This window comes from Chrysemys picta, chromosome 4 (genome assembly GCF_011386835.1).
Source record: "Chrysemys picta bellii isolate R12L10 chromosome 4, ASM1138683v2, whole genome shotgun sequence".
NCBI classification, from domain to species: Eukaryota; Metazoa; Chordata; order Testudines; family Emydidae; genus Chrysemys; species Chrysemys picta.
In genome coordinates this window covers 6,712,867-6,781,816 of record NC_088794.1, presented here as the reverse complement: position 1 = coordinate 6,781,816, position 68,950 = coordinate 6,712,867, and the positions used below count along the sequence as shown (strand labels likewise).

The 68,950-nt window shown below is 52.6% G+C and overlaps 4 protein-coding genes across 11 annotated transcripts; 3 read left to right on the top strand and 1 right to left on the bottom strand.

Annotated features, from left to right (window-relative positions):
- The first annotated feature begins 4,906 nt into the window (after window positions 1–4,906).
- LOC103306829 (pyrin-like) lies at window positions 4,907–8,147 on the top strand. The gene is made up of 2 exons (XM_065594446.1): window positions 4,907–5,255; window positions 7,838–8,147. The coding sequence occupies exon 1, from the start codon at window positions 4,989–4,991 to the stop codon at window positions 5,250–5,252; it is 264 nt and encodes an 87-aa protein (XP_065450518.1). The 5' UTR covers window positions 4,907–4,988; the 3' UTR covers window positions 5,253–5,255; window positions 7,838–8,147.
- Window positions 8,148–19,235: 11,088 nt separating this feature from the next.
- LOC101953157 (zinc finger protein 271-like) lies at window positions 19,236–35,365 on the top strand. The gene is made up of 4 exons (XM_065594458.1): window positions 19,236–19,355; window positions 20,482–21,086; window positions 24,025–25,004; window positions 31,816–35,365. The coding sequence occupies exons 2-4, from the start codon at window positions 20,939–20,941 to the stop codon at window positions 32,617–32,619; spliced, it is 1,932 nt and encodes a 643-aa protein (XP_065450530.1). The 5' UTR covers window positions 19,236–19,355; window positions 20,482–20,938; the 3' UTR covers window positions 32,620–35,365.
- A 2,659-nt stretch (window positions 35,366–38,024) lies between these two features.
- On the top strand, window positions 38,025–47,419 carry KAT8 (lysine acetyltransferase 8). Of its 2 annotated transcripts, none has more exons than XM_024112705.3 (11): window positions 38,025–38,449; window positions 39,433–39,507; window positions 39,957–40,132; window positions 40,342–40,395; window positions 40,506–40,670; window positions 40,952–41,041; window positions 41,436–41,576; window positions 41,968–42,061; window positions 42,354–42,504; window positions 42,840–42,994; window positions 43,494–44,325. In XM_024112705.3, exons 1-11 carry the CDS (start codon window positions 38,134–38,136, stop codon window positions 43,583–43,585), a joined length of 1,509 nt encoding a protein of 502 aa, XP_023968473.2. In that variant the 5' UTR covers window positions 38,025–38,133; the 3' UTR covers window positions 43,586–44,325. The 2 variants fall into 2 exon arrangements, with proteins under 2 accessions (XP_023968473.2, XP_065450441.1); XM_065594369.1 differs by lacking the exon at window positions 43,494–44,325 and adding an exon at window positions 45,913–47,419 and having other exon boundaries at window positions 38,037–38,449.
- LOC101949080 (prostasin-like) lies at window positions 46,998–56,821 on the bottom strand. 7 transcript variants are annotated; one of them, XR_010600908.1, is made up of 8 exons: window positions 56,369–56,821; window positions 56,094–56,154; window positions 52,946–52,972; window positions 51,770–51,932; window positions 50,894–51,165; window positions 50,321–50,487; window positions 49,335–50,035; window positions 48,176–49,297 (listed from the first exon to the last, which is right to left on the bottom strand). XR_010600908.1 is itself a non-coding variant. In XM_065594371.1 (8 exons), exons 1-7 carry the CDS (start codon window positions 56,804–56,806, stop codon window positions 49,658–49,660), a joined length of 1,506 nt encoding a protein of 501 aa, XP_065450443.1. In that variant the 5' UTR covers window positions 56,807–56,821; the 3' UTR covers window positions 48,176–49,052; window positions 49,642–49,657. The 7 variants fall into 7 exon arrangements, 6 of the variants coding, with proteins under 6 accessions (XP_065450446.1, XP_065450447.1, XP_065450445.1 ...); XM_065594371.1 differs by having other exon boundaries at window positions 48,176–49,052; window positions 49,642–50,035; XM_065594374.1 differs by having other exon boundaries at window positions 46,998–50,035; window positions 56,388–56,405.
- Window positions 56,822–68,950: the final 12,129 nt, after the last annotated feature.

Below are 68,950 nucleotides of genomic sequence, written 5' to 3'. Positions count from 1 at the left end.
GGGTAAAGTGGGATTGGGAGGGGAAAGAGACCAGGGCATAGAGACAAAGTGAGAGAAACAGAGAAAGAACGAGAGAGAGAGAGAGAGAGAGAGAGAGAGAGAGAGATCAGAACAAGAGAAAAAGAGACAGAGAAAAGGAAACAGGGACAGAGAAATTTAGAAACTGCCACTTTACACTTCTAACTCTGGAACAAGTTCTAACCCACTGCTCTAAATGTATAAGCCACCTATCCACCATCAGACACTGCCACTTTAATAGCGGAACTTGATGTTCTACATTTAATAATCCACATCTTTCGATGGGTAAAAATAGCCCAGGCTGTTTCTCACATCCCAAAAAATTCTCTTGACCCAGTTCTTAATGCTACCCCCTCCAGAGTCTGATCCTGCTACCTCTCTGTAATTTCTCCTTGAACCTCCCTTTGCTGTATTTATTGTCTCAGATTCCCAGGCCAGAAGGAACCATTGTGATCATCTAGTCAGAACTCATGTATCACACAAGCCATACAACCTGCTTAAAATAATTCCTGTTTGACCCAGAGCAGATCTTTTAGAGAAATGTCCCGTTCTGATTTTAAAATGACCAGCAATGGAGAATCCACCGTGACCCTTGGCAAATTGTTTCAATGGTTAATCACCCTCACTGTTAAAAACGGACCCTTTATTTCCAGTCTGAATTTGTCTAGTTTCAAATTTCAGCCATCTTTTACCTTTGCCCACCAGACTGAAGAGCCCATTTGTTTCCCCTCCCCCCATGTAGTAATTTACAGACTGATCAAGTCACCCTTTAACCCCTTCTTTGTTACGATCACTAGATTAGGCTCCGTGGTAGGGTGCTCTACTCACCACAGGATAATGCCTCTTCCTGGTCGCTCTGGGGATTAGCTCTGCAAGGCCAACGCCCCTTCCTGCAGTTTCACACCATTGCTCTCTCTGTCTGCAGCCCCCCTCTCGCTGTAGAAGTTGCTACTGCCTCTTTATGACTCCGCCCTGAGGGTGCTCAGCGTTTCCCCCCTTCCAGGGTCGTGTCCGTCAAAGTTTCATCTGTTCAAGGGGCATCCAGTAGTCCTCACACGCTGTCATTCCCACAGTGGCCCAGGCAGTCTTCCAGTTCACCATCCTGCTGGTGCCACTCCCCCATGACAGGGAGGGTAACCCAGGCCCATCCTCTACTCTGGGTTCCAGCCCAGGACCCTACAACACACAGCCAAGGCTCAGTCACTAACCATGCTGCTAACCCCCCCTCCCACAAAGCTGCTTCCCACAAGGTGCTCTTCTCCACCCTACTGTCTTCAGGATTCCCTTCCCACCCAGCTGAGCCAGGGACCTACTCTTTCTCTGGGTTCCCTCCTTCTCTCTCTACTACCCAGAAGGCAACCACAAACTTCCTCCCAACAGCCTCTACTGTGGCCAGCTTCCTGAGTTTATTCTAGCCCTGCCTACCTCTGCTCAGGTGAACTTCCTCCGAATTAGGGCTTTCCTCTCACCCATAATTCCCTCATCTTGCTACCTAATTGGCTGATGGGGCCTGCCTGGCCCACCTCAGCCCTCTCAGAACCAGTGTGGGGGAGTGTCCCTGTCACAGGCTCCTTGAGTCTTCACCATAAAGCATGTTTTCCAAGTCTGTAATCATTCTCATGGTATAATGGATGGGTTAGTTAGTGTGTTCCCGTATATTCTTTCCCCAGGGCTTTGCTGGCAAAAGTGCTCTGGACACAGGTATCTCTGTGGAAAGTTAATCACTGCCAAGGGTCCTATACTTACTTCCTCTCTCTGAAAACACTTAAACTCCCAGTGTCAGTAAAAAAAGCTGCTAAATGATCTGGGAGATGGGAGAAGAATGTAATTGAATTATCCACTCTACAGCAGTAGTTGGTTTAGGGCCTGATTCTGAAGGGTGTAACTGAAATCACTGACTTCAGTAGTGTCACTCCAGATTTGTCCTGGTATAACTGAGATCAGTTGACTTAAATGGAGTCACTCCAGAGTAATGGATAGCAGTTCAGATCAATATATACACAAAGGTTCTAGTTGGGGCTCCTCTCAGATGCTAATTATGTATATTTCCTTTCTTCTTTCTCTTAAATCTTCCTTATGCTTTTCTGCTCTGCAATGATCAAAGCCAGTGCAGTGAGCCTAGTACCTAGGGAGAATTGCGGAAGATAAGGATGTTTTGAAGGGTTGTAGATTTTACAAGTTAAACAGAGTTGAGAGTGGCCAGTACATGAATGGGACAGCAGCAGCGTTCAACAACAGCTGTGAGACACAGACCACAACCAGCACAGGTCACTGTGACATTCCTCATTCACCTTCCCGAGCCCCAGGATCCCCAAAGAATTCTCTCTCTCTGATTCGAATACAAAACAATTCAACTTTTCAAATTGTTTCCCCTTGTTGTTATCTTTTTCTCGCAAATTTTAGCACCAGATTGGTGGACCCTGGAAACGGAGGCTATGTCTACACCAGCACTTTTGTCGGTTTAACTTTTGTCGGTCAGGGGTGTGAAAAAAACACACACACGACCGACAAAAGTTTCACCGACAAAAGTGCCGGTGCGGACAGTGCTATGTTGGCGGGAGACGCTTTCCTGCTGATGTAGCTATCGCCGCTCTGGGGGTGGTTTAATTATGCTGGCGGGAGAGCTCTCTCCTGCCAGCACAGAGCAGCTACACGGGAGACCTTACAGCGGACATAGTGCGGACATTGGTCTACTTAAAGATCTTGTGGGGGGCTGGCTGTTTCAGTTAGGAGGGTGATTTTTTACCAAAATAGTTATCCTGGTACAACCTCTAGCATGGATGCAGTTATACATTCCTCTTATTCCCCTTCCCATACAGGAATAAACAATACCTCTACAATCGCCTTTATACTGATAAAACGTGTCCAACACTAGCGGGTTGTAATTATACCAGTATAGTTAAAAAGGTACAGCTTTTGTGTGTGAACAAGTCCCACAGTGTGTCCCCACTAGGGTGACCAGATGTCCCGATTTTATAGGGACAGTCCTGATATTTGGGGCTTGTGACGTTGTGCAGTCTATATGGTTTTATAAAAACTTGATAATTCAATATAATGTAACTGAGATAGTTTTAGAGAAAATACGGTAATAAGTGAATGTAACGTAACTGGGATATGCCTCATGCAAAAGGTCTCTTGTAAGGTATCATTACAAAGCTTATAATCTACTGAGTGTGATCATCCGATTTGTATAAATGTACCACTCTTGTATCTAAAACTAGAAATATAAAATGTAACTCTGAGGGCCTATTGTAATTGTGTAAAGTGTGGACCATTAATGATGGTTTGGAATCTTGATGACTCCCATTGTCTGCAGATGGCTGTATTTACCTGGGAGTCTTCCTGTATATGTGTGTGCTGGCAAGTGAGTAATGAAGTCTTGCAGTGACATGTGATCATGTCACCTGAACTGGAATCCATCTTTAACCTGGTGCTTTTCCAGTGAGGGGGGGTGGAAACCCAGAGAGACAAAGAGTTCCCGCCTTATGCAAAAGATAGATAAAGGGGGGAAGAGAACAGAGAGGGAGAGAAGCCATCATGAAGAATCCCCTTGCTACCACCTGAGCTGCAACAAGAGCTGTACCAGGGGAAAGAATTGTGCCCAGGCCTGGAAGGTGTCCAGTCTGAGGAAAACTTACTGAAACATCTCTGAGGGTGAGATTATCTGTATTTAGTTTGATTAGACATAGATTTGCGCATTTTATTTTATTTTGCTTGGTGACTTACTTTGTTCTGTCTGTTACTACTTTGAACCACTTAAATCCTACTGTCTGTATTTAATAAAATCACTTTTTATTTAGTAATTTACTCAGAGTATGTATTAATACCTGGGGGAGCAAACAACTGTGCATATCTCTCTATCAGTGTTATAGAGGGCGAACAATTTATGAGTTTGCTCTGCATAAGCTTTATACAGGGTAAAACGGATTTATCTGGGTTTAGACCCCACTGGGAGATGGGCATCTGAGTGTTAAAGACAAGCACTCTACTGCGAGCTGTTTTCAGGTAAACTTGCAGCTTCGGGACAGGAGATTCAGACCCTGGATCTGTGTCTGGAGCCAGACGGGAGTGTCTGGCTCAGCAAGACAGGGTGCTGGAGTCCTGAGCTGGCAGGGAAAACAGAAGCAGGGGTAGTCTTTGCACATCGGGTGGCAGCTCCCAAGGGGGTTTCTGTGATCCAACCCGTCACAGGGCTTTTTCTTATAAACGTGGCTATTACCCTCCACCTCTGTCCCGATTTTTCACACATGCTATCTGGTCACCCAGAGTAGGTGCAGTCCTGGCAGCAGAGGGGAGGACTTCTTCACCTCCACTCCCACACCCTCCCCTGCCCATGCATTTCAACCTGCCCTGGATACCTGACACTCCTGTGTATCCTGCAGAATGGGCATGTGCACACACACACACACTCTCTCTCTCCGTCTCTCCGTCCCCATGTGCCCATCAGATGGATATTCAATCTCTGTGGCCCACTCAGCCCGGGAAAGATGTTTGGCCAAAGGAGCTGGTTTTCAAACGTTCGGCTTGTGCCTGTACATTTTGCTCCCCTTGGTAAAAAAAAACAAACAAAAAAATAGCATCAAACCGTAAATTATCATATTTCCCTAGGAAATCAGTCTGGGTAGCAGAAAGCCTTAAAAGAGCTCGGATAGCTCACAGACTCTGCCAAGGCTAAGTAGTCAGAAGGGGAGAGGGCAAGGGAGAAAGGCAGTTTCAACCCCACCCCAGCTCCCTAAGGGGTGATGAAGCTGTCTCTGATAAGGCACATAGTGCAATTTCCACAGGGATCTGGAGCGCGTTGCAGAAAGCCAACCTGCCCTGATTTCCAGGAAATCATTTGCTTTTCAGAGCATTGGTTCCCAGTGCTGCCCTGCCTTGCGACTAGGGGCTGGGGGAGGAGACAGGGGAGGAGACACAGGAGGAGGAAAAAGGAGAGTTTCGAAGCGGTGTTGGCTGCCACTGCAGTACGAATGAGCGCGCGGGACCGGCTGGAGAATGTCCTGGAGGAGCTGGAAGAGATGGACTTCAAGAAGTTCAAGGTGAAGCTGAACCAGGCGCAGCCACCCTCGGGCTGCAGCAACATCCCGCGGGGTCGGCTGGAGCGGGCAGACTATCTCGATGTATGCAGCCTGATGATCAGCTACTACCTGGAGACAGGGGCTATACAGATGGCCAAGCAGGTGCTGGAGGACATCAACCAGAGGGCCTTGGCTGCCAGGCTGGAGGGGGTATAAGAGGTGAGGGGATCTGACTCCGGATTGGGCCCACAACGAGCCGTAATTTCTGCCCATCTCTGGCTCATCGAGGGCTTTGTTGCTTTCACTTTCGATTTCTGAGCGGGAGGAAGAAGGCCTCAAGAGGGCGATGCTGTCAAGCAGATCCCTGCTCCAGGAAACAACTCTGCTAAAAGCGGGCAACTGGCTGGGTTCTGAGCATCTTTTCCAATACGGGGTGCCGGCTCCTATCCAATCTCAGATCAGGGGTATTGGCTGGCTTAGCAGGCAATGAGATATGAGGTCTTTGCTCTTATGGGTTGCCAGTTCCTATCCAGCCCCTGATCGGGGGACTGGCTGGCTACGGGGGTTGAGGAATGAGATACGGGGCTTTTGCCCTTTAGGGGTGTCAGTTCCGATACTGCCCCAGGGCAGGGGGGATATGTGGCTATGGGTGTTGAGGAATAGGATATGGGGGCATTTCCCCTCAAGGGGGTACCAGTTCCAAGCCAGCCCATTGTTAGTTCTGAAAGTTATTCGCATGTGAAGTTTTGGAAATGGTGAGAAAATACGTAGGTTGTCCTAGTTCAAGCTTCTAGTGCCAGAGTAGTCAATAGGTGAACCACGGGCCAAATCTGGATCGCCAAACACTTTTGAACGGACCCCAAAAAATTTTATTTACTTACCCACTCTTGAAGACCATCCTCCTTTAGTGTTAAAGGCTGGTTGCTTCTGCATGTGTTTGCGTGTTGAGATTTAAAATCAAGGCCTTGATCATTCGTGGCCAGACAAAAATCCCGTGACACTTTTTTGAAAGCCCGGGCTCCCAGTCGGATCCCAGCTCAGGAATTTTCATTCTGATTTCTTAAACTCTTCCCACAGTTCCCCCCAAATATAAGCTTCTCGTTCACATCTTTCCTATAGCACTGCCATGTGGCTGTTAAACAGTCTCACTCCAGAAATGGTTGTATTTCAGCACTGCATGAGCAATCCCTGTGTAATGTTGCCGTGTACTTGGTACACCACCCCAGAGGTGGCTGCGCTTCAGTACAGTTCCCTAATTTTTGGCTCCTAAAAAGCTCAAGCTTCAGGGTTTCAAACGGTCTCTTGCAGGGGTCATGAAGGGACAACCCCCCACCCCAATGTATTCTGGAGTTGTTGGTTTTTTTATCTCCTTCCTCTGAAGCATCAGGGATGACCAAGGCTGGAGATGGAAAATGGAATGGGGAGGGCCCAGGCTCTGAGGTAAAATCAAGCATTCTCTCTCTCTAGTGCTTGGCTGGCAGGTTCTTGCTCACGTGCTCAGCGTCTAACTGATCACCATAGAGAGAGTCGGGAAGGAATTTTTCCCCAGGACAGACTGGCCGGGACCTTGGGGGAAGTTTCACCTTCCTCTGCAGTGTGTGAGTGCAAGTGACTTGCCAGGATTATCATAGAATCATAGGACTGGAATGGAACTCGAGAGGTCTTCTAGTCCAGACCCCTGCATTCAAGGCAGGACTAAGTATTGTCTAGACCATCCCTGACAGGTATTTGTCTAACCTGCTCTTAAAAACCTCCAACAATGGAGATTCCTCCCTACGCCGTTTATTCCAGTGCTTAACCACCCTGACAGTTAGGAAGCTTTTCCTATTGTCCAACCTAAACCTCCCTTGCTGCAATTTAAGTCCATTACCTCAGATGTTAATGAGAACAATTTTTCTCCCTCCTGCTTGTAACAACCTTTTATGTACTTGAAAACAGTTACTGTGTCTCCCCCTCAGTCTTCTCTCCTCCAGACTAAACAAACCCAATTTTTTCAATTTTTCCCCATAGGTCATGTTTTCTAGACCTTTAATCATTTTTGTCGCTCTTCTCTAGACTTTCTCCAATTTGTCCACATCTTTCCTGAAATGTGGCACCCAGAACTGGACACAATACTCCAGTTGAGGCTTAATCAGCGTGGAGTAGAGCGGAAGAATTACTTCTCGTGTCTTGCTTACAACTCTCCGGCTAATACATCCCAGAATGATGTTTTTTGTTGTTGTTTTCCCAACTGTGTTACACTGTTGACTTGTTTGCTTGTGATCCACTATGACCCCCAGATCGCTTTCCACAGTATTTCTTCCTAGGCAGTCATTTCCCATTTTCTATGCGTGCAACTGATTGTTCCAGATATATCTGATTATTTGGTTTCAGAGTAGCAGCCGTGTTAGTCTGTATCCGCAAAAAGAAGAACAGGAGTACTTGTGGCACCTTAGAGACTAAGAGTCTCTAAGGTGCCACAAGTACTCCTGTTCTTCTTTTTGCTGATTATTTGGGTATATCTCACTTAAATCATTCCCCTGTCATTGTAGGGGCCTCGGGCACTGGAGCACCTCGGTCCCTTCTATTCTCTGCCTCTGGCACATAATAGTCTAGTCTCCTGAGGGCTGCAATACTTTGGTCTAATGATGGTTCTTGGGTGCTGGGTGGTGTTGGTGACCTGTGATATGAAGGAGGTCAGACTAGATGATCCATCGGCCCTTCTGGCCTTAAACTCTATGACTTTATGACTCTAAAGTGCTTTGTGGTTTGCACAATGAAAAATGCTTTGCTAATCACTTCCTACCAAATTCTCCCTACAGGGGAATCTAATGAAAAAGGAAACATCCCAGACAACAAAATGCACTTTCCCCTCTAAAGAGCTCCAAATCCTGCCACACAGAGACAGCAAGAAAACTCATGATCCTGCCACCCACCTGGGTCTCTCGGCACATGCCCGTGGTCAACGATGAAAGTCACAGAAGCATTGCAGACACCTTTCTCTGCCATTCCTGCCTCGCTCCAATTCCTGCCTCGGTGTCTTACGGCTTTTGCCTTTCCCTGCTCAGGATGACCACAGATTTCCACCATTCCTATTTTTGAACAAATAAAGAGATATTTTTACAGTTGTTACTTACCGCTGTTATTTTTCTGGTCCATTTAGCGCTGGGGAAAGGCAGACCCTGGAGAATGAATCCTGTGTGTATGCCCAGAGAGAGTGAGTTCGGCGCTCGTGGCCTGTTCAGTGCCTCAGCCTTTTTGCTGATTGCAAGTAGGGGGGAAATAGAGACGTGGACTCCTGTTTTGCTGGGAAGTAGGTCCCGCCTTTACTCATTTCCCAGCAAATGACTTCCCAATGGGAACAGCTTTCAGTCCCAACTGCTGTATGGGAGATTTGAAACATTGGAATAAGTGTCCTTGAGGTAAAGGGCCCTTTATCTCATTCCCTACTCTAGCCAGCTAACCAGTCTCCCAGCTTGGAGTTACATTAGAGGCTGGTGATGTACAGGGGAATGAGTCATATCCCATTTGCTGCTCCTCCAACCAGCCCTTCCAACCAGTAGGTAGATTGGAACGCAGTAGGGGAAAAGCCCCATATCCCATTCCCCCTTCCCCCGAAGCATACCAGTCCCCCCAACCTGGGGCTGGGTTAAAACTAGTGCCCTAGAGTTGAAGAGCTCCATCTCCCAATCCCCATATCTCCTAGATGTTGCAGGGACTGGCGGGGTCAGGCTGGCTTTCAGAGGCAGGAATGGAACCCAGAGTTTTTATATTACACTCGCCTACACAGTTGAGCTCTGAACACAATACAAGTGTGTATATTTTTTTCCCATGCAGCTTACATATTTTAAGTTTCTTCCCCTCAGACCATATGGAGATTTTGTTGTGGCAGTTCATTTGGTTGCTAAATCAAGCCAACGAGTTGCATTTTGTTTTGCATACAGTGAGATTCATGGTCAGGGTGTGAGTGTCACAGTCATGGGATGGCTGGGGAGAAAGCTCTGTCCAACAAGGCCACAAGTCTTATCTTTGAGGCTGAGTCATGACTCCCTCTAACCACTGGACCCCATTCCCCTGACAGAGCCAGGGGTGGAACCCAGGAGTCCTGACTCCCAACTCCCTCCCTTCCTAGTCCCCTGCTGTAACTACTGCTCCCCTCCAGACTCTATGCTTTACACTATTGCATGAGTCTAGTGCTTCTTACATACAGATATCCCCCTCTGAAATACCCCAAAATCTCTCAGAGACACCCCAGTATACAACCTTGGGAGACCTCATGATAGGAACCTTGAGTGGCCCCTGATATCTCCCCTCAGAGACTCTAATGCCTCCGTCAAAGACCACCCCAGTACCCACGTGAGGGCTTCCTGAAAGCTCCTCAGGAACTCCTAGCCCTACTAAGGACCCGCAACCATGGATCCCCAATATCTGCTTCAGAGACCCCCTCAAAAGCTCCCTGAGTGCCCAACCCCTCAAAGATGCCCCCAATATCCCCAGTGAGGGGCCTCTAATATTCCTCCATGGACCCCAACCTCCTCAAACAACCCCCAAATCCCTTCCGAAGGGGTCCCCAATGTCCTCCTCAGAGTCTCTCCAATAGCCCCCCAGGGGGGCCACAATATTCCCTCAGGAACCTCCCCCTCCCCTCCCCTGAGCTCCCTCCATTGTCAGTTAAAATCGTTAAACTGCCCCTCCCCCACCCTGTGGAACTCCTTCCTGCAGTGCAAGGCAGAGGGGGGAGGGGCAGTAACGGCCCCAACAGGGGTCAAGAGGGGGCTGACTGGGGGGGGGACCCATTGGGGTAGCCTCTTGGGGGGGGTCCATGAGCAGGAATATTGGGGTTCTTAGAGGGGTCTGTTTTGTGGGTTCATGAGGGGATGATACTGGGAAACTAAGGGGGCTATTTAGCAGCTCTGAAGACTCTATATTGGGGAGCAAATGAGGAGAAGGCATTGGGGGCCCTAAGGCAGCTATTTAGGCAGTCCCTGAGGGGGTTATTTTGGGGGTGCAGGAGGAGAGACTAGGGGGGGCCTAGTGAGGGTATGTTTGGGGTCTCAGAGGGGTGAGTATAGGGGGATCCATGAAGGAGGATAGTGAAGGAGTCTTTGATAAGGGAATTTTGGGGGAACCCCTGAGTGGGATTTGTGGGAAGGGGCTTAAAGAAGTGTCTCAGAGGGGTCAGTATTGGGGGAGTCCATGCAGGGAGGTATTGGGGTGTCTCTGAGAGGTTAATATGTGGGGATCTATGAGGGCAGATATTGGTGGAATCCATCAAGGGAAAATATTGGGGGTGTCTCTGGGAAGTCAATATTGGGGAATTCTTGGGAGGGATATTAGGGGACCCTAAGAAGGGTATATTTAGGGGTCTCAGAGGGTTCAGTATTGGGAGTCCATAGAGGAGGGTAATGGAGGGGCTTTTGAGGGGGGAATATTGGGGGATTCCCTGAGCAGGATATATTGGGGTGGGATAGTGGGGATGAGGAGGTTCCTGGGTGGGATGACAGATGCAAAACGGGGGCAAAACAAGAGGGAAAGGAAAGAGGCCAAAACAAGAGGAGCTGAGAGGGATCTGTCTACATTTTAAAAAAAAAGAGGATTGGGGGAGAGTTTGAATTCTTCCAGAAATAGAAAAGAGAGAACTCTAGAGAGAAAAACAAAATGCAGAGAAAACGAAATAGCGAGAAATGGAGACAGATGGAGGTGAAGCAGACCACACAGAGAGGGGAAAAGAAACAATACAGTATATCAGAGTGAATGGATCTAACAGATTCCTCAATTTAACTGCATGTACAATGAAAATACACATAATGAAAGCATGTATCTGTCTCCATTCCTAGACCTTAAGGCTTTGTCTACATTCAAAGGCTTTGTCTACTTATAACGATATAGTTACACAGTTGTATTTATATCAGTATTACCCCCTGTGTGGACACTAAGGCTATGTCCACAGTGCGCACCTTACAACAGACTCAGCTGTGCCACTGCAGCCATGCCATTGTATGGTGCGCTGTGTGGCTGCTCTTTATCTCTCTCCTGGCTACAAAATAAAACCACCCCCAACGAGGCGTGGTAGCTTCATTGACGGGAGCGCAGCTCCTGCCGACAAAGTACTGTCCACACAGGTGCTTTTCGTCGCTAAAACTTTTGTCGTTTAGGGGGGTGTTTTTTCATATCTCTGAGCGACAAAAATTTTAGTGACGAAAGTGTCAGTGTAGACAACGCCTTAGACCTTGTCTACACTAGAAAGGGTTTGCAGAACAAGAGTTCTTTTGCTGGTACAGTTTATATACCAGTTCCCCAAAATGAAATAAAGCTATAACACCAAAACTTTTAAGTGTAAACCAGGCCCTATTCTAGGATAAGAGTGACCTTTTTTTCGGTTCAGTTTACACTCCTTCCCAAGCAGCATAAGCTAAAGTGAAAAAAGTACTCTTGTTCTGGAATAAAAGGCCTGGTCTACACTAAATAGATATGTCAGCACAGTTATATCAGCTAGGAGGGTGGAAAAATCACACTCGCAGCCAACATAGCTATGCCAGCAAATCCCCTAGTGTTGACACAACTATGTTGACAGAACAAAGTTTCTATCAGCTTAGCTAATGTCGTTCAGGGAGAGAGTGAGTATGTCTACACTACAGCAGCACAGTCACGCACTGCCGTACTAATGTAGATGCTTCTTACAAGATGGAAGGGGGGTTTTCATTGATGTAGTTAATCCATCTCTCCATGAGACATTAGCTAGGTCAATGGAAGACATGGGCAGAGTGTCCACATGGTCTGTTATACTGCTATAACCATTCTGGTTGAAATTCACACCTTAGTTTATACCAAAAGAAAGTTCCCATATAGACAAGGCCAAAGTTGCACCTGTTTAAATCAGTTGAAATGTAATTTAAATTTTAAATTTAAACCAGTTTAAAAACTGGTTTAGCGTTTGTCTACACAGTTTTTATAGTTTGAAATCAGACTAGTTAAAGTAGTACACTTTCCTAAAGTGGGTGCAGTTATTCCAGAATAAATGTTTTATACCAGTATAGTTTATTCCTGTAAATTCAGGGGAATAAGATATACTGATACAAGTTGAAGTTATACTGGTATAAATGTATCCACACTAGGGTTCATACTATTTCAGTGAATGAAAAAATGTTACCCCTAACCAGAATAGTTAAATCAGTACAAAAACTGTGTGTAAACCAGGCCTCAGTTAGACCAATGGAAAACAAAGTATGGACCCTCTTAATCTGATTTAAACCTGGTGTATATATATATTTAGTTTAAATTAATTCCTTACTGAATTAAGATAAACTGATATGAAGGCAGGTTTAAATAGAATTAAGAGTATCCACACTGTGATTTGTATCAGTTTAACTAAATTGGTTTAAAATTAGATGTAAACACCAGCACAACTTTGAAAGCAGAGCATAAGAAGCTGCTCGCTTTCCCTCCATACATACCCCTATAGCATTTATCTATCTATCTACATTTCTACATTCTAGTGTATTTCTTCCTAACCCATCTCTCTCTGGTATTTCAGGGACCAGTGACCGCAGCATCCAGTTGCCAACCTCTCATGGCTTTTCTACTCACAAACTGGAATTGAAATAGCTTCCTTTTTGTTATTTCAGTGTAAATCTCTGTGTGTGGTCACTCTTTATTCAGATTAAGAACGTCCTATTTTGATTTAACCTTCCCCCAAATGAGGGATAGAAATATAGGCCTGGTCAATGCAAAGCAGCTTACGTTGACCTAACTATGGAAGTGTCTACACTTAAATTTCGCTCCCACCGATGTAATTGGCCCGCGACGCCAATTTAGTCCTGGTCTATGCTAGAGAGGGTATGTCTACACTAAGAAATTAGGTCGATTTTATAGAAGTCGATTTTTAGAAATCGATTTTATACAGTTGATTGCGTTTGTCCCCACTAAGCGCATGAAGTCGGCGGAGTGCGTTCTCACTACCGTGGCTAGCATCGACTTACAGAGCGGTGCACTGTGGGTAGCTATCCCACAGTTCCTGCAGTCTCCGCTGCCCATTGGAATTCTGGGTTAAGCTCCCAATGCCTGATGGGGCAAAAACATTGTCATGGCTGGTTTTGGGTACATGTCGTCATTTGCCCCTCCCTCCGTGAAAGCAACGGCAGACAATCGTTTCGCACCTTTTTGCCTGGCTTACCTGTGCAGACGCCATACCATGGCAAGCATGGAGCCCGCTCAGCTCACTGTCACCGCTGCTGTTGTGAGCATTGTAAACACCTTACGCATTATCCTGGAGTATATGCAGAACTGGGCTAAGAGACGCCAGCACGAGGAGGATTTTGATGAGGACATGGATACAGACATTCCTGAAAGCACGGGCTGTGGCAATTGGGACATCATGGCGGCAGTGGGGCTGGTTGATACAGTGGATTGCCGATTCTGGGCCAGGCAAATAAGCACAGACTGGTGGGACCACATAGTGTTGCAGGTATGGGATGATTCACAGTGTCTGCGAAACTTTCACATGCATAAGGCCACTTTCCTGGAACTCTGTGAGTTGCTTTCCCCCACCCTGAAGCACAGGAATACCAAGATGAAAGCTGCCCTGAGAGTTGAGAAGCAAGTGGTGATAGCCCTGTGGATGCTTGCAACACCTGACTGCTACTGGTCAGTCGGGAATCAATTTGGAGTGGGCAAGTCTACTGTGGGGGTTGCTGTGATCCAAGTAGCCAATGCAATCATTGACGTTCTGTTATCAAGGGTAGTGACTCTGGGAAATGTGCAGGTCATACTGGATGGCTTTGCTGCAATGGGGTTCCCTAACTGGTGGGACGATAGATGGAACACATATCTCCATCTTGGCACCGGACCACCTTGCCAACCAGTACATGAATCGCAAAGGGTACTTCCCAATGGTGCTGCAAACACTGGTGGATCACAAGGAACGTTTCACCAACATCGTGGGATGGCTGGGAAAGGTGCATGACACTCGCATATTTAGGAACTCTGGGCTGTTCGAGCAGCTGCAAGAAGGGACTTACTTCTCAGACCAGAAAATTACCATTGAGGATGTTGAAATGCCAATAGTTACCTTGGGGACCCAGCCTACCCCTTGCTCCCATGGCTCATGAAGCCTTACACAGGCAGCCTGGACAGTAGTAAGGAGCAGTTCAACTATAGGCTGAGCAAGTGTAGAATGGTGGTAGAATGTGCCTTTGGATGTTTAAAAGCTCGCTGGCGCTGTTTGCTGAGTAGGTCAGACCTCAGCGCAACCAACATTCCCATTGTTATTGCTGCTTGCTGTGTGCTCCATAATATCTGTGAGAGTAAGAAGGAGATGTTTATGGGCGGGTGGGAGGTTGAGGCAAATCGCCTGGTGTCCGATTTTGAGCAGCCAGACACCAGGACAATTAGAAGAGCACAGCAAGGCGCGCTGTGTATCAGAGACGCTTTGAAAACCAGTTTCATGACTGACCAGGCTTCGGTGTGACAGTTGTGTGTGTTTCTCCTTGATGCAAACCTGCTCCCTTTGTTGATTTTAATTCCCTTTAAGCCAACCACCCTCCCCCTTTCGAAATAAAGTAACTATTGTTTTGAAACCATGCATTCTTTCTTTATTAATTAAAAAAAATGAGATAACGGACAAGGTAGCCTGGATGGGATGGGGGAGGAGGGAAGGACAAGGCCACATTGTTTATTGTAGCCACACTAAAAATCAAACTGTTTGAATGACAGCCTTCTGTTGTTTTGGCCATCCTCTGGAGTGGAGTGGCTGGGTGCCCAGAGGCCTCCCCCCCGTGTTCTTGGGCGTCTGGGTGAGGCGGATATAGAACTTGGGGAGGAGGGCTTGCGGTTTTACAATGGGATGCAGCGGGGGTCTGTGCTCTTGTTGGCTTTCCTGCAGTTCCAACAGATGCTTCATCATGTCCGTTTGCTCCCCCAACAGACGCTTCATCATGTCCATTTGCTCCCCCATTAGCCTCAGCATCGTGTCCTGCCTCCGCTCTTCACACTCACTTAATTCTTTCCTGGCCTCTGTCACTGAATGCCTCCATGCATTAAGCTGTGCCCTATCAGTGCGGGAGGACTGCATGAGCTCGGAAAACATGTCATCACGAGTGCGGTTTTTTTGCCTTCTAATCTGCGATAACCTCAGGGACGGAGATGATAAGGGGAGTGTAGAAACATTTGCACCTGGGTGGAGATAAAAAGGGATGAGGAAGAGGAGGAGGAGAAGGAGGAGAATGCACAGGCAAGCAGTGAAGGGAATCCATCTCCCTGGCAGCCAGGACCTTTTCATCACCCTGAAACCTCAGTGCTGCTGAGTTCGCAGGAAATTCAAAAGTTCCCGGGGCTTTTCCTGTGTACCTGGCTAGTGCATCGGAGTTCAAAGTGCTGTCCAGAGCGGTCACAATGGAGCACTCTGGGATAGCTCCCGGAGGCCAATACTGTCGATTTGCATCTGCACTACCCCAAATTTGACCCAGCAAGGTCGATTTTAGCACTACTCCCCTCGTCGGGGAGGAGTACAGAAGTCGATTTTAAGAGCTCTTTAGGTCGACGGAATGGGGTTGGTTGTGTGGACACAGTAATTTTTAAATCAACCTAACGCAGCTAAATTCGAACTAACCCCATAGTGTAGACCAGGCCAGAGTTAGGTCAATGTAAGGCAGCTTATGTTGACCTAACTCTGTAAGCATCTACACTAAAATGTAGCTCTTACCCATGTAACTCGTCCACTACACCAATTTACTAACTCCACCTCCACGAGAGGTGTAGCAGTTACGAAAATGTAGTTAGGTCGACGAAGTGTCAGTGTAGATGCAGCATAGTGTGGACATGCAAACGCGATTTAATGACTGTGATGGCTGTATGTCGACGTAACTTAGGTCACCGTAATTTTGTACTGTAGACACACCCTTAATAACTCTACCTCCATCAGAAGCATAGAGTCAATGTCAATGTAGTTAGGTTGACATGGTGTCAGTGTACACACTGCATTGCTTACATCAACCGTTGCTGCCTTTCAGAAGCCATCCCACAATGCCCCACTCTGACAATATAATTGATACAAGAGCTCCTAGTGAGGCTATGCAAGGCCGAAACAAGAAACAAAGAGTAGATACACACAAGCGATGTAATTACTGCAGAATGTTAGGCCATGGGTTCAAAAAAGAACTAGCTAGATACATGGAGGATAGGTCCATCAATGGCTATTAGCCAGGATGGGCAGGGATGGTGTCCCTAGCCTCTGTTTGCCAGAAGCTGGGAATGAGCAACAGGGGATGGATCACTTGATGATTACCTGTTCTGTTCATTCCCTCTGGGGCACCTGGCACTGGCCACTGTTGGAAGACAGGATACTGGGTTAGATGGACCTTTGGTCTGACCCAGTAGGGCCGTTCTTATGTTCTTATCATAGAATCATAGAATATTAGGGTTGGAAGAGACCTCAGGAGGTCATCTAGTCCAAGCCCCTGCTCAAAGCAGGACCAACACCCACTAAATCATCCCAGCCAAGGTTTTGTCAAGCCAGGCCTTAAAAACCTCTAAGGATGGAGATTCCACCACCTCCCTAGGTAACCCATTCCAGTGCTTCACCACCCTCCTAGTGAATATTCTTCTCTTCATGTCTACACTACCACTTATGTTAGCAAAACTTATGTCACTCAGGAGTGTAAAAAAAACCACACCCCCGAGCGACACACGTTTCGCCGGCATAAGAGGTAGTGAGCACAGTGCAATGCCAGCAGGAGAGCTTCTCCCGCAGACATAGCTAATGCCGATTGTGGGGGGTGGTTTAATTATGTGGAGAGGCGCGCTCTCTCCTGCCGGCAAAGAGCGGCTCCATGGCAGATAGAATCATAGAATCATAGGCTTTAAGGTCAGAAGGGACCATTACGATCGTCTAGTCTGACCTCCTGCACAACGCAGGCCACAGAATCTCACCCACCCACTCCTGTAACAAACCTCTACCTGTGTCTGAGCTACTGAAGTCCTCAAATTGTGCTTTAAAGACTTCAAGGTGCACAGAGTCCTCCAGCAAGTGACCCGTGCCCCACGCTGCAGAGGAAGGCGAGCAACCCCCAGGGCCTCTGCCAATCTGCCCTGGAGGAAAATTCCTTCCCGACCCCAAATATGGCCATCAGCTAAACCCTGAACATGTGGGCAAGACTCACCAGCCAGACACCCAGGAAAGAATTCTCTGTAGTAACTCAGATCCCACCCCAGCTAACATCCCATCACAGGCGTTGGGCATATTTACCGCTAATAATCAAAGATCAATTAATTGCCCAAATAAGGCTATACCATCCCCTCCATCAAACTTATCAAGCTTAGTCTTGAAGCCAGATATGTCTTACAGATCTTACAGCAGTGTAGACGCAGCCTTAAATTAAGCTGACTTAATTTTGTAGCATAGGCAGGGTGACCAGACAGCAAGGGTGAAAAATCAGGACGGGGCTGGGGGGTAACAGCCACCTAGAGAAGACAAAGCCCCAAATACTGGGACTGTCCCTATACAATCGGGACATCTGGCACCCTAGCACGGATCCCAGCTGCAGAGACAGGAGAGAGCTATCTATGGCAATGCCTGTACTGTACTAGGCATGGCCACCGATCTCTTCCTGTCTCTGCAGCTGGGATAAATTCACACGGCCAGATAAGTATCTTCAGTCACCCCAGCTCCCTCCCCTTGACCCTCAGGGCGAGGCCTGTTGTGTCAGAGACACACACCGCTTCCCTCCTCTCTCGCACCCGCACCGAGAAACCCCAAACCGCAGGGGGAAGCCGGGCTTGCACGGGTTGCTGACAGCCAGGAACCATCGGGCCGGGAAATTTTCCCGGGGAGGCCCTTAGTGGGGCACCACCGGAGCCGATTCCTGTCCCCGAGGCTGGGCTGAGCTGCGGCTGCGGGCGCCCGGGTGAGCGGATCCCTGTCCCCGGGGAAAGGGCTCGGAGCGCGCGCGCGTCTGCCCCGCTCCCCTGCTAGCCCCGAGCGCCTTGCCGCGCCGGGGGAAGGGGCAGCGCCGGCGGGAGGCTTTTCAATCGCCCGGGGGCTCTGCAGGAAGGGTGGGGATGGGAAGGGGGCTGTTTCCCTGGGGGTGGGGCAGGGTAGGTTGGTGCTGAGGCTGGGGTGGGGGTGCATGGGGCACCAGACTATCTGTGATGCTGGAGCAATCTTTGTGTCTATCTGTCCATCCCTTCCTCTGTCCCTAGATCCTAGTGCTTCTATCTGTCTATCACCATACACACCCCTTCATCTCTCCATCCCCTACACACCCCTCAGTCCCTGTCTCTCTCTCTCTCTCTCCCTCCCACCCCGTACACCCCCCCTCCATACAACCCCTCATCTTCCTACACCCCTAGGGTGACCAGACCGCAAGTATGAAAAATCGGGACAGAGTGTGCGGGGGTAGTAGGTTCCCATATAAGAAAAAGCCCCAAATATCGGGACTGTCCCTATAAAATTGGGACATCTGGTCACCCTATACACCCCTCTCTCTGTCTCAATCTCTATATATTGCTCCAAACATCTCACTCTCGGCCCCTCACAAACACCTTCTCTCATACACCCCTCTCTTTCCCCATATACATCTCTTTCTTTCTTTCTTTCTCTTTCTACCTCTCTCCATCCCTAGATCTCATTATGCTGGGCTATCTGTGTATCCTATCCCAATGCCACAGTCTAGCTCCTCTGACTTGGAAAATGCAGTTCATTTGACCCTGAATCAATAAAGGAAGATAAAACTGGTACGTTAAATTGAAATGAATTTGACAATTTCTTTGGTGGCGAACAGGAAAATTGGTTGGATATTTGAGGGCTAATCACACAATGAAAAACAAAGATTGGGCAATCATTTCCCCCCACTAGTTGATGGGGGATAAATTAACCAGCTAGTTTTTTTTAGTGAATATTATCCAGCCAGCTCTAATTATCATCACCATTATTTGCAGAGTAACAGCTAGAAGCCTCAACTGAGAATGTGGCACCATGGTACAGGACACTGTCCATGCATATCGTAAAAGAACTTGCTGTCTAAAGCCTAGCCTACATACAGATTTTGTACTGATGTAACTATTGTGGTTTGTGTTTTTGTTTTTGTTTTACTGAAATAATTATAGCCGTATATCCTCTAGGGTAAATGAAATTATACCAGTATTAAAGTCCTTATTCTGGTGGAGCTTGTTTCCTTTCTTGTACAGCTTTCGATGGACGTTGATTTAACCTATTTTCTTCCCCACAAGCAGGATTTCCAGTCCTCGAACTTCCTGTGATCTCCTGGATGGAGCAAGAGGAAGAGCCGTGCATCCTGGATATCCAGGGCTCCGAGGAAAGGGAGATCCAGAGAGACACACCCACAGGTGAGGAATGAGTGACATTGGCTCAGAGATTGTCCAGGAGTGAAGAGGAAAGCTGGGATCCCAGCAAAGCCACTGGGTGCCTCCCCGGTTCTGTTTTTTTCTCATCTCATCTCATTCAGTATCATCCAAGCAGGTGTCCTAGCCTCCTGGCACTCACAGCATAGGCCCCTGTATATTACTTTGCCATGGCATCCACACATTGACACAAAATCATGCTTCAAATTCCAATTTTTGTTTCACTCGTAGGCTTGCAAAGAAATTCTTAAAAGCAAAACCCATTATATTGATGCAGTGATGTCTACCTGACCCTGCCGACAACGTGAAACAATTGTGTGTTTGTGAATTGCCCCATTCATTGCAAAGGGGTATTGACTCTGAAACCTAACAATGGCAATTTAAATATTCAGACTGTTCACTGTTTCACTGCTGATCATTTTAAAAGAAACATCCAGCTAGTGTTCTTATTCCACTGTACCTGACTCCCCAAAAGCTACAGCTGCCTTTACCCACCTACCATAGCCTGCAGTCTTACTTCCCACACTGAAAAAAGTGGAATTAAACAAACAACTCAAGGGGATTAGATTATTTCTTTTCATAGCTAATGCATTCTTTTTAAAAGTCCATTTAAAATTAATTAAATTAAGAAAATAAATAATGAATTTTGCATGCACTGGACCGCATGGAGAAGCATGAGCAGGGCTGAGCCGTGTAGTCTGAGCGGTTTCCCTGGGATTGGTGGCAAACGCAGTGGCCAGGGGTTTGTTTGGCTAGCTCTGTCTGTGAGAGAGAGCTGGAAAGCCAGCTGACAGGGACAGAAGAAGTTATATGCATGACACTGAATGGACTAGAGGAGCAGACTTGGAAGCAGTGAGCAAGGAAAGTGCCTACTGTTGTTTTCTTTCTACTGTGTTCAGGGAAGCAAGCCTTTGTGTGTATTCTTTGTAAACAAAGTGGATTGAACCAAAGAATATACCTGACTCATATGATCAATTTCTTCTCCTAATGGAAACAACCTGGCAAAACATGCATCTGATGAAGTGGGTTTTAGCCCACAAAAGCTTACACTCAAATAAATTTCTTAGTCTCTAAGGTGCCACAAGTACTCCTGTTCTTTTTGCGGATACAGACTAACACGGCTGCTACTCTGAAACCTGGCAAAACCTTGAATATTGTCTATCTGGTCAGGCCAAAGGGGCCACACTGGTGTGAAGGTGGGATGGATTTTCCAGGAGAGAAACCGAGAGTTGTATTCCTGTTAAACCAAGTTGGAGCAGATAATGGAGGTGCTTGCAGAAATCAAAGATGGCTAGAAGGAATTAAAACAAGACCTAAAACAGGAGCTGGAGCCTTCTCAAAAGGAATTAAAGCAACATCTAGAGGTTTCCCAGAAAGGCCTGAGAAATGACCTGCATTCGGAGATAGTATCTTTGTTGGTACAGCAGTTACAACGTATTCGGGCAAATTTCAAAGCCCAGCTACAAAACATCCACTCCAGACTGGCAAGACGGATCAGTGAGGTGACCAGCAAACTGACTATCATAGACCAAAAGGTTTTCCAGGAAATAGAGGAGACCAAGGAAGTTATGGCCAGCTTGGAACATGCTAACAGAGATGAGCTACAGCAAGGACTTGAGGAGCTAAAAGATCTCCTAAAGAAGGAATTTAAAGGGTCACAGACCACAGTGGAAGTCAGTTGCCTGGATAAGGAATCAGGCCAGCCAAAGAACTTGGGTAAGACCAGACATTTGTAACCCTCAGAGAGTTTGGACTGTCTGTCCCAGTCAAGTAATACAAAAGCCCACTATCTTTGAGGGAAAGCTCCCTGGGAGGGTTATTTGGCTCAGTTTAATATCCTAGCTCCAATGAATGTCTGGGGAGATGAACTGAGAGGGGGGTCTCTAGCAGCTGACTTGAGTGGTCCAGCTCTGATGGTGTGGCAGAACTTACCCGAGAAAAGAGACTGAGTTATCCAGATTTGGTACAAGCCCTTGTTTTCCGGTTTGGGGCTAGTCATCGATCTGAGCTGGCCAGGGCATAGCTAAGGGCTAGAAGAAGAGGGAAAGAAGAAACTCCACCTGAACTGGCAGAGGACTTGCAGAGATTTGTGTTCCTGGCTTACCCAGATACCAGTGGACCGATGTATAGACGCTCAGCTGGACTTGGACTTGCAGATCAAGATCAGCAAAAGAAGGCCAAGGATGCTCAGAGCAGGGCTGCCCAGAGGGGGGGGCAAGTGGGGCAATTTGCCTCAGGCCCCGCAGGGGCCCCCACGAGAGTTTTTCGGGGCCCCTGGAGCAGGGTCCTTCACTCACTCCGGGGGCCCCGGAAAACTCTCGCGGGGCCCGGGCCCCTGGAGCTTCTTCCGCTCCGGGTCTTCGGCGGCAGTTTGGTGGCGGGGGGGTCCTTCCGCTCCGGGACCCGCCGCCGAAGTGCCCTGAAGACCGGCGGCGGGGGGTCCTTTCATCCCGGGACCCGCCACCAAAGTGCCGGGTCTTCGGTGGCAATTTGGCAGCGGGGGCCCCCTGCCGCCAAAGACCCCTGGCCCCCTGAATCCTCTGGGCGGCCCTGGCTCAGAGAGGCTGTGGAATTTGCCACAGAACTTTAATTTTTCCTTGCAGCAGACCAGGAAGCAGCCGCTAGAGAGGAAGATGTTTCCCATGAGCTTTGTAAGTACAGCTCTGTGTCTAATGTGCCTGCTGGAACAGAGGATTCTAATCTGGTTCATGACATTTTTGAGTGATTGGAAAAGTTGTTCAATTCAGTTTGTAAACCAATGGAAATTGGTAATAATGCAAAAATGAAGGGTAACAGTTCATTTAAATACTGGTATTTGTGGAAAAAAATTATCCACTAAAAGAATTGTTATAAATTTAAGGCAAGCCGGAACTGAGCGTCACAAACACTTAGTGAAAATCCATCATCCAAACTGGGAAATGAGAAGCACCAAGATGAAGGGGGAAAGCTCGGAACTACAAGGATCAGCTCCACAGTATTTGCTAAGATCTGGGCAGTTAAACAACAATAATGGGAGTATGAACATGTAATATGATCCTGTTACATATTCATATGAATATATGTAATAAGATCTGTAAAATGCATAAGAATAATGGACATTGGCTCAGAGATAACAGTTATTAGACCAGATGTGTTAACCATGTTATGGAATAGAGGATCTAAAACTGAACCAGCTACGTGGTTCCAAAGGGAGACAGTGACTGGGGAACATGCACCAGTCCAAAAGTAGGGAAAACTGGGTTTGAAAACTGGACCTCGGGAATTTGAGCAAGAAGTTGATAGCCAACAGAGTGGAGGATCTGACAGTTGGTTTGGATTTCATTATGGCTAATTACTGTAATAAATACCAGGAAAGCTGTCTTACAGATTCATTCTGTAGAAATTCCCTTGAAAGATGTGGCCTAGGTGAAACAAATTGTTTGTAAACAACTGGTTTGCTGTGAGCAAATTGTCCTACCTTCAGGGGGTAAAAACCATAAGAACAGCTACATGCGGTGGTAGCTTTCCAGCAAGGGGAAGATAGGGAGTAGTGAGACCTGCTTTAACACCCAGGGGGAACTCTAGCTCCTATAGTTCTTGTGGAACTGAAGCAGGAACGGATCTCTGTTCATTTGCTGAATGTTTCAGACAAACAGCAAATAGTACAAAAAGGGACCCACAGTGGCAAAATGAGAACCTATCGATCGAGTAAATGCCGGTATAGGGGAAAAAAAACTAGAGAGATGAAAGGGGTGAAGGTGAGCTCCCAGAGGCTATGTCTATACTACCGTGGTAAGTCAACCTACGCTACACAACTCCAGCTATGTACCTTAGGTCGAGTTACTGTGGGGTCTACACCGCAGGGGGTCGATGGGAGAAAATCTCCCATCACTTACCTTACTCTTCTCGTCGGGGGTAGAGTACAGGGATCGACTGGAGAGCGATCTGCAGTCGATTTGGCGGGTCTTCACTAGACCCGCTAAATGGACAGCCAGTGGATCGATCTCAGAGTGTTGATCCCGGCTTTAGTGTAGACCTGCCCAGAGTTTCTATTGAACTTGTTCCAATGCAGTGCTGTACATTTTAATGACTAGCAGCAGAACGGTCTAAGAGACTTTCTGGTTAGGAATCTAATTGTTCTGAGTCTACGAAAGATCTAGATTGTACTGCCCTGGTTCACCACAAGGTTGACATTTAACAGCCACCTGACCATTTACCAGAAGCAAAAAGAGAAGAGGTTTTACAAACCACTGAAGAAATGTATCAGGAATATATAACTGAGCCTTCAACCAGTTCTTGGGCCTCACCCATAATGCTGGTTAAGAAATAAAGACGGCAGCACCAGATTCTGCGTGGAGTATAGAAAACCACTTTAAAGGATTCATTAAATAGATGATTCCCTGAATGCTATAGCAGGTTCACTTTGGTTTTCCACAATGATTCTTAAAAGTGGCTCTTGGCAAGTGGAAGTAGGAATGGAATTCACAGCAGGCCAAGGCCTGTGGCAATTTAAAGTGATGGCTTTCAGCACCCATCTAGATTGATCCCTGGTAGGAGCCTGTCCCATCCTTTCCTTGAGTGACATTGGAGCAGAATCCAGAGTATGGAGGGATGGATTAGAGTCCTGGTTTCCACACTTGCCTACTGTGGTTTAATTCTCTTCTTCTCTCGGCAGGTGACAGGGCGGCAAGTGAGGATGAGGTGAATCCTCAGCAGGAAGTGGAGCCGTGTGGGACGGTCTCGGGGCTTGTTCCAGCCTGCCAGAGCCAGGGTGGACCAGGGAGGCTGCGTGTGAACCCTCCGAAGATGAGGCGTCGCCGGTCTGCCCACCGTGAGAGGGGATTCATCAACCTACTGGGCATCCTGGAGCCCCGGCGCCCGGCAGATAAGCCCTACCGGTGCACAGAGTGCGAGAAGAGCTTCAGCCAGAGCTCGAATCTCATCGAGCACCAGCGGATCCACACGGGCGAGCGCCCCTTCACCTGCAGCGAGTGCGAGAAGAGCTTCAGCCGCAGCTCCACCCTCATCGAGCACCAGCGCACGCACACGGGCGAGAAACCCTACACCTGCCCCGAGTGCCAGCGCAGCTTCAGCCGCAGCTCCACCCTGACCGAGCACCAGCGCACCCACACCGGGGAGACCCCTTTCCACTGCCCCGAGTGCGGCAAGAGCTTCAGCCGCACCTCCAACCTGGTGAAGCACCTGCGCACCCACACGGGCGAGAAACCCTACAGCTGCAGGGAGTGCGGCAAGCGCTTCAGCCTCAGCTCCAACCTCATCAAGCACGAGCGCACCCACACCGGGGAGAAGCCCTTTGCCTGCGGGGAGTGCGGCAAGCGCTTCAAGAAGAAGACCCACCTGGTGTCCCACCACCGCACCCACACCGGGGAGCGGCCCTACGAGTGCACGGAGTGCGGCAAGCGCTTCAGCCAGAGCTCCACCCTCATCGAGCACCAGCGCATCCACACCGGCGAGAAGCCTTTCCGCTGCCCCGACTGCGGGAAGTGCTTCTGCGTCAGCTCCAACCTCATCAAGCACCAACGCATCCACACCGGAGAGAAGCCCTACGGCTGCAGCACCTGTGGGAAGAGCTTCCGCTACAAGCCCCAGTTCACCCGCCACCAGAAGCTGCACCAGGGGGACGGGGAGGAGCCGGTGGCCGTCCTGACCCTGGGACCGTGGGCTGCGGCAGCCCCGCTCATACAGATCACGGAGACTGTTTAAAGCGGGCAAGCTCCCACCCCGGGGATGAGGGGGATCAGGGACTAGAGTCAGCGTGTGGTTGAGCTCTGTTAGGCCAAGCGCAGAGCTGGAATTGACGTGTGTTTCTCCAAGCTGTTTGGCCCAGCTCTGATTCACTTGCAGCTGGAGTTTCTCTGATTCCTGTTTTAAGAATATGGGAATTCCTGATGGGCTCGTCTAGCTCCGCATTCTTCCCCCAACACTCCCGCGCAGACCGACGTGGTATTCCTCCTCCTGCTTCGCTACATCTAACCCTGTATCCCCACTCCTTGCTATTCCACATCAGACTAATGGGCCCATCTAACCTGATACGCCTTCTTCCCTGCTTCCCCAGATCAGATCAATAGGTCTGTCTAGTCAGTATCATCCCCCTTTCCTGGTGGATCAAAATATCTGAAAGTTTCCCATTCAGCTCCCTGCTGCCCCAGGTCAGCCCGATGGGACTGTCTAGCCCAATATCCCTCCTACTCCTTGCCATGTTGGATCAGACTAATGGGCCCATCTAGCCCAATATCTCCCACGCCCATCCCTGCAGCACCAGTTCAGACTAATGGTCCATCTGGTCCAGTATCCTACCTCCAAGAGTGGCCAATGCTAGATGCTGCAAAGGAAATGTTGAATGCACTTCACTCTGCTGTGTACCATTGAGGGAGAAAGCAGTTCCTTCCGGACTGCAACTGGCTCTCGGCTTCCATGATGGATCATGAGGGTCAAATGTCCTTGACGTTTCAGTGTTTATCCTGTCCATTGTCACTGCGGGTGCTATTCTTTTTCCTACAAACATCAAATCCTTATTTTTTTTAATGATTTAGTGAGATACTTGCCTCCATAATATCCTGCTGCAGGGAATTCCACAGGTTAACAATATCACTTTCTATTGCCATTCCTTGTCAATACAGCGGAGGAAATCCCGCAAAGCAGGCTAAGTCCTTTGGAAGGCTGTTGTTTCTTAGGTCTTGACTACAATTAGTTTGCGGCAGCAGGGTGTCAGTCTACTCTGTGCTAGCCTGCCACGGACTAGCTGTCCCTGTGGACCTTACTGACACGTATTAGTAGTTCATTAATGCACTTTGATCTAGTTCAATTTCAAAGAAGACTTTCTGCCAACATTTAGTCTGCAGCAAGCTAGTGTGGAGTCGATTCACAACCCAGCTTGCCACAAACTAAATGTTCGTGTAGACAAACCCTTAGACTGTGGACAGCAAGTCCTTGAGCTGGCAGCCTCCGCTCTTACAGGATCTGGACAGGCATCTGAGGCCTAATGCCACTGCAAAAGGAGCAAATGTCTGGAAGATCAGAGATTGAGTGGAACCCTCCCCCCCCCCCCCCCCCATGAAATGGACATTCTAGTTATTGCAGGAGGTGGGGACCTTGAGTAGGTAGCATGGCCTGAAGCCATCACCATTTGATGGTGTAGGAGTCCCTCACATGGAACAACTTGATTGGGTCTCAGTCTTGTTCTTAGCAGGTTAGGTGTGTCTGCCACAAAATCGCCATTACATTGGCACTAAGTAGCTCCGTTGTTGGCAGTAAGGCTAAAGCCTGAAAAGGGGCCGAATTCACCGTTGCCCCTTATGGAGGCAGTATCGTAATATGAGGCACAAAGGCGTTGTGTGTCCCTGTGCTACCCATTCGGGGGGATATGCCAAGAGCTTCGGTCTGGTGCCCTCCATTTCGTCTTGTTTCATCTGAACGTGGGGCTGGAGCAGGATGTGGCCACGGCTCACAAAGCTGCGGGGAGCGAGGCAGAGGTGCCAGAGGGCAGAAGGAGCGTTTCAGATTCCAGCTCGGACTGGGATCCCCAGGAGCTCAGGAGAGGCCAGGAGACTCACTGCTTCTCCTGGGAAATTGGATGGAGTGATTTGTTAAGACAAGTGTCCTCTTGTCTTCTAGACATCAGCCACTGGGGGAAATAAACCATCTTCCTGTCTCAGATGGTTAGACTAGATGACCCTTGTGGTCCCTTCCAACCCTGTGGTTCTGTGATTCTATTTTTTTGGACAAACCCACAGGCACCTGCCAAGATGGAGCAAGTAGAAAGGTTTTTGCCTGTACACTGCACTGGTTCTGTCCCCCACCAAGGCTAAGAACGTGGTGCATGACTGGGCAGAGGATGCTGATGCTGTGTGAGAGCCAAGGCAGCCTGTGAACTATGGGGAGATGGATTTGATCTGGACAGATGTCTCTCTATTTCCCCCCCCTTTTTTTTTTACTGTAAAGCTTGGGAATTAATCTCTATTTGAATGGGGGGGAAGAGTGGTAGTGGGGAGTGCCTGAATGTTGAGGTCACCTAATGGCTCTCTCCAGCGACTGCAGAATCTCAGTTGCTTCCTGGACCTTCAGCCTGTAGGTCACTAATGCAAATCCGCCTAGGACAGTTGCAGTTAGCATTCCGTTGACCCCTTGTATGAAACGAGTCTGTTGAGCCTCAGTCTGCTTCCCAGCAGGCGAGCCTCCACGTCCCTTAATCACCAGCACTAATCCTTAGCTGAGGCTGAGGACTAAATGGACCACAGGGACGGAGCTCCCTTCTTGTTCTCCGCCCCCAAGACATCCCTTCAAGGCAGGGTTGAACCCGTTCTGGGAGTACACAGAGGATCCAGTCTCCAGGGCAGGGTGGGGCACAGCGGAAGGGGCACAGGGTGCGTGTATTGGGCAAGCTCCATCTCACACTTCCCAGGCTCCTATGAACGTGCCTAGAGAATCCAGTCTCCCAGGGTACCTTTCCCTGGGATTAAATTCACACCCAAATATAAACTCAATATTATTTTTAATAAAGCAAAATGTAAACTAGGGATAATTCAAAGAGGTTGCTTCTGACAGGAGTTAGCCCTGTGATTCTGGAGTGATGATCGCAAAGGTAGGTAGGTAGGTAGACAGGAGGTGACTCTTAGTGTAGGCTTTACTGTATATGGTTGCAAACCCCTGTATTAAGAGGGATTACTATATTAGACTCTTAATGGTTATAAAGACAACATTCTTAGGCGCTTGATTGTGGTGTTACATTGCCATATAGACTAGTTCTTATGTGTTTTTACAGCCCTACTTTGAGATAATGTTACAGCTGAGATTTTAATTCTCACACAAAAGCCAGGTTGAAATTCAAAGCAAAGCTTTTGATCTTGAGTATTAACTCTACTCATTAGGAATAGACACTAGAATAGGGTCCTTCCGTTAATATGATGGAAAAGAGGGGTGGTCTGAGCAGAGGACTGGATATCACGATTCCTGGGTTCTGATCTCAGCTCGATGAGAGGAGTGGGATCTAGTGGTTACAGTGTGAGGGGAAGGAGGGAGAATTGGAAATCAGGATCCCTGGATTCTATTTCTAGCTCTGAGAAGGGAATAGAGTCTGGTGGTTAGAGCTAGGGGGTAGCAGGATCAAGATTCCTATGTTGTATTTCCAGTTCTGTTACTGACTTGCAGTGTGACGTCAGAGGACATATCTCAACTGAGTTATTCCTGATTTACACCTGTGTAAGTGAGAGCAGAAGCAGACGCAGAGACCTTGCGATTTGATCCATGCAATGTGCAGTTCTTTATATTTCGTTCTCAAAACACCGGAACATCCAGTTCCTCACTAAATATTCTGGGTAGTACAGTCCAACACGCATTTCCTAAACTAAAGAGTACTGTAAATAGACCTATGATTAGAGGACATTCCAAACACTAGATGGACAAATTGCTACATTACTTAGGGTCCATAGGCAGTGACACAAATGGCAACCTGATATTAAAGCGGGGAAACATTGCATATCCATTGTGGTAATGATTTAGCACATAGTGTCGTTTAGCAGAATGCCATGGGAAATGACCCAGTGTTGAGTGATTATGTAATAAAGGATCATACTGTTTAATTTAATAAATAGGGGGCTCTTACCTGACCACATCAGTCTGGGTCATTCTGTCCAGTTCTGTTTTGTAAATGTAACAGATTTTCTTTTTGTGAATTTTAATGTAAACTATGCTGACTTCTTGTTGGCTAGCCAGATTGCACATGCAGTACTGCCAACCCTAAGTGTTCAAAGTCCATGAATCAGTGTCCTCCATCCCCCAAAAGATAGGCTTAAAAACTCATGACTTTTTTAAACATGAGAAATTTGTGGTTCTTTTTCTTTGCTTTCTTTGAGCCTTTAGAGGCCACCTTTTCACACTTTTCTCTGTAACCACAAGGGCTAGAAACTTATTTTTTGGAATGAAGCCTGAGATTTTTTACATAGGCAGATAAGTTCAGGAGTTGAGATGCTAAGAAAAACAACAAGTATTGTGTGACTTGCGATAAAATCACAAGAGCTGACAACACTACATACATGAAACATCCACTATGTGAATCAAGCTAACTCCAAAACCACTTGAGATGCTTATGATAACACAGGGGATTTAGCTTTAACTGTCAATACTAGTAGGGCTAATCTCTCTGTGCGTCGGTCACTGTAGGACTCCTATGTTACTCTGAAATATGTCAGAGATGCTCTTGAATCCATTCATTAAATCAAATGTTACTGTGTCGTTTTATGTTGGCAGACATAACTCAGGTTCTCCGCTCTTGTGTCTCTGATTGTTTTGTACTGACCGTATTCCTGCTTAACTGCTCCTGTTTTCTTTCTTTCTTGTAAAACATCAGTAGACTGTCACCGAAAATAAATGTGAAAGTCCCTGAAATGTCAGCTTGTCTTGCAGTGTGCTGTGAAAGTGGTGCCTAGTGATTAGAGCTGGGGTGAGTCTGGAGTCCTGGGTTCTGTTCTCAGCTCTGGGAAGGGAGTGGGCTCTGGTGGGTAAGAGCTGGGGGGGGCTGGGAGCCAGGACTCCTGGGTTCTCTTCCAGCTCTGGGAGGGAAGTGGACTCTGGTGGGTTAGAGACAGGACTCCTGGGTTCTATCCCCAGCTCTGGGAGGGAAGTGGACTCTGGTGGGTTAGAGCAGTGGGGGGGGGGGGCTGGGAGCCAGGACTCCTGGGTTCTATCCCCAGCTCTGGGAGGGAAGTGGACTCTGGTGGGTTAGAGCAGGGGGGGGGGGCTGGGAGCCAGGACTCCTGGGTTCTATCCCCAGCTCTGGGAGGGAAGTGGACTCTGGTGGGTTAGAGCAGGGCGGGGGTTGGGAGCCAGGACTCCTGGGTTCTAGCCCCAGCTCTGGGAGGGAAGCGGACTCTGGTGGGTTAGAGCAGGGCGGGGGCTGGGACCCAGGACTCCTGGGTTCTAGCCCCAGCTCTGGGAGGGAAGTGGACTCTGGTGGGTTAGAGCAGGGGGGGGGCTGGGAGCCAGGACTCCTGGGTTCTAGCCCCAGCTCTGGGAGGGAAGCGGACTCTGGTGGGTTAGAGCGGGGGGCTGGGAGCCAGGACTCCTGGGTTCTAGCCCCAGCTCTGGGAGGGAAGCGGACTCTGGTGGGTTAGAGCAGGGGGCTGGGAGCCAGGACTCCAGCCTGGGTTCTCGTCCCAGCTCTGGGAGGGGAGTGGGGTCTCACAACTAAAGAAGGGGGGAGCTAGGATACATGAGTTCCCCTGCCAGCTTTGGGAGGTGGTGATAAGGGGCAGATCATGCTGGGAAGGGAGGGAACCCTGGGGGAGGGGGGGTTTAAGAGAGAATGGTGCATGCTGGGATACCAGATGACAATGGGGCAACAGCTCATCCTTATTAATAACAGTGTATCCTGCAGGAACCAAAAACAGTGAGGCCCTCTAGGCCTGTCTGTCTCCCTTGGTCTCCTAGCAACAGCCGCTCCCCCCCCTTCCCCTTCATCACGTGACCCGGGGGCTATGACATCATCACCGGGTTCCCCCTGGAATGCTGGGCTGAGCCGATGGCCCGGTCTCTGCAGGGAGCCCCGGCTGGAGCCTGGTCCCGCCCGCTGAGCGGGATTCCCAGCGCCTGCCCCGCTCGCCCACATGGAGCGCGGGGCCGAGCCGCGGGGCCCGGCTGGGCGGGGCTCTGCCGAAAGGGAGCTCCCAGGTGATGAATCAGTGGCACCGGCTCGCAGGGTCCGGGGGAGGAGGGAACAGCTGGGACCCCAGCAGGGCTTCCCCCTTCCCCTTTGTCTGGCTCAGGACCTGATGGTAGGCTCCTGCCTGTCCTGAGGACCCCCATTCCCTGCCCCCCTCCACCCCCGGGCTCAGATGGGATGTTGGGGCAGAACCAGCCTCTCCTCTCCCCTCGGGGGAAAGGTCTGTCAAGGATTCAGTCCTTGTTGATTAGGGTCTTTTACATCCTTTGCCATCCCCTTTCTCCCTGCTGCAGGGTAGGAATTCCTTTCCCCAGCCGTAGATCATCCTCCAATCGAGGGATCACGGATGGTGATGATTCATTAGGTGTATTACGATAGCCTCTATGAGCCCAGTCATGGATCAGGGTCCCCCTGTGCTAGGTGCAGTACATTATGTAGTAGGTGTATTACAGTAGGGCTTAGCAGCCATTGTAAAGACACGGAGCAAACAGAGAGTACCTGCCCCAAAGAGCTGACAATCCAAGCGCTTTGCTGGCCGTCAGAAGACATAATCACAGTGGTCCCTTCTATCCTGATAATCTATTAATCCTTCTTCTCCTGGCAGCTGTCGGGACAACAAGTAAAGCAGAGCCACATGGGACGTCCTCCAGTGTCCGAGTCCCGGGAAACCAGCAGAGAGACCCTCCAAGGAGGAGACGGATTAAACACACTTGCTCCGAGCCGGGCTTCATCAACCTTCTGGGCATCCTGGAACCTCCCCGCCCTGCCACCCGGCGGCCAGCGGACAAGCCCTACCGGTGCACGGAGTGCGAGAAGAGCTTCGGCCAGAGCTCGGTGCTGATCGAACACATGCGGATCCACACGGGCGAGCGCCCCTTCGTCTGCGGCCAGTGTGGCAAGCGCTTCAGCCAGAGCTCCACTCTGCTGGGCCACCAGCGCACGCACACGGGCGAGAAGCCTTTCACCTGCCCCGAGTGCCAGCGCAGCTTCAGCCGCAGCTCCGCCCTGACCGAGCACCAGCGCACCCACACCGGGGAGACCCCTTTCCACTGCCCCGAGTGCGGCAAGAGCTTCAGCCGCACCTCCAACCTGGTGAAGCACCTGCGCACCCACACGGGCGAGAAACCCTACGGCTGCAGGGAGTGCGGCAAGCGCTTCAGCCTCAGCTCCAACCTCATCAAGCACGAGCGCACCCACACCGGGGAGAAGCCCTTTGCCTGCGGGGAGTGCGGCAAGCGCTTCAAGAAGAAGACCCACCTGGTGTCCCACCACCGCACCCACACCGGGGAGCGGCCCTACGAGTGCACGGAGTGCGGCAAGCGCTTCAGCCAGAGCTCCACCCTCATCGAGCACCAGCGCATCCACACCGGCGAGAAGCCTTTCCGCTGCCCCGACTGCGGGCGCGGCTTCTACGTCAACTCCAAGCTGGTCAAACACCGGCGCATCCACACCGGGGAGAAGCCCTACGGCTGCAGCGCCTGTGGGAAGAGCTTCCGTTACAAGCAGCAGTTCACTCGCCACCAGCAGCTGCACCAGGGGGAGGAGCCGGTGGCTGTCCTGACCCTGGGTGGGGTCAACGTCCTCCTAACTTAAAGTACAGGAATTCCTTGGGCCTCCTGTCTTGGAGCATGGGAATTCCTTGTCCAGATTTCCTGCAGCTCTGGGAGTGGGGTCTAGTGCTAGGGGGTGGAGGGGAGGCTGAGAGTCAGGACTGCTGAGTTCAATCCCTGGCTCTGGAAGGGGAGTGGAATTTAGTGGTTAGAACAGGTGGGGGCAGGACTCCTGGGTTCTCTTCCTGGATCTGGGAGGGGATTGAGGTCTGGGGGTAGAGCAGGTGGGTGGCAGTCAGGACTCCTGGGTTCTACCTAGAGTTTTTGGGGCGGGGGAGTGGGGTCTAGTGGGTTAGTGCAAGGCGGGGCCGCCAAGAGTCAGCACTAATGAATTCCGTTCCCAGCTGTGATTGAGTATTTGGAAATTTGTGTGGGGGAAGGAGGTTGGGAGTAGCTGAAAACTGATGTTATGGGGAGCCTTGGGTTAAGCTACCAGGACATCACCAGAGCTAACCTCCAGGTTAGTGGTTCAAATCTAGCTGAGACAAGGTGCTCCCAGCCTGAGAGATACTAATTCAGTGTGTTGGAACCCTTCCCACAGCAAAACTGCCCTGGGATTCCCCTCCCATCTAGGGCATGGTGGTCACACACCTGTTCATGACTCACCCTTCCATTATAGCGACTAACAGACTGTAGACTCTCAACAGTTCCAAAGGCAGTGTTCTCGGTCTCTTGGCTGTGTTATATCGGTTTGTATGCGCTCATTGTGTGTTTGTGTGTATTGGTAAAATACCAACCCTGCACTGATAGCGTGCTGAGGTTGAGACGTATAAGTAGTTGCAGGAAGGTCGGGGGGGAATTAAAGTCTAAACTTCCCACCTCAGTATTAACCTCATTGCACCAAGTCATTGTAACAGGGTCCATCCATTGCAGCAGAAGAGAGGAGGAGTCTAAGGGCTTATCTGCATTGGCAAATTGACTGCAGTAGATCCCTATGTGGGTTCTCTGTTCTGAGAGAAGAGGGATTTGAGTCTAGAGTAAGGGCATGGCTACACTTGCAGATGTAGAGCGCTTTGAGTTAAACCAGCCTTCGGCGAGCGCAGTAGGGAAAGCGCTGCAGTCTGTCCACACTGACCGCTTCAAGTGCACTGGCGTGGCCACATTTGCGGCACTTGCAGTGGCACTGGGAGCGGTGCATTATGGGCAGATATCCCAGCATGCAAGTGACTATACAACGTGCTTTTCAAATGGTGGGGGTGGAGTGGAGTGTGACAGGGAGTGTGTTGTGTGTATGTGGGGGGCGAGAGAGTGGGGTTTTGGGGGGCTGAGAGTATGTCAGCATGTTGTCTTGTAAGTTCAGACAGCAGCAGACCCCTCTTTCCCCCCGCCTCTCTCTCTCACAGCATTCCACAGTAATGGTTGCTTTGTCTCGGAGCAGATAAGCAGCCAGCTGTCAGAAACGGAGATTTGAAAGGGCATATCCGCATTCCTGCAGTGATTCCAAAACAATGACAAGAGTGGCCACTTGACTTAAGGGGATTATGGGATGTTTCCGGAGGCCGATCAGAGCGCAGTAATGCAACACCCCGTTCACACTGACGCCCGGGCGTTGTAGCCAAGGCACATTATACGTTACTCCACTCGCCGAGGTGGAGTACCAGGAGCGCTCTAGCTGCGGAGTCAGAGCGCTCTACGTGTCTTGCCAGTGTGGATGGGTAATGAGCTAGGGCGCTCAGGGCTGCTTTAATGCGCTCTAACTCGCAAGTGTAGCCAAGTCCTAAGTGGTTCACTTCAGAAGCTCACTAATTTTTCCAGAATAGAGTGGCCACCTGGGGAGCTTATTCCACATAGATTCTGGTCAGTTTCCCCATATAGACAAGCCTTAAAAGGAGCATTGAGAGCCAGTATTCCTGGTGTCTCTTCTCCTCTAAGGGTGGAGTGTGTGGTCTAGTTAGAGTAGAGAGGACTGGGAGTCAGGACGTCTGGATTCTATTTCTGTCTCTGTTGCTGACCATAAGGGGGCAAGTAATTTCCTCGCTCTCAGTTTCCCCACTCTTAAACAGGGTGATAACACTACTGAGCTGAGTTTTTATTAGTTAATATTTATAAGTGCGATATAAGTATTAGTACTGTAAGTAGACCTACCACTAGAGGGCATTCAGTACACTATGTGGATGAATTATGATGTTATTTAGGGTCAATAGACAGTGACTCAAATTACTACCTCCTTGCATCTGAGGCTATGATGGAAAAAAGATGCATATCCCTGGTGTTACGTACTGTCCGGTGTTGTTTGGCCGAGTGCTATGCTCAAATGGGCCATTGTTGAGTGGTCACATAGTAAAGGGTCATATTGTTTATTCTAGTAATTCTGGGCTATAGTCTTGGATCGTCCTAATTCTGTTTTGTGAATTTCAACCTAGTGGGTTTTAGTTTTGTGAATTTAAATGTAACCCAAACAGATGTTCTGGTCATTGGCCAAGCTATACCCATAGCTGTTGGCAACACAAATCAAAGGCCTAAAGACAATGCTTACAGTAATGGAAGAGATTCACTTTAGCTAGTTCTGATATACTGTTTGCTGGTCCATGGATAGAAACCAACAATTTTATACACATACTTGAGTCATTATGTTGGCATAAAGTTTCATTGTGTCATGTTTGGAGGGGGAAGGAACTTAGATTCTCTCCTCCCTGTCTGTGGTTTTCTTGTATTGACTGTACTCCTGGTTAACTGATAATGTTTTCTTTGACGTAAAACCTCAATACATCATATATATTTCAAAATCCTTATCAGATTGGCAGTGTGTTTTATAGGCACTTTGGGAGGGGAAGTGGGTTGCAGCACGGGAGGCTGGGAACCTGGACTTATGGGTTATCTATCCCAGCTCTGGGAGGGGAGTGGGGTCGAGTGGGTTAGAGTGGGGAGGAGGGGAGCTAGGACTCCTGGGTTCTATGCAGGGCGATGGGGTGATAGTGAGGGGCGCAGGCTGCGCGATGGGGAGTGGTGCATGCTGGGACACGGAGGGGCACTGGGACAAGGAGCAATTCATGCTGGGATACTAGGGTGACCAGGTGTCCGGTTTTCGACCTGAACGCCCAGTCAAAAAGGGACTCTCGCAGCTCTGGTCAGCACCGCCAACTGGGCCGTTAAAAGTCCGGTCGATGGTGCTGTGGAGCTAAGGCAGGCTAGCCCCTACCTGTCCTGGCAGCGTGCTGCACCCCGGAAGCAGCCAGCAGGTCCGGCACCTAGGCTGGGGGGGGCCACGGGGCTCCGCATGCTGCCCCTGCCCTGAGCACCAGCTCCACACTCCCATTGGCTGGGAACCACAGCCAATGGGATTGGGCGGGGGGGAAGCCTGTGGGTGAGAGCCACGTGGCACAGAGCCGACTGCTGCGCCTCCCCTTAGGAGCCGACTGCCGGCTGCTTCCAGGGCACAGCGCGGTCAGCAGTGCCAGGACAAGCAGGAAGCCTGCCTTAGTCCCACCCCCCGCCCCCCCGCTGCACTGCTGACCAGCAGCTGCCGCGGGTAAGCCTGTGCCCCAACCACACGCACCAACCCCGTGTCCCCCCCAAACTCCTCATTCCCAGCCCCACGCCAGAGCCCACATCCCCAGACGGAGCCCTCACCCCCTCCTGCACCCCAATCCCCTGCCCCAGCCTGGAACCCTCTCCCGCGCCCCTCATTTCTGGCCCCATCCCCAAGCCCACACCCCCAGTTACCCTCACCCCCTCCCGCACTCCAACCCAGAGCCCATACTCCCTGAAAGCCCAACCCAGTGAAAGTGAGAGAGGATGAGGGAGAGCGAGCCACCGAGGGAGGGGGAATGTAGTGAGCGGGGAGGGGGCAGGGCCTCGGGAAAGGGGTGGGGCAGAAGTTGTGGCCTCGGGAAAGGGGCAGGGCTAGGGTGTTCACTTTTGTGGGATTAGAAAATTGACAACCCTATGGGATATCGGGGTGGGGGCGGGGTATGATACACACTGGGACGCATGGAGCTGGGGAGCTGGGGTGCGGAGCATGCTGGGATAGTGGGGGCTGTAGGGATGGGGCGCGGTGCACGCTGGGATAGTGGGGCTGTAGGGATGGGGCGCGGTGCACGCTGGGATAGTGGGGGCTGTAGGGGTGGGGCGCAGAGCACGCAGGCACAGGGGGTCAGGGATGGGGCGCGGTGCACGCTGGGATAGTGGGGGCTGTAGGGATGGGGCGCGGTGCACGCTGGGATAGTGGGGGCTGTAGGGATGGGGCGCAGAGTACGCAGGCACATGGGGTCAGGGATGGGGCGCGGTGCACGCTGGGATAGTTGGGGCTGTAGGGATGGGGCGCGGTGCACGCAGGCACAGGGGGTCAGGGATGGGGCGCGGTGCACGCTGGGATAGTGGGGGCTGTAGGGATGGGGCGCGGTGCATGCTGGGATAGTGGGGGCTGTAGGGATGGGGCGCGGTGCACGCTGGGATAGTTGGGGCTGTAGGGATGGGGCGCGGTGCACGCAGGCACAGGGGGTCAGGGATGGGGCGCGGTGCACGCTGGGATAGTGGGGGCTGTAGGGATGGGGCACAGAGTACGCAGGCACAGGGGGTCAGGGATGGGGCGCGGTGCACGCTGGGATAGTGGGGGCTGTAGGGATGGGGCGCAGAGTACGCAGGCACATGGGGTCAGGGATGGGGCGCGGTGCACGCTGGGATAGTGGGGGCTGTAGGGATGGGGCGCGGTGCACGCTGGGATAGTTGGGGCTGTAGGGATGGGGCGCGGTGTACGCAGGCACAGGGGGTCAGGGATGGGGCGCGGTGCACGCTGGGATAGTGGGGGCTGTAGGGATGGGGCGCAGAGTACGCAGGCACATGGGGTCAGGGATGGGGCGCGGTGCACGCTGGGATAGTGGGGGCTGTAGGGATGGGGCGCGGTGCACGCTGGGATAGTTGGGGCTGTAGGGATGGGGCGCGGTGCACGCAGGCACAGGGGGTCAGGGATGGGGCGCGGTGCACGCTGGGATAGTGGGGGCTGTAGGGATGGGGCGCAGAGTACGCAGGCACATGGGGTCAGGGATGGGGCGCGGTGCACGCTGGGATAGTTGGGGCTGTAGGGATGGGGCGCAGCGCACGCAGGCACAGGGGGTCAGGGATGGGGCGCGGTGCACGCTGGGATAGTGGGGGCTGTAGGGATGGGGCGCAGCGCACGCAGGCACAGGGGGTCAGGGATGGGGCGCGGTGCACGCTGGGATAGTTGGGGCTGTAGGGATGGGGCGCGGTGCATGCTGGGATAGTTGGGGCTGTAGGGATGGGGCGCGGTGCATGCTGGGATAGTTGGGGCTGTAGGGATGGGGCGCGGTGCACGCTGGGATAGTTGGGGCTGTAGGGATGGGGCGCAGCGCACGCAGGCACAGGGGGTCAGGGATGGGGCGCGGTGCACGCTGGGATAGTGGGGGCTGTAGGGATGGGGCGCGGTGCACGCTGGGATTCTGGGGGACGCAGGGATACGGCAGAGGGGGCGCGGGGCATGATGGGATACTAGGGCCCCTCCCAGGCACCTCTCCCCCCCCCAGGCTGCCGTGGTCACGTGATGCGGGCGGGACGTCACCTCCGGGCGCCCGCCACGCGCAGGTTCTTGGGGGGGGGGAGGGTTTGTTGTCCTGAGCCACTTCCGGTGACGCAGTTCCGGCCTGTCATGGCGGCGGAGCCGGGCGGGGCAGGTGGTGGTGGCGGGAGCTCCCCCGGGCCGGACCCGCTGCGCGGGGCGGGCGGCGAGGAGGAGCGAGAGGCCGACGGGCGGGGAGCGGCCCGGCCCCGGCCCCCGAGCCCGGGGCCGCTCCGCGAGGCCGAGGTCACCGTGGAGATCGGGGAGACCTACCTGTGCCGGCGGGCGGACGGGACCTGGCGTGAGAGACCCGCCCCCCCTCTGACCCCGCCCCCCCCCGCGGCTTGACCCCCCCCCCGCGGCGCGAGCCCTCGAACCCTCCCCGCAACCCCCTCCCGCGGCGCGGCCCCCCCCCCGCGACCCCCTCGCAACCCCCGACCCCCCCTCGCAACCCCCTCCCCGTTGCGATCCTCCAGCCTGGGCCCCCAGACCCCGCCCTGGTTACGGCCCCTGCCGTGAGCCCCTCCCCCCTCCCATCTCTGGGGGGGGGGTGTGTGTGGACGAGGCCTGGCCCGAGAGAGCCCCCATCACCGTAACCCGTGTTCCAATACAGAACCACAAGCCGGGACCTCCAACCCTCCCCCTTCATCCTCTAGCTCTCCCCGCCCCTGTGCTGGCGCACAGAGGGGACCTGGGGTGAGAGACCAGCTCCTCTTGTGATACCTCTCGCTGATGTCTCTGTTCCCCAGTACCACCTGCCATCAGCCCTTCCCACCCCCTGTACCCAACCGTGTGCCCACAGGACCTGGCATAAGGCCTTCCCCACAGTGCATCCCAGACCCACCTCTGCTTCACTACACCAGTATAAACTGACGTTAAACTTCCCCTGCTTCAAGCAGTTGTGAGATTTAGGACCTGTCTGCACAGAGATTTTGTGGGGAAGCTATTGCAAAATAAGCCAGAGTGTAAATTTAAAGGACAGACGTTATTTCATGCTAGCTCCGTGGGTGGACGCTCTTGTTCCGCAGTAAGAATCATAGACTATCAGGGTTGGAAGGGACCTCAGAAGGTATCTAGTCCAACCCCTTGCCCAAAGCAGGACCAATCTCCTGGTGGGGGAAAGAATGCTCTTCCCTCCCACCCCCCCAGGGGGACATGCCCTTCGCAAAAGGATAACCAAACACTTTGCTGAATGGGGTTATCGTTTTCCAGGGCATTGCACCTAACCTGTTCCTGCTCCCCACAAGCATCTAGGCTGGCACTAACCTGGTGATTGCCTTGCAGACTCGGCTGAGGTAATCCAGTCACGACTCAACGAGCAGGAGGCTCGGGAGGAATACTACGTACACTATGCCGGATGTGAGTGCAGCCCTGGGTTCTGTTCCTGGGGAGAGGGATTCATGTAGGTGGCTATTTATTAGGCTTAGTGCCTAGGATTGTGGTGGTGTTCATTCCTTTCCCACCGTAGTTTATGTTCAGTAACTGCCTCATTTTCACCTTTAAAATGAGTTTCTCACACATACCCCCCAAGCTGATGGAGAATTAGCCTGCAGAACTCCCCATTACAGGATTTCCTTGAGGCAAAGAGGACTTTGCCCTTCTGTAGCACCTGATAACTAAGGGTATGTCTACCTTGCCTGGCTTTGGGAGGGGTGTGGTTTCTAGAGGGCTAAAACACCTGGGGATCAGGACTTCTTGGTTCCAGTGACCAGATGTTGAGTGTTTGGGGATATAGTGAGAAAGTCACTCTACAGAGTGAGGCTGGGTAGACTTGTTCAAGGTTCCATCCTGTCCCATCCTAACCACAGTCAACAGGCGCCTGGATGAGTGGGTAGATAAGAACCGGCTGGCCCTCACCAAGACAGTCAAAGATGCGGTGCAGAAAAACACGGACCAGTACATGAACGAGCTGTCAGAGCAACCCGAGCGTAAGATCACCCGCAACCAGAAGCGCAAACATGACGAGATCAACCATGTTCAGAAGGTAAATACATCCGGGGATGCTGTGTGCCAGGGATCGGAGTTGGGGGGCTCAGTAAGGAGTGCTCTTGCAGTCAGGGCTGGCCCCTATACCCTGTGCGGTGCTAGGGGGCGCTGTGCTGCAGGGGCTGGGGTGGAAGGTTCAGTGAGGACTCAACTAAAGTCTGTGTTACAGCACTGGAAGTTGCCTGATACTCTGCTGTTTTCCCACAGACCTACGCAGAGATGGATCCCACCACAGCTGCCCTGGAGAAGGAGCATGAGGCGGTGAGTGCCCCTGGGGCATTGGCGTGGTTTGGCATCTAAATGATTGGGACTCTGTCTCCTTGCTCTGATCGCTAACCTAGAGTGTCCTCCCTCCCTCTCCGCACTCCCAGATCACCAAGGTGAAATACGTAGATAAGATCCACATCGGCCACTATGAGATCGACGCCTGGTATTTCTCACCCTTCCCGGAGGATTATGGGAAGCAGCCCAAACTGTGGATCTGCGAGTACTGCCTGAAATACATGAAGTTCGAGAAGAGCTACAGGTTCCACCTAGTAAGTAAGGACCAAGACCAAGTATTGTCGGAGCTGTGGAGGTGGGGAGCCCAGGGCAGTGGGTTGGAGTTGAGGGGCAATGGATATCTGTTGGGGGCAGGGGCAGCGGAGGCCCAGGGCTGGGAGAGTAGGCAGGGGGTTGGGATTGAGGGGCCCTGGCAGAGCTTTGGGTGGGGGAACTAACCCTAGGGCTGGGCTAGCAGGGGGCAGCGTGTCGGGATTGAGGGGCACTGGCAGTACTGTGTTGGTTTGGCCAGCGTCTGAGAGTTTCTCCGTCTCAGGGCCAGTGCCAGTGGAGACAGCCCCCAGGGAAGGAGATCTACAGGAAGAACAACATCTCTGTCTATGAAGTGGATGGTAAAGATCACAAGGTGAGGCGGTGCTTCTGGCCATCCCATGTGTGGCCACTGGGGAATTCCCTGCTACCACGGTGCCTTTGTCCTCCTCTGAGGAGCCCGGCACGTCTCTGTCCAAACAAAGGCTGCAGGGCTGTAGATCAGAACTCCCCATCTAGGCCTGTCTAGCCTGTCCCCACCTGGGGCAGGAGCACCCCTGACATTCTGTTCCCCAGCAGAGATGGAGTCGCTCCATCAGGCCCACCTAACCCATCCCTACCCAGGACAGGATTGTCCCCAGTGGTCTGCTCCCCAGGGCTCCCCCGTTTTGGGCTCCCACTCCTTCCCTGTGGCTCGCTGCTTGTTTGTGGTGCCCCAAGCTGGGCGAGTCCTGTGCTATCTGATGGCTGCTTTTCTCGCCCCTGCTCAGATTTACTGCCAGAACCTGTGTCTCCTGGCCAAGCTCTTCCTAGACCACAAGACCCTCTACTTTGATGTTGAGCCCTTTGTTTTCTACATCCTCACCGAGGTCGACAGGCAGGGCGCCCACATCGTCGGCTACTTCTCCAAGGTAACGGCCTGGAGCCCACGCTGAGAGGCCGGCAATCTCAGGGCTGGGAGCTGGGTTCTTTCTGGTTTCTTTCCCCAGCTCAGGCAGGGAAGTGGAGTCTAGTGGGTTAGAGCAGGAGGGCTGGGAGCCAGGGCTCCTGGGTTCTAACCCCAGTTCTGGGATGGGATAGAACAACGGATTGGGAATCGGAACAACCTTTTGTCAGTTTGCACCAGTCCTCCCCCATTCTGCAGCGATTTTGGACAGATGTGAGTCATTTCTGAGCCAGTGGAACGCTGGTTTCCCCTTTCTGTGCCCAGCCTCTCTCTCCCCCCCTCGGTACGCTGCCCTGTCCTCCCCCACTCCCTGAGGCTCTGCGGTAACCCAGTGTCTGTGCATTCTTTGTGTTCAGGAGAAGGAGTCTCCAGATGGGAACAACGTGGCCTGTATCCTCACCCTGCCCCCCTACCAAAGACGGGGCTATGGGAAGTTTCTCATCGCTTTCAGTGAGTAGCCCTGGTGTCTGCCTTTGTTGTGCTATCTGCCATGTGTGCAAGGAGTTGGTACATTCTCAGACGGGAGTAACCGGCTTCCCTCTTGGGCAGCCAGGGAATGAACTCCCTACTGCCCCCTATAGGAGATCCCAGCAGCACAGGGTGGGGATGATTTCTGTCCTGAGACGCCCCTTTCCCCCCAACCTCATTGCACACACAGTTCCCGGAGGGGAATGGCGTAGGGTCCCCGCACGCCCAGGCTGGGGGCTCTGATCTCTCCCCACCCCCTTCTTCATGCCCGTAGGCTATGAGCTGTCTAAGCTGGAAAGCACGGTGGGCTCCCCAGAGAAGCCCCTCTCGGACCTGGGCAAGCTGAGCTACCGGAGCTACTGGTCCTGGGTGCTGCTGGAGATCCTGCGGGACTTCCGAGGGACCCTGTCCATTAAAGACCTCAGGTGAGCGAGGGAGCGGGGCTGGGGGGCAGACTGCACCCGGGACCTGGATTGGAGAGCACCCCCCGTTGAGCCCTTTAGTGCCGCACTGGGGCCAGCACTGGCTGTGAGGGGAGAGCGCCCCCTGCTGAGCCCCTGCCCCACTCTCTGCAGCGCCCCCTAGAGCTGCACTGGGGACAGCTCTGCCTGCGAGGGGCTCAGACCCCTGACTGAACCCCACACCCACAGCTTTGGTCTCCCATCCAAGCCTTGAACCAGCCCTCTCTGCTTAGCACTCAGCCCCACCCTGGTGCAGGCCGTGGGTGCTGCCAATGCCTCTGCCCCCCTTTCTCGTGCAGCCAGATGACCAGCATCACTCAGAACGACATCATCAGCACGCTACAGTCCCTCAACATGGTGAAGTATTGGAAGGGGCAGCACGTCATCTGTGTCACGCCCAAGCTGGTGGAGGAGCATCTGAAGAGCGCCCAGTACAAGAAGCCTCCCATCACAGGTACTGGGCAGGGAATGGGACCTGGGGCCTCTCCCCTCTGCGGGGCGGGGCTGGCTCTGATCCCGCCCGAGGGCGGGGGACTGGCTGGGGAATGGGACACGGAGCCTTCCCCCACTAGGGGGCACCAGCTCTGATGCGGCCCCAAGCTTGGGGGGACTGGTTGGCTTTTGGGGGTGGGGAATGGGACACAGGGCCTTTCCCCTGGAGGAAACATTGCCCCATTTGCAAAGGCTGTTGAGGTCCCTGATGTGTTTCTGCTCGGCTTGCGTAGACTCAGAGAGCAGCGAAGCAGCATTAAGCCCAAAGACAATACGGCCCTGTTAGAGGCCGGCGTATACACACCCCATTGAACATTCCTTGGCTGCGTTCAGGTGTCTGGTTTCTCTGAAGCAGGACATTGTATTCCCAAGGGCAGGTGACGGGCGCATTGGGTTATGTAACCAGAGGCTGGGAAACAGGCACTCTCAGCGAGCCAGCTCCCTGCTTCCCTCTCTCCCAGGGAAAGCTCCAAGCTCTCCACCAGCTGCAAATGCAGGGATCGCGCACCCCTCACTGAAATGTGACCGCTCTGGGGTGGGACGTGCTGGCTAACAGCAACGCTGCACAGCTCACCCAGCTACCTCCGGGCTTGAAATGACAAGCTGGGATTGAAGGAGGAAGAAGAGGATGAATGTGGCTTGGAAACTGGCCGGGAGACACTGATTACCCTGGAATCCTCGAATGCCATTGAAGTGTTGCTGAGCGGCTGTAACATCTGCCACGCCAGAGCTGGCTGCATTTCAGTGCCGGGTGAACCGTGCCCCTGCAGTGTTGCTGTTACGCAGCTCCCTGACCCCAGAGCTCAGCTCTGCGTGCGTGTTTCCTCTGTTCCAACAGACTGCTTTCCCACGGGTGCAGTCTGCTTCCCTGCAGTAACTGGTGGAGGGTTTATAGAGAGAATATTGCGGGGGCGCTTCATAAAATCACCGGAATAAACTTCTACTTGAAGTGCATTTATACAGCAGCCTTAATGAGAGTCCAGCACTTCCCTGTAGCAGCCTTTAAAGAGCCCAAAACTGATTGGTGGGGTGGAGAAAGTGAGAGGCATAAGGAGCGTGATCTGTTTAGCTTGGACTGCACCATCAGCAAGTTTGCAGATGACACTAAACTGGGAGGAGCAGTAGATACGCTGGAGGGTAGGGATAGGATACAGAGGGATCTGGACAAATTAGAGGATTGGGCCAAAAGAAATCTAATGAGGTTCAACAAGGACAAGTGCAGAGTCCTGCACTTAGGACGGAAGAATCCCATGCACTGCCACAGACTAGGGACCGAGTGGCTAGGCAACAGTTCTGCAGAAAATGACCTAGGGGTTACAGTGGACGAGAAGCTGGATATGAGTCAACAGTGTGCCTTTGTTGCCAAGAAGGCTAACGGCATTTTGGGCTGTATAAGTAGGGGCATTGCCAGCAGATCGAGGGAAGTGATCATTCCCCTCTATTCGACATTGGTGAGGCCTCATCTGGAATACTGTGTCCAGTTTTGGGCCCCACACTACAAGAAGGATGTGGAAAAATTGGAAAGAGTCCAGCGGAGGGCAACAAAAATGATTAGGGGGCTGGAGCACATGACTTATGAGGAGAGGCTGAAGGAACTGGGCTTGTTTAGTCTGCAGAAGAGAAGAATGAGGGGGGATTTGATAGCTGCTTTCAACTACCTGAAGGAGTGTTCCAAAGAGGATGGATCTGGACTGTTCTCAGTGGTAGCAGATTACAGAACAAGGAGCAATGGTCTCAAGTTGCACTGGGGAAGGTTTAGGTTGGGTATTAGGAAACACTTTTTCACTAGAAGGGTGGTGAAGCGCTGAAATGGGTTACCTAAGGAGTTGGTGGAATCTCCTTCCTTAGAGGATTTTAAGGTCAGGCTTGACAAAGTCCTGGCTGGAATGACTTAGTTGGGGATTGGTCCTGCTTTGAGCAGGGGGTTAGACTAGATGACCTCCTGAGGTCCCTTCCAACCCTGATATTCTATGATCAAAAGAAGACTGAGCGGTGACTTGATCCTGGTGTAAAAGTACCTCCGGGGGGAGAAAATGCCAGATGCTTACGGGCTCGTTAATCTAGTGGAGAAAGGCAGAACAAGAACCAAGGGCTGCGAGTTAAAACCAGACACATTCCAATTAGAAATAAGGAACCAGTTTTTAACAGTGCAGGTATCAGCCCTTGGAACAAACTTACAGACTTTAAGGCAGAAGGGACCATCCTGATCTAGTCTGACCTGCAAATTGCAGGCCACAGGACCTCGCCCACCCACTCCTGTAATTGTCCCCTAACCTCTGGCTGAGTTACTGATGTCTTCAAATCGGGGATTAAAGACTTCAAGTGACACAGAATCCACCATTAACACTAGTTTAAACCAGCAAGTGACCTGTGCCCCATGCTGCAGAGGAAGGCGAAAACCTCCAGGTCTTTGCCAATCTGACCTGGGGGGAAATTCCTTCCCGACCCCAAATATGACGATTCGTTAGATCCTGAGCATGTGGGTGAGACCCACCAGGCAGAAAGAATTCTCTGTAGTAAACCAGAGACCTTCCCATGTAGTGTCCCGTCACCGGCCGTTGGGGATATTTGCTGCTAGCAGTCGCAGATCAGCGACATGCCATTGTAGGCAGTCGTGTCATGCCATCCCCTCCATAAACTCCTCAGGGCAATGCTGAAATGTCTGTCCCTTAATGGCTTCCAGTCCACACTGGGGCCTTTTCTTGAGGGTGCTTTAGTCACTGGGTTTGACACAGGGGTAACGGGCTGAGAGTTTCTGGCTGGTGCTAGAGCGGGGGTCAGACGATGGTCTGATTGGGTCCTTCTGGCCTGAGAGCAATGGAGGGTGGGGATGTTCCTAGATTCTGTCAAACTTGCCCCCTCCCCTTTTTCCCTCCTCAGTGGATTCCATCTGTCTCAAGTGGGCACCCCCCAAACACAAGCAGGCCAAGATCTCCAAGAAGTGAAGGAACGGTGGGATCCCCCTCTGTTGCATGAGGATCTGGGCTGCACCCCGCCTGACCACAGAGCACCAGAACAAACCTTCAGCTGGGCGGACGGGGCGCCCCAGCCGGCTGTGGGGCGTTCATTAGGCCAGCGCCGATTCAGCAGGGCTGGGGTCCTGTCCTGTCGCATCTCATTCCCCGTGAGCGTTGCACGGCAGAATAGGCCCATAGGTGAGCTTTGCCCTCCCTAACAGCACTAGAAAAGGGGGTTCCCCACACCACGCCCAGGGTCAGCTGTCCAGCTAGTCAGTTGCATGCTGCACGCCGGTCAACATCACCTTGGTGGGCTGGCTAATTTGTCGGGGGGGTGAAGGGAGGAAGTGGGGGTGCAGGCTGCTTCAGAGGCTCTGGTGGGCAGCAGCAGCAGCTGAGTCTGGGGCAGGAGGAGTTACTCAGCTGGCAGGAAAGGGGGGAGAGATGCCCAGGGGTGCTAATGAGTTAACAGGACAGCATGGCACCGGGTGTTCTCTGCTGGGCAAACACTCCTTGTCCAGTTGATCTCCATGGCTGGCAATATGGGGAAGCAGCACTGGGGGAAGGTCCTGGGAGAGCTGCGCAGAGAGACTGGATCTGTCACGCATGCCATGGACCAGGCCAGAGGCAGTGTGAGATTCCCTTCTAACCTACAGTCCGCTTTGGCGCTGTGCACCTCCTCCCTTGAGCTGGGGTCTCTGAGCGGGGGGCAGAACCCCGTAGCCTGGACTTACCACCCCACCCACACATGCCACCGACATGCCCCAGCTGCTGCAGGTAGAGCCCATTCTGGCTCTGACGATGCCCCTTCTGGTGGGCCTCCTTCATGTGGGCATCTCCCCACTAGGATCTCAGCTGGGTCCCCTCCGGAACCTTTCACGCCCCGGCTGCCAACCTGCTGCTGGGGTTCTTCCCCCCCCTGACCTGCCCCCCTTTGGCCTGCACTCCTTAGGCCAGGGCTCCCCATGCCCCTCCTGCCCTGTCCCAGTTCTCTTTTTCCACCTCCACTGCTGGGATCCCTCCCTGATCGCCTATTCCAGACATCATGGCCTCCCCGCAAGGGACTGGAGGAAAAGCAGGGCCGTGGGGATGTCTGCTGAGTTTGGCTGGTCTCAATTCAGCAGCCAAGCGCTGCATGGGGCGGAGGCATGTGGTGCCCTGGGCCAGGGATAAACAGCAGCTACTGTCTCAGGGCTCTAACCTCAGCACTGATCTCACACTCCTCCAATCCCTAGGCTGGCTCCACCAGCTGGAGGTGCAAGTAAGCGTTGCTGCCGAGGGGGCTGGAGCGTGCGGGAAGGGTTGGTGCAGACCGCCCCCAAGCCAGTCCCCACGGCTTCCCTGCACTCCTGCTCACTGCCTACAGGTGTATTTTTTTCTGTTTTAAGAAGCGTGTATTTTTCATAAATAAAAAGGAAAAGTCTGAACAACCCGTGGCTGTCAGGAAGCCTGCCTGGAACTGGTGTCACAGGGTATGGTGCACACTTTAGCAGGATTGCCCAGGCAGGGGGGTGCAGATGGCATGGGGTGGGGGAGGGGATCCTGGTAGGTGCACAGGGTGGGGAGAACACCCTTGGGGGAGAGGGATCCTGGCCCGTGGGAAGCACAGAAGTTCATTCCAGGCTGTATTCAGCCATCCCATCACTGCACCAGCCACTCCCCTAAGAGTTAAGACCTCCCCGCACCCAGCCAGATCAGTGCATGTGCCTCCCCACTGAGGCGCCTCTCCCTGACCCTGCCAGCAGGTTCCTTGGACCAGCTCCAACCCGGATTCACCAGGTGTATTAGCACTGCCCAGCCCTGGATTAACTGTTCCCAACACCCAACCTCTTGGCCAGCAAAACAAGGTGTAGCCAGATGTGGCCCATCCTTCTCTTTGTGGGGCAGGGCCCCTATAACTGAGTTCTGGGTTCGAGCCCTGGCTCTGGGAGGGGAGTGGGGATTCCTGGGTTCTAGCTCCGCCTCTGGGAGGGGGGTGGGGCTGGGCGCTTGGATTCCTGGGTTCTAGTCCTGGCTCTGAGAGGGGGGTGGGGCTGGGCGCTTGGATGCTGGGGTTCTAGCCCCAGCTCTGGGAGGGGGGTGGGGCTGGGCGCTTGGATGCCGGGGTTCTAGCCCCAGCTCTGGGAGGGGAGTGAGGTTTAGAGGTTAGAACAGCACAAAACCTTTAAAAAAAAAATAACAGAGCCTTTCCCATAATACAGGGCTAACACCCTCTTTATTAAACCCTCCCTCTGGAGTCAAACAGCTCTTCCATGCCCCACCCCTGAGTTAGAACAACCCCATGTGCTAACAGCCCCTAGCTCACATCTGGGCACGTGTGATGAACCTGCCCTCACCCAGTGACTCTCCCCAGGTGGAAAAACCAGCTCTGCTGGTGCCACTCGGCCCAGCCCTGGGGGTTCAGCTGACTCTGAGAAGCCGAGAGCTTCCTGCCCGACGTGTCACATTAGATCCTGTCGGCTTGACTCATGCTGGGACTGAAACCCGGCTGTTTCTGCGTGACGTGGGTAAAAGGACGAGGGGAACATTTCCCAGAGCACCCCTCTTCTGGGGCCAATCTGTCTCCTCCCAGAATCCTTTAGGGACAACCACAGTCAAAGGGCTGTCCGGGCAGACACCCTGAAAATAGCCTTCTGGGGAGGGGAAGTAGGGGGCAAAATCCAGTTCTACTGGGGTATCCACCACCAAGTTGCTATGATCACAGTGGCGGATCCCGTGCCCTCAAGATCCCCTTCCCGCCTTGCATCTCTACACTTGGAGTTGGCGGGGGTAGGGTTACCCTGCCTGGACCAGGCTCAGAAAGGCCCAGCAGAACAGCCAGGGGGCCAGGAGATGAGCAGCTGCCCTGGAGCACAGCCCCTCCTCAGAGACCGGCTCCAGATCCACGCTCACGTCACTCAGCTCCACATCTGGGACGGTCTCCTTGATCCAGGCAGCATGGGCTGAGGCGCGGGTATAGACTCCGGGCCGGTTGGCGGCCCCACATGCTTCCCCCCAGCTCACCACTCCGGCCAGCAGCCAGACACTACCCACTTGGCAGGAAAGGGGTCCCCCGGAGTCTCCCTGGAAAAATCAGGGTGGGAAGAGGAAGATAGGGAGCTTGTTAGGCTGCCCTAGGAGGTGTCATGGTGACAGAACCGGGCCTGGGAACAGGGGTTGGGGAGCTGCCTACTGCTAGGGCCCTGATTCTCACAGAGTGGGGCCCTGGGAGTCAGAGTGAGGCTCTGGGGCTCGCGTGAATCTCAATCCAGAGCGAGGCTTAGGCGTTGGCATGAGTCCCAGAGTGAGGCTCAGGGGTTGGCGTGAGCCTCGATCCCAGAGTGAGGCTCAGGGGTTGGCGTGAGCCTCGATCCCAGAGCGAGGCTTGGGAGAGGTTTGCAGGACCCTGTTTGCTGGAACTCAGGGGTCTGCAGTACCGGAGGCAGAAAGGACGTTGCCGTGAACAGGGCTGCTGCCAGCGCGGTGCCCTGAAGTCACGTCAATTCCCTGATCGTGACAGAGCAGCACAACGCAGGAAACAAACAGGAACAATAAGGGGATGGGGCGGGAAACCCAAGACTTTGAAATCTTGGGACCATCCTGCTGAGTTTGGGAGGGGGGCAAGACGCCCCTGGACTGCCTTAGCGGGGGTGGGGTCCCATGCTGCGCTGACCTTGAGAGCAGGGGCGCTATAGGGCAGGGAGTACGTGAAGTAGCAGGCAGAAGAACAGCAGGCTGGCAGTGAGGATGTGGGAGGTAGCGTGGTCCAAAGGCTGGTTGGGGGAGATTGGCCGGGGCCAGCTGGGATGGGGCTGGACGCCGTCATAGGGGCCAGGCCGACTGGTGGTGTTGGGACACAGCCCCTCCTCCGAGACTGGCTCCTGATTCACGCGCACGTCGCTCATCTCCACCGCCGGGATGATCTGTTTAATCCAGGCTGTGTGGGCCGAGGTACGGGTGTAGACGCCAGGCCGGTTGGGGGACCCGCACGCGTCCCCCCAGCTCACCACCCCAGCTAACAGCCAGGCATTGCCCACACGGCAGGAGAGGGGTCCCCCGGAGTCACCCTGGAAGAACAGGGTGGGGAGAGGGAAATGGTATTAGGAGGGGGATTGGTGGCAGAAGTGGGATACAAATGACTGGTTTCTACAAAGCTTAGCCGTGGTGGGTGGAGACTGGCAGAGCGGGGGTGGGGGCCTTGAGGTCAAAGGTCAAGGAGTGGCACCTAAGCCCAGAAGGGATGGAAAATCTACAGCCCAACCATTGGGCCAATGCTCATAGTACCCAGCACTGACTCCCAGTAGCCCCACCCTTAGTGCCATGCACAGATGGATGCCCAGCATCCCGCTCACCTGGCAGGCGTCCTTCTTGCCCTCAGCGTAGCCCGCACACATCATGTCGTCCTGGATCACGTGGGGATCTGTTGGGTTGGCGCTCATCTTGTAGAGGCAGCGGCAGGTCTCCAGCCCAATCACTGGCACCTCCAGCTGTTGCAGGGTCTTGGGATTGGGCAGGCTGACTACATCGGGGAAAAGAAATCAGCCAAGTCAGGGTGGGCAGCTGACTCCTCAGTAAGGTGGGGGAAAAGGGAGCCACCGGGGGCACTGTGGTGAGGGGGGGGGCGGATGGGCAAAGGGACTCACTCCACAGCAGCCCAGGCTCTAAGCTAGACTTAGGGGTAAGGGGGATTGAAGTGAGTCCACATCCCAGAGCAAGGCTCAGGGACTGGTACACACCCAAAAATCCTCCCTGCAGTTTCAACTGAACACACAATTCACCTTCCTCTCCAAAATTGTTGGCGGCTGTTATCCAGCTGCCCCAACCCAGACACAGCTGCATCTCAGCGCCAGGCAAGCCATCCCCATGTGCGACATCATTACCCAGCTGCCTCGCCCCAGAGGTGGCTGCACTAACCCTTCACTCACCAGAGGTAAGCACATTCCCCCAGCCAGTCACAGTGCACTTCATGCCGCTGGGGAAGCTGACGGAAGCGGACGGCAGGCAGATGGGGCGAATGCTACGCGTATAGGAGACGGGCTTTTTCAATTTCACCAGCGCAAGGTCCCCGCCGGAGTCCTCATCCGTGTAGCCGGGATTCTTGATGGCCTGCTCCACCCCAACCACAGTGATGTTAGACAGGAGGTTGGTCAGCTGGAAGGCTCCCAGCGTCACCTCATAGTCGGCGATGGGGTTTTCCCTGTAAGGTGCGGGAGAGAGACGTGGGACCTCAGCAAGGAGAGAAGCCAGCACCTCAGGCTGCAGAAAGCTTCAGCTAATAGGGAATCTCCCTTAGATAGCAGCAATGTAGGGGCAAGGACACACGCCATGTGGCGGCAGAGTCTGTGCTATAGAGGGTAGTGGTACACATACACATTGGGAATGGACTCTAGTGAGTTAGAGTGAGGGAGCCTGGGAATCAGGGCTCCTGGGTTCTATCCCTGGCTCGGGGAGCTCAGTGAGGTCTAGTGGGTTGGGGGGAGGGGGCTAGGAATCAGAACACCTAGATTCTCATTCTATCCTCGTTCTGGGACTGGAGTTTAGGTGGTTAGAGATGGGGGGAGGGGAGGGAGTCAGGACTCCTGGGTTCTATCTCTGGTTCTAGTAGGGGAGTGGGGTCCAGCAGTTTAGAGTAGGGGCAGCTGGGAGTCTGTCCTTAGAAACCCAATCAAACAGGTTTAGGGTCAGAAAGGGATGGAAGATACAGACTCCTCCTGACTAGTCCAGTTTCCCATCCCACCCCCGCCCCGAGTAACGCTCAGAGCCTGGCCCAGCCCAGATCACCCCCACCCTGCCCTACTTACGGTGGGAAGCAGTGCGCTGCAGTGATCACCCACTGGGGGGAAATGAGGGAGCCGCCACACACATGAACACTCTGAAAATTCAGGCTGACCTGCCAAGGCCACTGCCCGGCCTGTGCATCTGTGCCCCCCACAATCCGTCCCATGATTACACTTCCACACGTTCCTGCAGGGGAGCAGAGCAGCAGTGAGTGAAACATAAACAGCCCCTTGCTCTAACCACTAGACCCCACTCCTCTCAGAGCCTGGGCTAGAACCCAGGAGTCCTGACTCCCCACCCCACCTTGCCCCCTGCTCTAATCCGTTAGATCCCACCCCTCTCTCAGATTTGGGGACAGACCTCACGAGGCCCAAAACATATTTTTGTTTGTTTTGGGTTTTAGGTTGTTCAGCTTTTCCACAAAAGCATCTAAATTTTCTGTAGAGAACAGACCTTTCGGGGGGAAAGGGGGGGGGGGAATTTGGTTGAAAACCCAATTGATGCCATCCAAAAAGTTTTGAGAGACCATTTGCACCACAACTTCCCAACACAAACGTAACCCAGACTAAGGGCTTGTCTACACTTGAAACGCTACAGCGGTGTAGACACTACCTAGACCAATGGAAGAATCTCTCCCATCGCTGTACTTAATCCACCTCCCCGAAAGGCAGCAGCTAGGTCAATGAAAGAATTCTTCTGTCGACGCAGCGCTGTCCACACCCGGGGTTAGGTCGGCTTAAATATGCCGTTCGGGGGGTAGATTTTTCACATCCCTGAGCAAGGTTGCTGGGTTGACCCAACTTTTTAATGTAGACCTGACCCCTAAGGGTGGATAGATGTTCATTCCCTTTCCCCTCTGGGGGGCGCCGTCATTCCCTTAGTGGCTGGCTTACATATGAGGTTAATGAGCCTACAATAGGTGCAAGTCAAGGGAGCTGCTCCCTTATCTCCACTGGTAGCAGCTCATGCCTTAAACTCAGGAGATGGTGGGCTCAAATCCTCCCATCACTATGGGGGCTGGTTATACTGAACACAAATATCCCCTATTGATGCGGACACCTGGCTACACAAATAACCACCAAGGAAAATGACACGAGCTGAATAAATGACTGAAAGGGGGGTTGTGGGGGAAATGATCAGGAGGAGAAAAGCGACCGTCAGGCTGCCCGTACGGGCCGCGTTCCCAGCCAGAGCTTTACCTGCTTGTCCGTAGGTCTCCTGTACACCTGTTCAGAGGAGGACAAAAAGAGGCACAATCAGGAATGCATCCCAGGACAACACGCATCAGCACCGGGGCCACTGAAATGAAGCAGCTCAGGGGTAATTGGGGGAGGGGCTTGAAAGGGGCACCTCCATTTCTGCTGGGGGAATAGATTGTCAGATTTCCAGGATAGGGCCCACTCAGTAGGCAATAATAAAGATGCTGATACAGCTATCAAGTAATAGCTAAGCTCTACCCACTGAATGTCACTCCCCTTCCAGAGCCCAGGCTAGAACCCAGGAGTCCTGACTCCCAGCACCCCCTGCTCTAACCCCTACAGAGACCCCTCTCCCTTCCCAGAACCAGGGCTAGAACCCAGGAGTCCTGTCAGACAGAGGAAAGAGTGCTACCTTCAGAGCCAGGAACACCAAGGCCCCTGGGTTTCCCCGAGCTGTCTCCTACCCAGCCCAGCCCATGTGATACAGCCCAGCCCCTGGGCCAAGGCAGCCACGTCACTGCAGCCTGGCAGGGTTATTCCCTTTGGCCTTGTCTCTGTCTCCCAGCCCGCGCCACCTCCTTTCCCGGGAACTGCTCCCTGTTCAGAGGAAGGGCCCTGGTCTGCCAGCGTTATTCCAGATTCTCCAGCAAGTCGGCAAGTTGTCAGAGTTTCACTCCTCAAGGCTCTGCATGACTCAGGGGAACGGGACATGGGGACTTTCCCCTCTACGGGGCTCAGTCGTTCTGCCCGCCCGATCCAGCCCCAGGGCAGAGCGACTGAGTGCCTCAAGGTGATGAGGAATGGGACATGGGGCCTTTACCCTCTAGGGGGAGCTAGCTTGGATCCGTATTGCTCTCAAACCACCCACGCTGATGTCCCGTTCAGAGGCCTGTGTGAAGTGAATTTGCCAGATCTCAGCCCAGTTCTCAGGGGGCCCACAAGAGCCAGCCTCAGCCAGGGGCTCGATGGGCCATATACACCCATCTCTTTTGCTCCCCACAGAGAGGGCGCTTCTGATTCAGTATCGCCTCAAGTGACCTGCATTAGCCTGGGACCCAGTCATGGGCCAGTAGCTATTTGTGGCTGCCTGTCATTCCTCCAGCCTGAGCGGAGAGGCTAAATATAAAGCCAGACCCGCGGGACAGGTTACTTCGGCGTGACACAGGGACATAACCTCCTTTTCTAGAGGAGCCCGGGCCAGCTTCAGAGGCACTAGCAGGGGCGGTGGGAGCCCGGCCCAGCATTAGACACGACCCAACCCAACCCACAGGCTGTACCTTGACTAGGTTCTGTGCCGTTACCCCAGGGAGCCACAGCCTAGCGGTGGCCATGGGGGCAGATCAGAGGCTGAGTTCTCTGTGCAACCCTAGGACAGGGGCCGGGCAAGCTCACGCAGACCCTTGCTCACATACCTCAGCGGTGGGAACATCTCCCATTCCCTGCTCCCCATCCCTCCTCATCCCAAGCCAGTCCCACCTCCCTGGGGCCAGATCTGAGCCAGCGCCCCCAGAGAAGAAAGGCCTCGTGTCCCATCCTCTGCCCCCCAGACTCAGCCAGTGCCCCCACCCTGTGGCCAGATCAGAGTCACTGTAGCGGGGCAAGTCCCCGTGTCCCATTCCCTGCTCCCGTGAGCCACCTAGAGCCCTATCCCTTGCTGCATTGAGAACTAGGAGCAGACATAGCCTCCTTGGGGGAGGGGAGGGAGGTCAGGTGTTCATGTCTGTAGCTTGCAGACCAAGCTGAGCAAAGACTCACAACAATCCAGGGGCTGATGGGCCATTTGCTGCAGTGCTTTGGGTTTCAGGGCCTTTCACACAGTGTCTGATTACAGGGAGTTTCAGGTGAACCTTAGGGAGTTTCACAGTCTCCCAAATACTGTTTGTACAAGGAGACAAAGGGGACCGGCTGGCTTAGGGGGTCTGGCAATGGGGGCCTTACATCTGTATCCCTCTGCTCCAACCCACTAGGCCTCACTCCCCTCCCAGTGCTAGGAACAGAACCCAGGAGTCCTGGCTGCTAGTCCCTCCTGCTCTAACCATTCGAGATCACTTCCTCCAAACAGCTGGAAACAGACCCCAGGAGCCCCGCTGGCTTCGGATTTCATGCAAACCTCTCCAGACAGACAAAACCTCTTCCTAAATCAGGATTAACCGTCCCCGTCCCTGCTCCAAATCTGGATAAGTGGGACCAGGGAAACCTGCCCTGCAGGAATGTACAAATCCTCAAACCAAGCAACTGCAGAACAAGCCAGAAAAAAGCGGCAGGTGTTTTTCACTCTAATTCCAAAGCGACAGTGTCCATCACATCACACCTACCACACAACGCACACACACAGCCCTGTAACAGGACACCAACATCACCAGACATCTGTAACACAACGCGTGCATCACACACAGGAACACCCACCACCCCATCCCGCAACACATGGATCACACAACGCAGGCATCACACAACACCACCACCACATTGCACGACCACATACATCACAAACACCCACCCCACACACACTGCATCACACAGACCCACTCACTCATAACCCCCTTATACACACACGTGATTTTCAGCTCCATATTGCCCCCCTCCCCAGAACAGTTTGTATAATGGGGGTGCTGAGAGCCATTGAACCCTGTAGATAATGGAAACCACTTGAAGCCGGGGGGTGCGGCAGCACAACCAGCACCCCTAGTTCCAGCGCCTATGGCCCTGGGGCACCAAAGGGCGCTCCGAGACCCAGCCCTGCCCGGCCCGGCCAGGTCCCAGCCCCACAGCTCCGCGCAGGGCGGGCGAGCTGGGACCCTGCGCTGGGCAACCGGGACAGACAGAGGCACTCGGAGAAGCAAGGAACAGAGGAAGGGGGGGGGGGAAGAAGGGGGATCTGGGGAACCAGAGAAGGGGGGATCTGGGGAACCAGAGAAGGGGGGATCTGGGGAGAGGCAGAAGGGGGGATCTGGGGAACCAGAGAAGAGGGGATTTGGGGAGAGGCAGAAGGCGGATTTGGGGAACCAGAGAAGGGGGGATTTGGGGAGAGGCAGAAGGCGGATTTGGGGAGCCAGAGAAGGGGGATCTGGGGAGAGGCAGAAGGGGGATCTGGGGAACCAGATAAGGGGGAAGGTGGGGGCAGGGGTCGAGCGGCCCCGCCCGCACTCACCCAGGCTGAGGAGGAGGCAGAGCAGCGGCCCCAGGGGCGCCCCCATCTCCTGGGCGGGCGGCGCGGGGTCCCGCTGGCGGCGCGGAGGGCGGTGCGGAGCGGCTGGCGGTGCGGGGTTCCGCTGGCGGCGCGGAGGGCGGTGCGGAGCGGGGTCCCGCTGGCGGTGCTGGGTCCCGCTGGCGGTGCTGGGCGGGCGGCGCGGGGTCCCGCTGGCTGTGCTGGACGGGCGGTGCGGGGTCCCGCTGGCAGCGCGGAGGGCGGTGCGGAGCGGGCGGTGCGGGGTCCCGCTGGCGGTGCTGGGCGGGCGGTGCGGAGCGGCTGGCGGTGCGGGGTCCCGCTGGCGGCGCGGAGGGCGGTGCGGAGCGGCTGGCGGTGCGGGGTCCCGCGGGCGGTGCTGGGCGGTGCGGAGCGGAGGGCGGCGGGCAGGTGCGCTGTTTCCGCACTGGCTGGGACACTGGGACGCGGCGCTCGCTCCCTCCCCTCTTCACGGCGCCCGGAGCCAGGGAAGCCGCCCAACCTGCTGCGCAGGGTCCACCTCCCGCCCGGGCCCGCCCCCGGCCCCGCTCCCGCTCCGGCCGCTCTGTGCCCGGGCCGGGATCCGCTCCCCCGCTGTTATTGTAGGGTCTCTCATTACTCGGCTCTGGTATTGTGGGGACTCTTATACACTGTACACCGGGCTGCTTTATTGTAGTGTCCCTGATGGCACTGTCCATGCTTGTTATTGTAGGGTCTCTCCTTGCCCTGCTCTGTTATTGTAGGGACTCCTCTTACACTGCACGTGTTGATCAGTTATTGTAGGGTCTCTCATTCCATTGCACACAGCGCCTTGTTATTGTAGGGTCTCTCATTACACTGCTCTATTATTGTAGGGTCTCCCCTTGCAGGGCGCAGACTGCCGTGATACTGTGGGGTCTCTCATTACACTGCACATATTGCTGTGGGGTCTCTCATTCCGCTGCACCCGCCGCCTTGTTATTGTGGGGGCTCTCATCAGGCGCCTCTGTTATGGTAGGGTCTCTCGGTGAGTCCGGGCACATTCCTGACTCTGGTTTCACGATCCATTAACGTGTGGCTGACTCACTCTCTTGGGCCGGAAGGGAAAAATTGTTTCCTGCCCTGATGCACGTGAGCCATGTCCCTGTCACCTCACCAGCACCCCAGCGATGGGGCCCCGCTGCATGGGCAGGGGGAGGGACGGGGTCCAGTGATTTCCCTACGCCCCCCCTGAATTTCCCCAACCCAGTTTTGTGAACCAGTTACATGCCAATGTAGTGACTGTTTGGAAATTTGAATTGAAATTGGAACATGAATACACACTTTAAAAGCATATACAGTGTATGAGCAAATAGGTGTATCTGAAAAAGTCTCATAGGTTTGAGAAGTATGAACATAGACTAGCTTCCTTCTACAGCTGTTGTTGTTTCTGACAATGTCAGTGCGTTCATTTCGGTGATGTTGGCCAACCGAGTCATTTCAAATGATGATTTGTAAGCAAAGTCTATGAGCTCTCCCTGACAGCTAGTGATGAGCTGGCGCTGGGGGGGACCAGATTGTGTTTACATTCACACCTACTCTCCCTAGGTGTCCAGCAAACAGAGCGGTGTTGCCCAAGGGATAGATTTTGGCTGGGGTTGGGTTACAAATCACTTGAATGCTGGGGGTGGGGGGGATGAAATGTTGTTCTTAGTGTATGAGTAAAGGGCAGTAGAACTGCACTCAGCCTGTGCTGATTGAGGGCATCAAGCGAGAGGGTGGGGACCTGTCCCTCCCCACTGCTTAAAGACAGAGCTGATTAGGCTCCATAGAGTCTTTTGTTCTGTTCAGTGACCACTGCACCTGAAATCACTGATAATCAGGTCTAAGTGCTTAGTCCTGCTGTGGGGACAGTGTTTCTGTGGAAGAGACGGCCCACACTGCACTAGCAGTGAGGTCCCCCACTGAGAGCTCAGCTGAAATCACTGAGAGCTGGTGGAACCTCAAGAGACCAACTCGCAGAGGTCACACGGTGGCAGCAGAAGGTGACGGCGCAGGGCCATTGGCAACAGAGCAATGGAGTGAACGATGGCACAACGAACAGCAGTGGCCAGAGCGAACAGTGAGCAGCTGGAGGAACGAGCAAGGTGCCTTCTTGCCCCTCACCTGGACGGTGAACTCACGTGAAAGCACCTGTGAACTCTGAATCTCCACTGACCAAGGACAACACCAGTGAGTGGGGTGAAGTGGAGGGAAAAGTGAGGGGCACGTTAAATAAACATTTGTTTGTTGGACTATATTTTAGTGACTTTGCTCCAGAATGCTAGATTTGTGACTGGAAATAGAAACTTATATAAATATGTTTCCTAGTAGGCCAAGATTTTTAAAATGCATTATTTGCCAAGGTTGTTATCTCACGTCGTTGCTATCTTGAGAGGGCATTATATGGGGGAGTTTCTGTACTAAACATTTTTATTATTATAATTAATTTTTACATAAGAATGGTCATAGTGGGTCAGACCAATGGTCCATATAGCCTAGTGTCCTGTCTTTCAACAGTGGTCAAGGCCAGGTGCCCCAGAGGGATTGAACAGAACAGGTAATCATCAAGTGATCCATCCCCCGTTGCCGATTCCCAGTTTCTGGCAAACAGGCTAGGGACACTCAGAGCATTGTGTTGCATCCCTCCCCATCCTGGCTAATAGCCACTGATGGACCTATTCTCCAGGAATTTATCTAATTCTTTTTTTAATCCTGTTATAGTTTTGGTCTTCACAGCATCCCCTGGCAAAGAGTTCCACCGGTTGACTTTATGTTGTGTGAAGAAGTACTTCCTTTTGTTTTTTTTAAAACCTGCTGCCTATTAATTTCATTGGGTGACTGCTAGTTCTTGTGTTATGTGAAGGATTAAATAACATTTCCTTATTCACTTTCTTCACACCAGTCAAGATTTTATAGACCTCTATCATATCCCCCCTTAGTCGTCTCTTTTCTAAGCTGAAAATTCCCAGTCATTTTAATCTCTCCTCCTGTTTCATACCCCTAATCATTTTAGTTGCCCATCTCTGTACCTTTTCCAATTCCAATCTTTTTGGGGATGGGGTGACCAGAGCTGTGCACAGTATTCAAGGTGTGCACATACCATGGATTTATATAGAGGCAATATGATATTTTCTGTCTTATGATCTATCCCTTTCTTAATGATTCCCAACATTCTGTTTGCTTTTGTGACTACGGTTGCACATTGAGTGGATGATTTCAGAGAACTATCCACAATGACTCCAAGATCTCTTTCTTGAGTGGTAACAGCTAATTCAGACTCCATCATTTTGTATGTATAGTCAGGGCCGGCTCTAGGTGTTTTGCCGCCCCAAGCAAAAAAAATTTTGGCTGTCCCCCACCCCAGCCCTGGGCTCTCACCCTCCCCACCAGTGCCCTCCCCCACCCGCACCCCCTGCCGCCCCAGCCCTGGGCTCTCTCTCCCCCCCTCCACCCGCACCCCCTGCTGCCCCAGCGCTGGGCTCCCCCCCACCAATGCTGACTCTGCCCGCTCCCCCCTCGCCTCCAGCCGGTCCGGCGCTGGCAGGGTCTGGGTAAGCAGCGGGGCTCCCAGGCCGCGCCTCAGCCCAGGGTCCCTCCAGCCAGGGCTCCCACCTCCAGGACTGGCCAGGACCCTAGAGGGCAGAGCTGGGGGACTGCCCCGGCTAGGGGATGAGGAGCCGGGGCAGGGTAGCCCCAGAGGCAGTGCAGCCCTGGAGAGCCCTCTATGGCCCCGCTGCTGCTGCTTCTGGCCGCCCTGCCGCAGTCTCTGGGCGGCTTGGGCCGCTTTGCCGAGCCCCGGCTGCGGCGCTGGGGGGCAGTCGCCCTGCGGCACCTGCAGGCGGCTCCTTGTGCCCCGTGGGGCAGCCCCCAGCCCAAGTGTCCTGAGCTCGGACCTGTCGGTCCAGCCACAAGGTGCAGGTGCTGCTCCCGCGGTGCGAACCGCAGTGGCCCCAGGGCACCCCCCGCGCATGATGCGCTGCTGCCGCCAAAGGCCGGCTCTAGGCTTTTGCCGCCCAAAGGGGAAAAAAAAAAAAAAAAGGCCGGAATACCGCCCCTGAAAATGTGCCGCCCCAAGCACGTGCTTGGTTTGCTGGTGCCTAGAGCCGGCCCTGTGTATAGTTGAGATTGTTTTCCAATGTGCATTACTTTGCACTTATCAACACTGAATATCATCTGCCATTTTGTTGCCAAGTCACCCAGTTTTGTGAGATCCCTTCGTAGCTCTTCCCAGTCTGCCAGGGACTTAACTATCTTGAGTAGTTTTGTATCATCTGCAAATTTTGCCACCTCACTGTTTACCCCTTTTCCCAGATCATTTATGATACGTTGAACAGTAATGGTCCCCGTACCGACCCCTCAGGGATACCACTATTTATCTCTCTCCATTCTGAAAACTGATAATTTATTCCTACCCTTTGTTTCCCATCTTTTAACCCGTTACTGATCCATGAGAGGACCTTCCCTCTTATGCCATGAGGGCTGACTTTTCAAAAGTCAATTTAAATTAAATACATTTTTCTCAAACCGATCAGGCCTCTAGAGTGCATCAACATGCAGAAAGCCTTATAAGCCCACTTTCAAAGCCAATTTTAAAAGTACTTAATGAGGCTGTTCAGAATGCTGGAGACACAACACAGTTCATGCAAACAAACATGGGTGTGGCATCCTACTTTCTATTTAAGCAAGAAATACCACACACTACAAACTGGAGGCCAGTGTTAAGTGCATCCTGAAGTTGAACACTGGTTCCGAACAAGACCAGCAAATGCTCACTATCTTTCTGCAAGAAACTCAACTGACTGGCTAGAAGCATGCGGTGCAACAGTGAAAGACTCAACAGTTGAAAAAGTGAAGAACTCTCTCGCCACATTCAAAACATTTGCATACATGGCTGATGAATGCACTGATGAAAATGGGCATCAAGTATTAAGTCATTGTGTACGTTATCTTGATATCAGGAGTAGGCCAGTAGATGCATTTCTAGATGTTCAGGTTATAGAAGACACATCGGCTGCATCTGTGGCAACCCGCATTTTAGAAGAGTTAAATGCTTGTCAGTTGGACCCCAAACAGATGCTGCTTGTGCATTTGATGGAGCTGCAAACTTCTCTGGAAGACATGGTGGACTACAAGCTTTGCTCAGAGAAAAGTATAACCCTAATCTCTCCTATACATACTGCAGAGGTCATCTACTCCAACTAGCGCTAGTACGAGCTGCAGAATCTTCAAAAGACATTAAAAAAGCTATAAATTTAATGTCTTTTTATATTCTTTTTTCAGCAAGAGTCCAAAAAGACTGAATATCTTGGAAAATACAGAAGATACACTGGGACTGAAGTTCAAATTGGTCCAACCTGGGAAAATCCGCTGGCTTTCTCATGAGCAATCCTTGGCTGTTGTCTTAAAATGACTCCAGCTGTTATTACTGGCTTTGGAAAGTCTCTACCAAGATGGGATGGATCTAAGGAGTGAGGTCGGTGGATTACATTTGCTGCTATGTTCAGAGAAGACTATTGCCATTCTCTCTCTCTCGTAAGTCTACTGTTGAAACCACTTGGGTCATGACACAAGGCCATCCAGGCATCTGCTACAACAGTAGTAGATCTTTGTCCAGCAATAGGAGCTACATTTGGATCAATCAGAGAGCTATCCATTGAAAACGTACTGGAAGAAGCAAAGACTTCAGTCCAGAAGTTGACTAATGAAGGCATTTATACTGAATCCTTAAGTGAAGAGGACAAGAAGTGTTTGTTAAGACAACTGAAAAAGTACAGACTTGATTCTTAAAACTCTACAACAGCAACTTCTAGATTCTACTCAACCTCTACGGAGCTTTTACAGACCCCTGTCCTATAAAACACCAACAGTTGAGTGGAGTGAGGCGCTACCAGCAATGGGGCTGCCATGTGCTCAGGACAGAACAGAGAATTTGAACACAGAGTGGAATAGCATATGACGAATGAATGAAGATTTGACTTCAACTTCTTTTTTATCATCACTAGTGGCTCGACCCGATCTCTGTGTTCTGTTTCCTGGGATGAAAGAAGTAGGAATTTGTCTCTTGCTACTCCCAGTCACAACAACTACAGTTGAGCATTCTTTTTCATCACTGAATAGGATTTTGTGTTCTGAAAGAAGTCGCCTTCTGCCTGATCACGTGACTGAACTAATGAGCATCTCAATTGAAGGAACTGAAGTACCAGACACACGAGATGCCACCAAAGATGAACGCGTTGCATTCAAGAAGTTCATTAACAGAGTTGTGCAAAATTATAACAAGAAACCAAGAAGGATGTAGATGTCGTGCTTCATAGAAGGCTTGAGTAGCCAACTTTAATTTGTGTGATGATTTTAAAACATGAGTTAAATCTAATAAAATGGTCATGAAACATTTTTCAGTTTTTACTATGGTGCCATACAGCCCACCATCACCCTCACAGTTTCACCCCTCGTCGGCCCTGACACCCCCCCTGTAAATTCAAACACCCCCCTAATTTCAATTCCTGGGGAAACCACTGACAGGGTCACTACTGGCAGGGCCAGCCAGGCCCTCCGTCCCCCTCCCCCAGCCCTGCCAGGCTGCCTGGGGCACTGGGCCCTTAGCACTGTGCTGGGGAAGGAGTGGGGGAAGGTGGGGGGGTGGGAGAATTGGGTGTGGAATGTAGCATGTATATATGAATGGGGTATGTGTGTGTGACTGCTGTGTATGAATGGTGTGTGTGTGTGACTGCAGTGTGTATGGATGAATGAGGGGGGTGAATGAAGTGTGTATGTATGAATGGTGTGTGTGTGTGTGCATGTATGAATGTGGGTGTGTGAATGAGAATGCTGTGGGGGGGGGTGGGGGAGGGGCTGCTGGTGTTGGTGTGTATGTGATGTGAGCAGTTCCCTTCCCATGGCCCCTGGGCTGGGTGCAGGGAGGGAAGGTGCTAATTGGGCTCAGCAGGGGGTGGGTTGGCTCTTTTCACACTTGCCCTTGGGATGAAAGCCCTGATCCATGGGGAGAGGAATCCATCAGCCCCTCCCCCACACCTCACTTCCTTTGGGCTGGAGCGTGTGAACGACCTTAACATTGGGCCAGGGAGTGAATGGAGCGATGAGGTCAGGGCTGGCCCCAACGCTGTGCTGCGGGGAGCAGGCTGGGGCCTTCTCCTGCTCTCCCTAGAGTTTGACAGTCGGTATTGCACCTATCAGGGTTGGAAGGGACCTCAGGAGGTCATCTAGGCCAACCCCCTGCTCAAAGCAGGACCAATCCCCAGACAGATTTTTACCCCAGTTCCCTAAATGACCCCTTCAAGGATTGAACTCACAACTTAGCAGACTAATGCTCAAACCACTGAGCTATTCCTATAACATGCCTGCAACCATTGCACTAGGGGCAACCCCATTGCGGTGGCATTTCTCCTCTAGACCCAAACAAGCTGCTAGTGTGCTGAGCTGGGTGGGTTTGTCCTAGGCCAGGAAGGGCGTGGTGAGTGTGCTTGTGGTTTTTCCAGGGCATCCAGTCAATTTGAACGCCTACAAGGCAAAAGCACAGATTGGTGAGGGGATCTGGGGGAAAGCCAAGGAAATGTGGTGTTAATGAGCTGTTGAAATCCTCCTCCCCTGAGATGAACACCTTGCAACTCAACTAATTGGACTCAGGGGTGTGTGTGAACTAGATAGGAGCTTTTCACTTTTAGGAAAGCCCTGTATCCTTCCCCACCCCTGCCTCCTGAACCCCGTCAGGGTTGACAGGCCTCCAGGATTGTCCTGACATCACCAGGAATCCAAGGTTAATCTTTCATTAACAATTCCGTCATGTGATGAAACCTCCAGGAATAAATTAGCAACCCTACCTCTGGGCCAGCCAAGCCCTGCACCGTGGGGCTGGATCACAGCCCGTGCTCCCTAGAGGAAAAAAGCCCCATCTGCCATTCCCTGTCTTCCTGAACCAGCCAGTCCCCCCAGCCTAGGACTGGATTGGAGCCGGTGCCCCCTGAAGGGGAAAGGTCCCATGTCCCATTCCCCACCCTGCAAAGCCAGCTGCTGCTGTCTTCCTCCACTCTGGGGCCTTATTGGACCCTGTCCCTAGGTTGAAGTCTCGGTTCTTATCTGCCTCCAAGCATAAAGTCTGGAACAGGTGAATAGGTAACTAGTTAGCTCATTGGAGCCGGTTTAGCTGCCCTTGATAAGTGAGGCAGGAATGCGCTCAAGTGGCTTTTATCAGCAGTGATCTGTGAAGAATGTGACATTATCTAAGGGGGGGGGCGTGAATAGTTGCCAGGGAATGAGTACACACAGGTTCCTGCTGCACTTCTCACCGACAGGTGACACACAATGGCTGGGCACACACAGGGCCCCAGATCCTGGCCTCTCTCAGTTTCGGTGGCTGGAGTTTATGGGCTGGAAAAAACTGACCACGGATTTGGGGTTGGGGGCTGAAGAGGGCACCCCTGGAAAAACTCGCATGGCCGGGGCAGAGTGGAGTCAGGATGCCTCGGTACTAGCCCCAGCCCTAGGAGGGGAGTGAGGTCGAGTGGGGTGGATCAGGGTGGGGCTGGGAGTCAGGATTATCCCCAGCTCGGGGAGGGGAGCGGAATCTAGTGGGTTAGAGGCGCAGGGCTGGGGTTTCTGGAAGGGGATTGAGGTAGTGCAGGGGGAGCTGGAGGTACAGGACTCCTGGGTTCTAGCCCTGGCCCTAGAAGGGGAGGCTGGGAACCAGGACTCCTGGGTTCTACTTCCAGTTCTGTACATTTTATAATCTTCCTGTTACCTCTTATCACTAGTATCGGGGGCAAGGCCCTGCCTTCTCGAGTCATTTCCTTTTGAATTAATCTTTATAGCTTGATTTGTTTATTGGCGTCAGTGCAGAGAGCCGGGAAAGCCAGGGAAGAGAAAGAAAGACACAGCACTGGCATGGCAAGGACATTGCAGCCAGGTAGGGGGCAGTGGTGAATATAAACACAAATATGCCCAGCCAGTGCAGGAGGGGGCAGTGGACCCTCCCCCCCCACAGCCACTAGGGAGCAGCGGGGACAGATATACACCCCACCACCACCACCTGCCCCAAAAGGAGCAGCTGCCCTATCTCAGCCCTGCTGGGGTGGGTGTCCGTTCCCAGCAGGGTAGCAATGTCCCAGTGACACTCTCCCATGACCGATGGCACCCACCCCCTCCCATTGTGTAACTGCTCACCATCACCAGCAGGAGGTGGTGGCAGCACCAGGATTGGCTCCCCCAGACACACACACCAAGCCAATGTATTGACTCCCACTCCCGCCCCAGGGGCAGCCTATGTACAACAGCCCAGAGTGGTGCAGGGAAGGCTGCCGTACGGGGACGGCTCACCCTGTGTAGAGATGCAGCTGCCTCTGGGGAGGGACAGCTGGATAACGGCTGCACTGCAACACCAGGCACTCAGACACAGACGCCTGTGGGGCTGGGCAAGCTGACATCTCTCTGCCCCTGCCCTCCTGTCCCATCCATCCCCGGCCCCCAGTCACCGGCACTGCATCACATCCCCGGGACTCGGTCCTTAGTCACCAGGGGACAGCTAAGGGAGGAGCAGGTGTCCCAGCTGCCAGCGTTGACGTGCGGGCAGGGAACACGTCTCTGCCTGCATCATGCGGCTACATAAACAGCCAGGCTATCGCCGGGTGAGTCCTCGGTCGCTGGGTGTGGATTCCCCAAGAGCAGGAAGTTTGTGATTACCCCAGGGCAGCGCATCCTCGCTGCCAATAATTGAAGGGTTAATGAGGCTGGTGGCTTAAGGGATCAGAAATGCAGTTGCCTCTGGGGTGAGACAGCTGGGGAACAGCCGCGCCGCACGGGGATGGCTCACCTGGTGCTAAGCACATTTCAGCTGGGAGCACGTTTAAAATATGGAGTCACCTTAGAAGTAGCCACTTAGACGGGCAAGGCCCTGTGTCCCATTCCCCGCCCTCTAGCCAGCCCGTCCCTGCCCTGGATTTGGATTGGAGCTGGTGCCCTCTAGAGGGGAAAGGCCCCATGTCCCATTCCCTTGAGCCATCCAGCCACACAGCCAAAAAAAATTCATTTCCCCCCTAGGTCAGATTGGCAGAGACTCTGAAGGTTTTCGCCTTCCACTGCCGTTTCAAACTAGTGCAAATGGTGAATTCTTTGTAATTTGAAGTCTTTAAACCATGATTTGAGGACTTCAGAGACTCAGCCAGAGGTTAGGGGTCTATTAACGGGGGGAGGGGGGATTAGGTTCTGTGGCCTGCAATGTGCCTAGATCATATGGTCCTTCTGGGAGTTCTGGCCTTAAAGTCTATGGGTATGAGACAGCCTAGAAACACACAGCACCCTCCCTTCCACCCTTTCTGTCATGCTGCCCCCTGCTGGCCTTTGAGTATATTGATCACTTAAAGCATGTCGCTGGCCTTCTTCATTTATCCTACAAGCAGGTTGCTGTCTGGGTATGGGTAAGTCATAGCCCTGCAGAATCGTGCTCCAGAATCTCAGCTTGCCTTGGTTATAAAATTATGTCTCCCGCCCCCAAAATGGAAAGCGTGACCATTGTAGCAGCGGCTGCCTGAGTCTGCAGGGAGCCTGAGCCAATTACTCTACTGGGTGTGAACCACCCCTGCTCATCTGAATAGCATTGTTAACTCTGAAAACTAACGATGAGCTTTAAAGTTTCAAGCTGAATAACACTTTACTCCGAAAGCAGTAGCTCTACTCCTTGTAAGTCAGGGCAGAGAATAAGGCACCAGGTGGTGCTTCCTAAAATAAAATCCAACTCCAAGACCTCTGCTTGCAACTGACACAGCCTGAAACCAACCAGGACTGCAGCTCGGAGGCAGGCGGGTTCAGGGACACGGTAGGCGAGCAGTGTGTGTGTGGAGAGGGGTGAAGCCCAGGTGTATTGGGGCAGCCTGAGCATAAATGTGAAGCCATGAGTGAGAGGAAGCAAATTGTCCCATTTATACAAATGCCGTTAACTCTGAAACCTAATGGTGGTGATTTAAATGTCAGCATTGCCATAAGGGGAGGTTAAGGCAGGGAAGAATGGTGGCAGTGGGGGGGAGGGGTGATCAACGGGGAGATGGGTGACACCCCACCAGGCAGTTCAGCAGAGGGATTTGGGGTTTCCACCTACTCCGCTGCCCTAGCTCCCATTTATGAAGTGCACCCAACTCCCTGAGCCACTCCTTCGGCTGGCTAGAAGCAGCTGGAGCTATTGATGCCCATCTGGAGCCAGACTCCTCCATCCTGGTAGGCCAAAGGCTCCCATCGGCAGGGGAGTGGAGGGGAGAAAAAACAACATGGCCCTGGTGGGGGGGGGCGGGAGAGAGAGAGAGAGAGAGAGAGAGAGAGAGTGTGTGTGTGTGTGAGAGAGAGATGATGACATAGTAACTCAGAAGTAAATGTCAAAACTGACATGGGAGGGGGCTGTCAGTCAAGACTCCTGGGTTCTATCTCCAGCCCTGAATGGGGAGTGGAGTACAGTGGGGTGGAACAGGGGCTTAGCAAGCAACATCCGACTATCCCAGGCCTCAGCTACCCCCTTCCCCCACAAAATCTGCCAGTGCTCCTCAATCCCAGCCCCCCATGCTACCCAGTCCTGGGCTCCCCACTCGTAACTCACACAGCCTTTGTCGCTACTCAAACTCCTCCCTCTTCAATCCCTTCATGCACCCTCCTCAATTCATAGAACAGCCTATTTGCAACCATCATCCATAAGAACGGCCAGACTGGGTCAGACCAATGGTCCATCCAGCCCCGTATCCTGTCTGCCGACAGTGGCCAATGCCAGGTGCCCCAGAGGGAATGAACAGAACAGGGCAATTTAGGGTGCTCCATCCCGTCGTCCAGTCCCAGCTTCTAGCAGTCAGAGATTTAGGCCATGTCTACACTACAAACTTATGTCGACTTAGGCACACTGCCGCCGCACTTAGCTCCTGGTGTCGGCGGTGCGCATACTCACCAGGAGTGCTTGCACGGCCCTTCTCGCTGTCCGCCAACTCTGACAGAAACCTGGAGCCTGCGCAGCTCTGCACTATTGTCATGAGTGTTGCAAGCACAGGATGCGTGAGCCTGGAGTATTTGCAGAGCCACCAGAAGAACTGAACTAGTGGGGAACATGACGATTCCTTGGTAGACAGTTTGCTGTGGGACACAGGGACAACCAATTTAAGGTGGTTGGTGGCGTTCACAGAGCAACTGCAGATGGTGGAGCACCGGTTTTGGGCCCAAGAAACAAACACTGGGTGGTGGGATTGCATCACAGTGTGGGCTTGGTATGACGAGCAGTGGCTGTAGAACTGTCAGAGGTGCAAGGCCACGTGCCTGGATCCGTGTGCATAGCTGCCCTCCAGTGCAGCAACCCCACAATGAGATCTGTACTGACAGAGGAGAGGTGAGTGGCGATTGAACGGTGGAAATGTGCCGTGCTGGATTGCTACTGGTCGGTCAGGAATCAATCTGGAGTCAGGAAATCCACCGCAGGGGCTGTTGTGGGGCAAGTGTGCAGGGTCATTAATCGCCTCCTTTGGTGGATCCCCGGGGATGCTTCACTGACATCAGTGTGGGCTGGTCAGGAAAGGTGCAGGACGCTTGCATCTTTAAACTCACAGGACTATTCTGAAAGCGGCAAGTAGGGACTTTCATTCCCAATCAGTGGATTACCATTGGGAACGTTGAAACGCCAATTGTGATCCTGGGGGACGCAGCCAACCCCTTGATCCCCTGGCTCATGAAGCCGTACAGGGACCACCTCGACGGCACCAAGGAATGATTCAACTACCGGATCAGCAGGTGCAGAATGACCGTTGAATAAGCTTTTGGTTGATTGAAGGGTCGCTGGCATTGTTTACTCACAAAATTGGACCTCAGTA

Coding starts and splice junctions, on each gene's coding strand:
- LOC101949080 (XM_065594370.1), bottom strand. CDS start 56,806: ATGGACAGTGCCATCAGGGACACTACAATAAAGCAGCCCGGTGTACAG. Junction 56,155..56,368: donor ACCGCCAGCGGGACCCCGCA/CCGCCCGCTCCG, acceptor CGGGACCCCGCG/CCGCCCGCCCAGGAGATGGG. Junction 50,036..50,320: donor GCAAGAAGGACGCCTGCCAG/GTGAGCGGGATG, acceptor CTGTTCTTCCAG/GGTGACTCCGGGGGACCCCT.
- KAT8 (XM_024112705.3), top strand. CDS start 38,134: ATGCGGGCGGGACGTCACCTCCGGGCGCCCGCCACGCGCAGGTTCTTG. Junction 38,450..39,432: donor GCGGGCGGACGGGACCTGGC/GTGAGAGACCCG, acceptor ATTGCCTTGCAG/ACTCGGCTGAGGTAATCCAG. Junction 39,508..39,956: donor CTACGTACACTATGCCGGAT/GTGAGTGCAGCC, acceptor TCCTAACCACAG/TCAACAGGCGCCTGGATGAG.
- LOC103306829 (XM_065594446.1), top strand. CDS start 4,989: ATGAGCGCGCGGGACCGGCTGGAGAATGTCCTGGAGGAGCTGGAAGAG.
- LOC101953157 (XM_065594458.1), top strand. CDS start 20,939: ATGGCCAGCTTGGAACATGCTAACAGAGATGAGCTACAGCAAGGACTT. Junction 21,087..24,024: donor AGGCCAGCCAAAGAACTTGG/GTAAGACCAGAC, acceptor TTCTCTCGGCAG/GTGACAGGGCGGCAAGTGAG. Junction 25,005..31,815: donor AGGGGGACGGGGAGGAGCCG/GTGGCCGTCCTG, acceptor CCAGCGGACAAG/CCCTACCGGTGCACGGAGTG.